This window comes from Brachionichthys hirsutus, chromosome 19 (assembly GCF_040956055.1).
Source record: "Brachionichthys hirsutus isolate HB-005 chromosome 19, CSIRO-AGI_Bhir_v1, whole genome shotgun sequence".
Lineage (NCBI taxonomy): Eukaryota > Metazoa > Chordata > Actinopteri > Lophiiformes > Brachionichthyidae > Brachionichthys > Brachionichthys hirsutus.
The window spans coordinates 6872144-6941129 of NC_090915.1; the positions used below are offsets into that span (position 1 = coordinate 6872144).

A 68986-nucleotide genomic window follows, 5' to 3' on the forward strand; every position below is an offset into this window, starting at 1 on the left:
CAAGGTGGGCAAACCCCTCTGCTTTGACAAGTAGTCAGTGAGAAAGACAGAGAGCGGTTTACAAAATGGGAAGTAGATAGTATATATTGATTAAAGTAAAGCATTGATGGGCTGGCGTCTCAACCAGGGTGTAGCCCGTCTCTTGCCTGTAGCGAGCTGGGCTGCTCCAGCAGATCTGTGACCCACAGAGTGATCATCTCAAAATCCATCAAGAAAATGGATACTACTACTACTACTACTACTACTACTACTAATAATAATAATAATAATAAAAGAAGCAGTGGGCATCAACCCAGCCTTAAAGGAAAAGTTTAACGTGGTCTTTTTCACACGAAATGAAACTGTTACATACGAGTTATGGCAGGATCAACCACCGACAGGGGGCATTACATATTATAGAAGAAGAAAAGACGAAGTAGAGCGAAGAAGAACGATAAACCAATCACAAGCTGAGTAGGGCGGGTCCTATGACACGAAACGCAGCTTACCGGAAATACAATACAGCATTCTCAAAAATGGCGACTTTGACGGTGTGCAGAACGAATCCCGGGGGTTTCAGTTTTGAAAACTGCAAGAGGTAAACGGTTTTCAGCGATGAGGATTTCTCCAGAGTAACAAATTCACCGAGTTCGGTGTTTTGTAATTAGCTGTTGGGTAGATAGACGTGTTTAGATAGCAGTTTCTTATTGATGCTAGGCCGTGCAATGACTCAGGCATACCAACAAGCTAGTAGTAACCATTATACATATAAATATATGATCCATATACTATATATATATATTTGGTAAGATCAGAGCATTTTCTCGTTATCACGTTGTCTAGCCGTAAAGCGCCTCGTTCTCGTTACAGAAATGCAACTTTGGAAGGTGAAGCAAACAAGGTGGGACACAGCCTGCCTGCTGCCCGGAAGACGGGAACGACCATCTGCGGTCTTGTTTATGAAGTGAGTGACCTGAAGAGCACGAAATGGATTAGATGTTAGCCTTATTTTTATTTATTGTTTTGTCCATAACTTAATTTACTTTTAAACACAACATTGCTAAAATGATATTTTAATTGTATTTAATTATAAATTATACCAGAAAGCTACAAAAACGAAATCAACTTGTAAACAAAAACAGGTCCTGTCGAAACACACTCTGCTAATGAAGTGATAACAGAAGTACCGCGAGAGAACCGAAGCTGGCGCTGTCAAAAGCTTTGAGTCGCTGTGCCGTTTCGTGTTTCTGTGAAGGATGGCGTCATCCTGGGAGCTGACACCAGAGCCACTGAGGACATGGTAGTGGCAGACAAGAACTGCTCCAAGATCCACTACATCGCTCCCAACATTTTGTAAGTGATGGAAAAATCATCATGTCAGTCGCGTCGAGACTGAAAGGTTGAGAGTTTCGTACTAATGAGAACAATGTGAGGGAGGAAGTTGTGTAAGCTCAAATATACACATACAGGCCTCTCTGAACAGTACACATAATGTAATGTTTTAGTCTAAACAATATGGATCCAACTACGTTAGATGATAAATCAAATGAAGGTAAACGTAATGAGATCTATCACTGAGGGGATGCGGCTTTGTGACGTTTCGTCCAGCTGCTGCGGAGCAGGAACCGCTGCGGATACGCAGATGACCACTCAGATCATCTCCTCCAACCTGGAGCTGCACTCCCTCTCCACGGGCCGGCTCCCACGCGTGGCCACCGCCAACCGCATGCTCAAGCAAATGCTCTTCAGGTCGGTTCCTCAGGCTGAGGCAGCGTGTGTATCGCTATCCTGTACGCTTTCCACGGAGTAATGAAGGCTTCTGCTCGCGTCCCTGTGTGCAGGTATCAGGGCTACATTGGGGCGGCTCTGGTCCTCGGTGGAGTGGACTGTAACGGTCCACACCTCTACAGCATCTACCCTCACGGCTCCACTGACAAGCTGCCCTACGTCACCATGGGTACGCCTCATACACGACGAGTCCCTGCGTGTGTCGAATCTATTTAAATTGAGTTGTTACAGCGAGACCAGAGTATGCACAAGATTCCTACTAAGGGATCCTCTGATGGGCCGAATCCAGACGCAGCCGATATGGATCCAGATCATGATCAGAAAACGATCAAACTAAACGGATACAGAAAAATGGTCGCGTAGTTTTTATTTTATTTTATTCCATTTCCCTGATGGGTCAAGTGCTTATGAGTATTTTTCATCAGACGTTCCGGTCTGGCGCCGGGTTTTATGTTTAGCACAGACTCCTAAATAGATTCCTGGGAACACTTTAGAAGTTCTCTCCAGTTATTGCTGTGAGTTTTCCATGCTTTCTATGTTTCACGTGATGGTAGAAAGAAAATAATCATTCTGGTCCATAAAGAGCCCTGCACTAGATCATCCACCCGTCCTCTTTGCAGTGGACGTGGGCCACGGGTGTTTCTGGAGCATATCCCAGCTGAACACGGCCAAGAGGCAGGGTACACCCTAGACATGTCGCCAGCGCATCGCGGGGCCACATCCACGGACAATTTAGAGTGATCCAATTCACCTTCGTTGCATGTTTTTGAAGAGAATCCAAGCAGACACGGGGAGAACATACAGACTCCGCACAGATTGTAATTGAACTCTTCTTGCTTTGAGGCAACCGCGCTACCCACTACGCCACCGTGCCGCCCCCTCGCTATATTATCTGGTGTTATTTCTGCCGTTCATCTGCACTGCTTAGCTCTACTCTAGCCGCATGGTGCTAGATACGGGCGTATCTGCTCTGGTATGCCGGGCTGCGCGTTTTAAGGCAGCAGCCTGGTGGTTGTGTGTTCTGAACACAGGAATGATGTTGGGTCAGCAATCTGTTTAAACATCTTTTTTTTCCCCTCTCCAAAAGGCTCTGGGTCCCTGGCAGCCATGGCGGTGTTTGAGGACCGCTTTAAGCCTGACATGGAGGTAAATACTCCGCCCACAATCGGAAGAAATTAGCCTGGAGGTTTCTAGAGGGCATCCTAACCATACTAGCAACCCCCTCAGCTGACTCCTCCTGAGGGCGAGCCCATTTCAGCTGCCCGTACCCGACGTTTTGTTTTGGTCATTACCCAAAGTTCAGCACCGTGGGCGATCTTAGGAACCACGGATGGTGAAACAAAATAACTGTTCAGAAATCTCTCGGCACGGTAGTATTATTCCCCCACCCCAAAGCAACAGGGCCGACAGAAGCTACATACCCTAACAGATTTTAGTGTTAATGACTATTCAGATATTTGACTTCCTTTTTGAATCGACAGGAGAAGGAAGCCAAGCAGTTGGTGCGGGACGCCATCGCTGCCGGGATCTTTAATGACTTGGGCTCTGGTAGCAACATCGACTTGTGTGTGATCACCAAGGGCAAAGTGGACTACATCCGGCCCCACGATGAGGCCAACAAGAAGGGGATCAGGTGAGGACGACGCTAATTGCTCCTCTACTTAATGCAGGAGGTCCTTTAAAATGTGTGGAATCATGTAAAATTAATCCCTCTGGTCGCCTGTCGGCTACCAGGAGTATGCTCCTCTAACCTCCTGCAGTGTTGAGCTGCTCCTGGATGTCAGTGTGTTGCCAGGGCTTCTACATGTGTGATCTGTTTAGCGGCAAACGTAGCATGATGGAATCTGCTGATACGAACCGTTGTAAATACTGGTGTCAGAACTGTCATTATTAGAAAGTGATCAAACCCAACTTTTCACAATGCATGTTCTAAGACTCAAAGCACTGCAGTTAGATTAACATCATTGAATGTTTTGAACTCTATCCTGGTGCCTTGTTGTGCTTGAAGACTGAATGAGAGGGAAGCCTTGCAGCTGTGAGTACATGGCGTGTGGTGTGCGGATTTAACAGCCTCTTGCCCTGACCTGAAGTCGCTACTAACCTTTTTTTTGCACGCTAACTTTGACTTTATGCGACTAAGCATCCATGGGTCTGTCGTGATGTGCTTCGCTGGTGTGGATGAAGTCTTCTCAGACATGTCATTTAATGTAATTCGACTATTGCATTTGGTCTAATCTGAGTCTTTCCCCTCTGAATGTAGAACTGGTGACTACAGGTACAAAAGAGGAACTACCAGTGTGTTGAAAAAGGTGGTGACCCCCCTGGCCCTGGACATTGTGGAGGAGACTGTAACCACCATGGATACATCCTAAATGTTTTTTCATGAACCCCTTGAAGGGCTTGTTTTTTCATGGATTCCAATAAAAGAGTTGATTGAATCTGTTTCGTTTGTCACTATCCTCCGGTTTTTAGAGGTGAGTTGCATATAAGTGTTTTGCCAGATTTGGTCGAATTCAAGGAGAGAAGAGAGTGATCGGGTCGACGACGTCCCCCCCCCCCCCCGCTGCCGGATTTGTTCCAAGGACACCGAGTGTTGAGAATAACATCTTTATTATAAATACTGCATGTTTATGTTTACATCTTGCGGCGCTGTCCGCAGATGGCTCGGAAATGAATGACACGATAAAAGATACTGGACAGGGAAAGAGAGAAACGGCAGCAGTCGGCGTGATTCTTCCTCCCACTGACCACAGACATGAACTCTCACTGCAATATACGAGTCAAAGCGGCTTTCTGTCAGACGGGACTCTAAAGAGACGACCTTGTAATCGCTTAGAAGTATTTACTCACCGTCCACTGAGCAGCCAAAATCATTTACTTAAACTGACAAGTTAAAAGAGGCATGATTACAATGATGGAACGGGTGGTAGATATTCATGTGGCCCAGCTCTGCTGACGCGCAGTGTGAAGCTGGATAAAGGAAGCTGGAGGGAACCTGTGGTCCTGCTGAGACACGGATCTCAAGCGTCAGCTCCGCTTTCCACCGGCGTTGCGCCGCTGACGCACCTCCACATCTTTCACAACGGAACGTACGTGGGTGTTTGGACGTCGAACGTCGTAGCCCACTGGTGCGAGTCTTTCCGGGGTTTCCACCTGTCGTGATGGGGCCGAGCCAAACACCTTTCTGCGAGACCAGGCGGACCTTCTCATGGTTTGAGATCCTCAGTCTGAGCACGGACGGAGGGGGGGTGGGGGGTGGGGGGGGGGCTTGAAGTGGATACGGCGCTCAGGTGCTGGAGGCCCACGTGTGCAACTGTTTGGCAATCTGCAGCACATAAACAATGTCCGGCCGCTGGTCTGGGTCCGGGTTGATGCACATGCGAACCAGGTCCCGCAGCTGTGGAAGGTAGATCTGGTTAGTGTAAAGGACGAGGATGGTGTCGTCAATCTGAAAACCCAAGACTCCACCTTCTCAGAGTAATGATCAGGTGGGAGGGGGGGGTAGTCACACTGCTCAATTTTCTGGCAGAGGGACAGGAGGTTCATCTTGTCTCCGTAGAATGGACTCTGCAGCGCTGCCATCTGGAGAAAAGGGGAGATCGTCAGGAGGAGAGATACCAAAAAGAAAGGAACCCTCTTAGAACGTACGCTGGAAAAGAACTGGTCCATTCCAGGCTGAATGATAAACTCTGGATTAACACGGACCCTGAAACGCCAAACCTCCAGGCCTCTTGCCGGAACACCTCCCCAGGGAAGGGTCCAGGAGGTAACCGTAATGGCTGCTCCTCTTAAATAAACACTGTTTGTTCGGTTGACATTTTTAAAATTCACAATTACTGAGGCAAAGGAAAAAGAAAATGGAATGTCAGAAACGATCGGCGTGTGCGTGAGCTCACCTCATACAGAAGACACCCGAGGGACCAGATGTCCGACTTAAAGTTGTACCCATTCTCATGGATCCTCTCCGGTGACATGTAGTACGGCGTTCCCACTGGGAAGAACAGAAACAGCTGGTGATCAAAAGAACCGCGAGACCGAGTGTTCTACCTGGGTGGAGATGAAAGTAAGTAGAATGAACACCGAATCATACCAGTAACGTACAAAGATCATGTAGGTTAACGCTGAATCTCATCTACACATCCATGTACAGAATGTGTGTGTGTGTGTGTGTGTGTGTGTGTGTTTTACCTAAGGAGTGTGCTGCAGTGGTTTTAGAGCTGAAGAAGCGTCCTAAACCCAGGTCACCCAGTTTTACCTCCCCTGTGGCTGTGATGAAAACATTGGCCGGCTTGATATCTGGTTCACACACACACACACACACACACACACACACACACACACACACACACACACACACATTTACGACAAACAGCTGTGGCCAGTGCATGCGTATGACATGTGTGCTACATACTGTCGAAAAATAGCCAAGAAAAAGTGTGCGAAAAGAATGGATGGATGAAAGGGTTAAATGGACACAGAAAGCGAGGATGGAGAACGTAAGGTCTGAGACGACGAGTAGATCTGCGAGTGGTCGTTTACCCCGATGCATCACTCTGCGCGAATGCATATGCTCCAGGGCACTGCAGAGCTGCACGAAATATTTCCAGATAGTCCGCTCTGGAATGAGTCGCCTCTTCTTCTTGAAGTACTGAACAGAGGAGGAAAGACCTTTAGTCCACATGGAGACACCACGTTGCCGAGTTCTGAACCTGAGAGACCTGGATTGTCCACCTTAAATATTAAGGCCGGGAGTGTGAAAAGGCCTTTGGCGTAACTCCTGACCTTTATCATCTGGGAAAGATCTCCAGCGTCTGCCAGCTCCAGGGCAATGTTGAGCTCATTATCTTCAATGAAGGAGTCGATGTATTTGATGACATTGGGGTGATTCAGCTGCTGCAGAGGAGAAACGGGAGAACGATCGTTGTCGCAGGCAATTTAAAGGAGGACGTAGAGCCTGAGCAAACGTCAACGGAACATGGAAATATGAGGGGGGGGGGGGGGCTGATGAACGTTACCTTCAGTAGATCAATCTCTTTGATGCAGTCCTGACGAGACTTTGCATCCATCATCTCAAATATCTGCAGAGATAAAGATGTTAATCGACCCCTAAGCAAAGAGAAACAACCGTCCCGCCCTTCCTGAGCCGAAGCTCGGCCGGTCTGGAAAAGTGCATGTTACGCTGCCACGATCAAATCTTGAGTACATTTCACTGCATACTCTATTATATACTCATAAATAAAGAGCCTCATTCCTTGCAGCAGCTTAAGACCCGTACCTGGACTTTCTTGAGTGCGACCAGCCGTCCCTCCAGCAGGTAAGTTGCTTTGTAGACCTCGCTGAACTGTCCCCGTCCGATCTTCTTCTCGATCCGAAAGTTTGATAGGGTGCAGCAGTACTTACAGCTTGGCACGTTTTTCTAAATGAAAAAATGAAACACCACTTTAAAAAGATGAATACGTTATTATACAGCATTTCAAAGCAATTGTTCTTTTATCCACAAAAATAAGTTTGTCGGTTTAGAACAGAGGTTTCTGTAGTTTAGAATGCGTAACATTTAGCCTATCAGACATCTCACCCGATCGTCTTGACCTGCTAACTTGTAGAGATTGTTGTGGTTGTCGAGACTGGGCTGGTTGTTGTTCCGTGCCTCCATGGTGGCGTCACACCCACCCACCTCTAGAAAATAAAGGTTCAAATTGAATTCAGTAAATTCAGCTGGGGGTAGAGTCTACGAGACAGTGGTGAGGCCAGCCATGATGGACGGCTTAGAGACTGTGGTGCTGAGGAAAAGACAGGAGGCGGAGCTAGAAGTGGTGGAGATGAAGATGAGGGACAGTGAAGGTTAGGCGTTGTGGAGACCCGAGGGTCCAAGTAGAATACGTAAAACATACCCCTAAAAACACGGTTCTATAAATCCTAAATACAGCTAGAGGGTGGCAGACAGAAGGTAAACACATTACATTCAAATAATGCATTGCTGAATGCAGGAATGACAGAAATGAAGTGGCGTTAAAGCGTGCTGGCTGCCTCTGCTGATGACTCACGATAGACGCCTTGCTCTCGTTTCAACAGGAAATCATTAAGAGCAACAGACGGCACTGAAACACGACTGGCTTGACTTGGCTTTCCTCGTTATCCGAGGGCGATCCGGTGCTTCGGCACCTCGTGTCTTCTACTGACGACTTGTGTTGTGTTGCCCACCTGAGAGGTGGGCTGTCTGCTCAGTCATGTTAGAACACGTTCCATAGCGGAAACATTTGAAGAATTATTCTTCAACAACCCCCCCCCCCCCCCTGCTTTGCACGCGGAGCCAGCTTTAAGTGTTTAGCAGAGAATGCATGTTGTAACTTGTTCTCGAATTAACTCGCTCAGCTCTACGGACCATTACAATGCGAGTAATGTCAAGGGGGCTTCATGTCACAGCCAACGGCACGGACACAGGCTGCTGCCCCAACGTCAGGCTGCTGCCCCAACGTCAGGCTGCTGCCCCACATCAGGCTGCTGCCCCAACGTCAGGCTGCTGCCCCCACGTCAGGCTGCTGCCCCAACATCAGGCTGCTGCCCCAACGTCAGGCTGCTGCCCCACGTCAGGCTGCTGCCCCAACGTCAGCCTGCTGCCCCAACATCAGGCTGCTGCCCCAACGTCAGGCTGCTGCCCCACGTCAGGCTGCTGCTGTTGACATCAAGGACGAGGGCATCAATCAACAGACCCGTCAGACTGCACAGGTCTGCAGGACGTTGCCTGGCAACAGGGGTCTCTAGTTTCACAATCAGATGCAGACAGAGGACCCCTGCTGAGAAAACAGCTTCTCAAATGGGATCGACTGTCCTGAGAGCAAATGCCTTTGATTTTTGAATGTTTCTAATCCGGTGGTTTATTAATCTGACAGTCTCCCTGTTCAGATTAATAAACCCAATGGACTATTCACCGTCTGATGGCTTAGATGGTGTATAAATGCCAGGTTGTCTTTGTAAAGTGGAACTGTTTATTCCTGTAGCAGGAATAGCTGGCATTCTTTTGTGTGTTGTTGTAAATGATAACATCCATGGAGGCACTTTTTAACTTCATTAAAAGGAGGTTCTGTTTTTGACTTTGTTTGTCTGTCTGTTGGCACGATGGAAAATAAAATAATGGAGGTGTTTTCCAAAAAATCATATCTTGTTCAATTCACTCGCCAAAAATCACAGTCATAAAGGGGTTCATACAACATGAACCATAAGATAAATAGTCTGCAACATTCTTACGTTTGAACTCTAATCAGGTTGATAAATAAATTAAATATGTCAAAAGTAAATGTAATAAACTCCTGCCTGTTTGAGAACAACAGATAAGGGCTAGTTGGAAAGCTCTGCAGCCTCCAGGGTTCACGAGAGTTCGTTGAAACTGCTCGACGCTGCAGCGGCTCGTGTTTTACTGCTGCAGTTCATTGCTCTGCTGACTTTGGCACGATGACATAGAAAGTTCGCAATATACTTTTATGTGTCTCTAAATGGTAGCGTTCGGGTCGTTAAATCAAATCATCTCTGCAATCGCTGCTTTTTAAAAAGATGATTTACAAGGTAACTTTCGACTGCGCACACGGTCGACTGGCCGGGTCCACACGCAAGCCTTAAAAAAATAACTTCCACATTTCTAATGCCATCAGCTTCATGAGAAAAACCTTTACAAGGTGGATTCTCCTCATATTTGTGGTACTTAGGGCCATCAGGCTCACAATAAACTGGTGAAAACACTGCATTCCCCCCCCCGTCTAAAAATGTCAAAATATGCATTGTGAGGACACAAGTCCACTTGTCCTTGTCCTAGAGTGTGGTGGGAAGTTAAGTCAGTGATTCTACCAGACATGCATCCATTCATTAGCCGAACTAGATCCCACCAGCAAGCGTGGATGAATCGCTGACCTTGTGTATTACAACTTCAGCCCAAAATCTAAGTTCAAAACATGACGTAAACCAGCGGCCCCCCCCGAACCACTGGGCCGCGGCCCGGTACCGGTCCGTGAGGCATTTGTTACCGGGCTGCACATAAAGAATAAAAGAATTTCTGTTTTATTGATTATTAGACTCTGACAGGTGTTTTATTTTGAAAAGATTTCCATATTTTCTCCGATGAGTTAAAAACAAATGTCTTTGGAGAACTTCTTTACGAAGGAGAAAAGACCAACTGAGGAGGAAGAAGAGGAGCCGACGACCTCCAAGAAAAGCTTCTGTTAACAGACTAACCAGGAGTCACACTGAAAACTCGGGTTTTTCAGCAGGTGACTCATACACCAAGTCCGCTCTGCATCACAAGTTAGAAAACGAAACAATGAAGCCGTCAAAACTGCTTCAACACATGAAGAACCCGGGATTAAAAGATAAGAACTTCTAATTTTCTGAAAGAAAAAAAACAAGAACATGAAGGACAGAAGCAATTATTGAGACCACAACTCCAGCAAATGTGTGTGTTACGGTGAGTAGATGTTGGTGTAATAATCCTTTAATAGTTATAATAAGGGCATAATAAAGGGTTCAGTGGTTACATTTAAGTTCCTCTTAAAATTTTATTACTTCCAGCCCGCGGAAAAAGGAAAAATAGTCTGGCATGAAACCGATCCGTGTCAGGACAAAGTTTGACACAGATAACCCTAACCTCTAACCCCTAACCCTAACCCTGACCCCTAACCCCTAACCCTCACCCTCACCGCTGATGTAAACTAACTATAAATGCATTCAGACTTTACAGACTTCAGAAAGTTTCTAGCAAAGCTGAAATAGTCCAAACATCAGGATATCACAATATTCAGCCAGTGCTGGTGAAAGAGCTTCCTGGTGGGCGGGCAGCCACACAAGATGCCGGCTTCCTGTCCCAGCTGACCACGTGACTCATTTCAGCCACTTCTTTGACCTTGGCTGCCCAGGGAGACCCCCCCCCCCTTCTAATCTGCAGCATCTACCCCACCCAGCTCTCTCTGCTGCTGGGGCTGTTTCATCTAATGTTCAGCTGCTGGGTGTGTGTGTGTGTGTGTGTGTGTGTGCGCGTCAATGAGCCAGCATTAGCTGCTCTGCAAAGGTTGCTCCACTTTGTGCAGAATCGTGATACCCAGAGGCCTCCTCCACTTCCTCATGAACTAAACCGAGCAGCAAGGAAAAGATGTCCACCTCGTCTTTCTGACTTCCACAATTATTTTAATAGAATATTACAATTCTGTCGTTTTAAGCCCAAACTTAGCAAAGGTTGACGCGGGTTCCTGTTGGGACAGCAGTCATTAAATGAATGCCTGGCTAGCTCCATGTTGTTGTTGTTGTTAGCAGCAGCTGGACTGTAGTCTCGGTGTTGTCATCGCACCACGACGTTTGTGTCTGACGTAGAGCTGATATAAAGAGCTTTTTAAACATGCTTTAATCTTTGAGCAGGAATATTAATATTAATATTAATGCAGCAGGCTAACGTTGCTGCTAGCTAGCTGTATCTGCTCCAGTAGACATGAGTAAACAGACTGAAGCCGGATCGGTGGGGTGGACGACAACAACAACAACAACAACAACAACAACACACGTAAACATCAACAAAGTCGTCCGTCGTGGAACGAGCTACTGCGATCACCTGGGATTCTTGTCTTACCTGAGGAGCAGTCACTAAAGAACATCTTCCTCTGAAGCCTTTTCCTGCTCTGAAAGTTACGGACGGAGGTCCGTGGTGTTGAGCAACGCCTCCCACGTCACGGATCCCCCCCCTCCCTCTGTGCGCGTGTACCGCTGCCACGCAGGCTGCTCAAGTCTGTCAAAGTTATACATGTGGCGTTGGTGTATGTTGACAAATGACAGTTGCGGTCTTGAACGTCACTTGTAGCTGATGCGTACCGTGAAGACACGCTGAATGGTTATGGACCAATGGGATGAGGCCAACACCGAATATATGTACATAACAAACTGTAACTCTTGTGCACACGTCTGTCTAATAATTGCACTTCTGGTTCGGTGTTAAGATAATAGCTAATTTGGCTATAAACTAGCCATAAAGGCTAAAATAAACGCCGCGCGCATCCCTAAGGCATTCGGAAATAACGGGAACTCTTCCTCAGGCGTATTTTATCACGGGACATCGCGAGGTGTATTGTGGAAGCTGTAGTTTCTAAATGGGCTAAGCTCCATAGAGGTAACGACTACAGCCTGGGAGACAGAAATACAAGTCCCAGAATTCACCGCGAGGCTGGCGGAGTTGGAACTTGCGCGTGTTGACTGACCATGGGCGCTGTGACGCGTGCGGCGGGTTAGCGTCTGGAAAACCCCTCCGGACAGACGCGTCTGCGCGCCGCGACAAAACAATGATGGGCTCCCGAGTCAAGTAAGGACGTCAACCCTCCGGTTCAGGGCTTTTAGCCGCCCGCGGCTGTGCTAGCGTGTTAACTAAGTAGGAGGGGAGAGCCACCACAGTGCAAGGCCCTGACTTGTTGCGACACAGTAAACACTGGGGGGGGGGTCCTCCATTAAAAGGTGCCATGATTTGACAGGAACGTGTTTGTGTGAAGCCTGTCGGGCGCATGTTCAGCTGCGTTTCCGTACGTGGGTCTAATGAAAACATGGCAACGCTGTACGGGTTATCTTCCGAAACCGGATGCTAGTTTTCGAGGCAAAAATTACAGACTTACCATTTCCGGTGTGTACTATCTCTGCTCGTTTCGCTGTAGAGATGCGCTGTCGTTAGATTACGTTAAATTAATGCATTTAGGTGTTGTTGGGGGACGAGCTAATGACTTTTACTATCTTTACACAAGAAACGTGACAGACGTCTTTTATGAAGATGCTGAGGTTCTCCTTGGGAGTGACCAGGTTGGACAGGATTAGAAATGAGGCAATAAGAGGGACAGTGAAGGTTAGATGTTGTGGAGACAAGGTCAGAGAGGACAGACTCTGATGGTTTGGACACGTCCAGAGGAGAGACGGGGACTATATCAGTAGAAGGATGCTGAGGATGGAACTGCCAGGGAACAGGGCTAGAGGACGACCCAGGAGAAGATACATGGACGTAGTGAGGGAGGACATGAGAGTGGCCGGTGTTGGGGAGGACGGTGCAAAGGACAGGGTGAAGTGGAGAAGGTTGATTCGCTGTGGTGACCCCTGATGGGACAATAATCATTAGTTGTTGCCCTTTAAATATTGTCCAGAAGGGAAAATGGGGGCGCTAACATTATTGATGAAGGCTGAGACAAATGAAAGGGATGTTATTTTCTTCTGTCAATGTCCATACTTTGAGTTTTGACATTGTGCTCTGTTCCAGGGAGAACCCTGAGTCCATGTTTGAGGTGTATCTGGAGGTAGCCCATCTGGGCTCACTCAGCTCTGGTAAGCGTCAGAAAACTGGAGATCATCTGGATCCAGAATGTTCAGTAAAGGCTTCCAGATGTTTGCTCCTACGCCGTACTAGACTTTGATATTTCGATGCATCAAAAACTGCCTTTAATGAAAAATATATTTAGTGGATGGAAGTATCCATCCTTGAGGACTAATCCCAACGTTCATCCCACGCTATTGATGTCCTTTTCCCTTTTGGAGGGGTGGAGATCTGCCCAGCTTCTCTCTGTCAGCGAGTCCGGCTGTGTTGTTTGACAGAGGGATGAGCGTTAGGGTTAGGGTCAGGGTGTCTTCGTTATTAAAGCGGCAATGAGCGATTGATCGTGGTACGATAACCGTCAAACTGCTATACTAGTAAACACTGAATATTGTTGAATTATTTGAAAAGACGGGGCCCAAACCAGGAGAAATAGAATCAAAAGAATACTGGTAATCAAAACGAGACGCATTTACTGACTTCACTTAGATGATTAGTAAGCATGCCCGTGTAGCTCTGTAGGCCGACTCTTTTGAAGTTACAGTGACTTCTGACTAATTTCATGCATGTCTGTATGTAACAGGATTGGAGGTACGAACGCAGTTTCCTGAAGACTACACAGACCAGGTCTGACTTCTACTTCAGAGCCCTCTGGTTCACGCATGTGTAAAGATGACTTCTGGGGCTTTGAACTGAGTTTATTTCTGTGTGTGAGGGATAAGTCCTGCTCTGCGATTCACAATAAGAGTTTTATGATTCGTTTCGTGTCTTCCATTTTGTTTCCATCTGAGTCCAAAGGAAACTTTAATCTTTAGAAATGAATGCGGTAAAATCGAAGTTGAAGTTTATTATTTTTCTTCCACCAAAGCAAAGTTTAGAAAAGAAGTCGTACTATTTTCCTCATTTTGTCCATATCTGCATTGCAACTTTCATAAATCTCTTCCTTAACGCTGCATTAGCCACCTGCTATTTTTGGGTTTCTAACTTTGGGTTGTGACACATGCAGCTGCTGACTTCTCCGTTCATGTGCTTCTTTTTTTTTTTGTCTGTGGTCTACAGGAAACTCTTCAGACTGTGCCCAAATTCTGCTTCCCTTTCAACATGGACAGGTACACTCTCCTCACTGTGGTACTCGGGTTGCAAATCGTCTCGTGTTTGGACGCAGGCATACGCGTCCCGTGTTGAACCAACAAGGGACGCACTTTATTCCGTATTTCTCTGAGGATCAAAATTTAAGTAGTTAACTTAATCTGTTAATGGGTCATATTACGCTGTTTTTCAGTCAGCGCTACAGATCAGGGTTATTATAGTTAACGAAAACTAACGAAAAAACGAAAACTAGAATTGAAAAAACATTTTCGTTAACTGAACTAAATAAAAACTAAAATTAAAAGAGAAAACTAAAACTAACTAAAACGGTATTGTCCGTTCACAAAACTAACTAAAACTAATAAAAATTAAAGACGCTAATCCCTTTGTTTTCGTCTTTATCGATTTTGAAATTGATTTATTTTGCTCGGAGTTACGCGTGCTGGCGGCTCCGTCCGGCTGTTCCCGTCACTGCTCGTTGAGACTCGGGTTGGTGACGTCACTACCGACGGAAGCCGGCAGGAAACGCCAAGCGCTCCAGCCCCATGTGGGATGTGTTTATTACGACGGAGAGAAACAAGAAAGCTAACTGCGAGATTGTAGCACGTTAGCAGCTATGCTGCGGACTGTTATATATAAAATATTATATATTGTTATATATAAAATATAAATTATTTTATGTTATCTTTTGTTGAGTTGTATTATTTTATTATTTTTTAATCCTGCGTCTGACAAATAACACAAAGTATGAAAAACTAAAACTAATAAAAACTAAATTAAACGAATAAAAACAAAACTAAAACTAATAAAAACTAACAAATCCACTCTAAAAACTAACTAAAACTAACTGAATTAGAGAAAACAAATTCAAAACTAACTAAAACTAAACTATAATTAAAAATCCAAAACTATTATAACCCTGCTACAGATCCTCGGTGAATCAACCTGTCGGTGAAATAATAGATTGCAGTAAAATTAGCAGATGTCCTACAACAGATCCCAGCTGTCCTCCACTAACAGAACAGAACAGAGTAGGACATGGTGCCCTGCAGGGCTGTGATGCTGTCCTTGTCCTTTCATTCTTTCTGCTCCCTGACCCCTCGGAACCCTCTCATCCTGCAGCCTGACCGTAAACCAGGTCGGCCAGAACTTCACATTCGTGCTGACCGACATTGAGAGTAAACAGAGATTTGGATTTTGTCGTCTCTCCTCAGGCGCTCACACCTGCTACTGCATTCTCAGGTAAGTGTCTGTGTGCAGTTAGCTTTCAGCTGTAGTCATAGGAAGCGTAAAATATATTAAATTGTTAAAGATGGGTCAATCAAATACATTTGTGACAATAATTTCAAAATTAGACGGTGTCATCTTTGATGTTTGCACATCTTTAAGCCAACAGTGTGCTCATTTGAAATGACAAAACACATTTTGAAGTCACAGCAACATGAGAAAATGTGAATATTCTGGAAAAGTTCAATAGTTCTAGATGTTTTAGAAAGAAAGGGTTGGATGTTCACGGAGCTGTATCAAACACATTTATGTAAAGTTGACTGGCAGGTAGAAATGTGACAGGAAAAGGTGCACAAACAGCCGGGATGACGTCAGCCTTGAAGACTTTCAGGCAAAGACGATTCCAGGACTTGTGGGAGCTTCAGAAGAAGTGGATTAAGGCTGGAGTCAGCATCAAGAGCCTCCACACAGACGTGTCCAGGAAGTGGACTACAAGTGTCACATTCCTGGTGTCAATCCACTCCTGAACCAGAGGCAACATCAGGAGTGTCTTCCCTGGACTAAAGAGAAGAAGAACTGGGCCATTGTTTACTGGTCCAAAGTTCTATAAAAAGATAAAAGTAAAACTTGCATTTCATTTAGAATTCCAAGTCCCAGATTCCGGAGGACGAGTAGAGAGGACAGAATCCAAGCTGCTTGAAGTCCAGGTGATGTGGGTCCATGTCCTCTGCTGGTGTGGGTCCACTGGGTTTTATCAAGTCCAGAGTCAGCACAGCCTCTACCAGGAGAGTTTAGAGTCGTCGTGCTTCTGTCTGATCTGATTGCCTTTTCCAGCAAGACCAGGACCCAGTGTAAAAAGTACTGGGAGCCGGTTTGCTGGCCGCGGCGTTGAATCCACAAATGAATATACTTTTCAGAAGTTTGACTTTTCCTGCGAGGAGACGCGGCTTTCAGGTCTTTCTTCGTGTTCGTTCGTAAAGACAGAAGGCTGACAGCAGATGTACTGAACACCAAGAACAGTCTAGAATAGATGGATAAATTACAAACTCTGTAACCCAGTTGTAGTTCTGTAAGATTCTAACTTTTTTTTTCTTTTTTTTTTTTTTTACCAGCTATCTGCCCTGGTTTGAAGTTTTCTACAAGCTGCTTAATATCCTTGCAGATTACACCATTAAAGGCCAGGTAAGTTATGGATTACGTTTTTATCAAACAAAAACACAGAAGAATCATTATAATAATAAACGACTTCTAAATTTACACAGTGACTAAAACGTTCAGTCCATAAGGACATAACGCTCTCAAAGCGAGCGCTAAACTATTAAGCTTTAAAAAAAAAAATCCTAACTTGTTGTTTATTCAAATTTATCGTCTCTCCTGTCAAAATTCCGTGGGAAAAATTGTATTCTTCTGAATGTCTCAGGAAAGCCAGCGACGAGAGCTCCTGGTGTCTCTGCATACGCTCCGTATACCTGAGCCCGGCGTCCCCGTCCATCTCGGGATGGTGAGTCTGATTTCACCACAGCACATCCTGCTGAAGCCAGTCTAAACATGAAACAAATAATCCCCGATGAATTAGCACCGATAGTCCCTGCTTCAGAAAGTGTTTTTTTAGTGTTAAACGCTATGCATTACATTTGTCTCTATAGGAGCAGATTCAACACTTTTGATTGGTCGCTGTCTGATCTCGTGTTCTGTTTTCTCCAGCATTCCTTCTTCACTGTGCCGGACACAGGGGACCTCCCCAGCATACCTGAGAATGTGAGTGTCGGGGTTAGGGTCTGCGTCTCCAGCGTTCCGTTTCAGTTTGTGCAATGTGGTCAGGGTCCAGGTTCTGATTTGGTTCTAAAGCGCAACATCCCTCCATTACTTGTGATCAATACAGATTAGTAATAAAATAAAAACACATATTGATCAACTCATGTTAGTTGTCATGCATAGTTTTCTCTCCTGAGCAAGTACGTGTTTAGCGCCCATTTTAAATATTCCTCAACGAACGGTAACTTCATGTCCAGCAGCAAAGATTACAAAGATTAAATGTACAGTAGGCAGCTAATCTCAGAGTACATGAATAAGATGTGGACAAATGCATTGCTTCCAGTTCTTAGTACAGTAGTACCTCAGCTTACGAATGTCCCTACATCCGAAAGTTTCAGGTTACGAAGTATCTGAATGGGAAAATATTGCCTCTCGTTACGAAGGCGTTTCAGGCTACGAAGTCAAAAATAGCTGCTCGTAGCTGCTCTGCCATTGGCTATCGCCTAAAATCTGCCTGGCAACCCGTTGCGTATGCGTGTATCCCAGCACGCTATTCGTGTCCCCCTCGTGTCACCCGGAAAAAGTGTTGACAAGTCGGGCTATTGCTCATTATGATGACGTCTGCCTCGCACATTTCCGACGGATTGTCAAAAGCCGGCAAAAGCAGACGTCATTGGATCAGTTTTTCAAGAAACGCGAGGCAGAAAACACCGCAAAGGACCAGTAAACAAAGAGGACAAAAAGTAACAGCTAACAGGTAGATTAATATTTAAAAAAATATAATGTAGCGTCCGTCGGACGCTGGAATAAGCACACGACGGGTAACTCTCCCTAACTCCCGCAGCTCTCCCGCAGCTCTCCCGCAGCTCTCCCGCAGCTCTCCCGTTCTCCTCCTCCTCCTCGCGGCACCCCCACACACACACCGCCCCTCCTCCCTGGATGCCTTTGCGGACTCTCTGCAGCGTAGGAATAATGAACACTCCTAAAACATGAACCGTTACAATACTTTTGCGGGGCTTGGAACGGATTAGTGCATTTACATTCAAAATGCGTCTCTACTTACGAAGTTTTCACGTTACGAAGCTACTCCCAGAACGGATTAAATTCGTAAGTAGAGGTACCACTGTAGTAGAAACCACTATTTCAGTGCACTTTTGAGTTTATGTAATTTCTGCTGCATCCTATACCCACACAGATAACCCCTTTTCTCTTATTGTTTGACCCCTGCAGAGAAACCTAACCGAGTACTTTGTTGCAGTAGACGTCAACAACATGCTTCATCTGTACGCTAGTATGCTTTATGAACGCAGAATCCTCATCTGCTGTAGCAAACTGAGCACTGTAAGTACAGCTTTGAACTCTAAACCGACAGTGCTGCAGGAGTCCGACCAGCCTCTGTGCTTTTTCCACAGTTAACGGCATGTATCCATGGTTCTGCAGCCATGTTGTATCCAATGCACTGGCAACACGTTTACATCCCTGTCCTGCCTCCACATCTATTAGACTACTGCTGGTGAGTATGCTGCATGAGCAGCAACGACAAAGACGATCAATACAAGTCCGGTGGTGCAGATATCTTTATATCTGTCATTCTGTCAGGCCAGTAGTTGATCCGTAGGTCGTAGCTAGCATAGCTCCGAGCTGGAGAACTCTGCCTTGAGGAATTTCTTCAGTTCTTCTGCTTCAGTTGACTCCCGCTATCTGTTCGAGTTCTAAAACGCAGCCATTCTTTCTCCTCCAGTGCCCCAATGCCCTACCTCATAGGATTACATTCCAGTCTGACTGAGGTAGGTGTCTATACCGCGCAGACCGAAACCGAATTCAAGATCTAAACCAGGGAATTTCCCTCTGTCATTCAAAATTCTCGTTTCAATTTTTTTTGCGATGTATTTTCCACAAACAGGAAAGTCAAATAGCTTTTGCACATTTGTTAACGGATTGGTGATTGGATGAATATGAAATGATTTAGCCCAATGAGAATGCTCGTAGCATTTCACTTCACATTCAGCCTTCTTTTGAGAACAAGGGCAAAGCGTTGAATAAAACCAGTTTTTGAATATTTTTTAAAAAAATTGTAAGTTAATGTTAAGAGTTCAGCTGAAAATGTATTTTTATCTTCCCGTCCCTCATATATGCGTCCTTTATCTGGTACTGACAGTTTTTCAATGTTATGGTACACATGGTATCTGTCCATCCCCTCTTCCTTTGCTTGAAGAAAGCCCGAGGGTTGGCTCTGGACGACGTTGTAGTCCTGAATGTGGACACAAACACCTTGGAATCCCCCTACAATGACCTCCAAAGCTTGCCCAATGACGTGGTGAGAAAGCGCTCCTCTGTTAATTAGATGATCCACTTTGTGAACACGAATGTCCTCGTTCAGAATCGCATTTGACAATCTTTACTTTCTGTGCAACAGGTGTCCTCGTTAAAAAGTCGCTTAAAAAAGGTTTCGGCAACGACCGGAGACGGCGTCGCCCGAGCCTTCCTCAAGAGCCAAGCGGCTCTGTTCGGCTGCTACAGGAACGCGCTGCAGATCGAACCAGTGAGTACAGACTGTAGACCAGACACGAAGGCTCGACAAGCGTGGATGTTGTTTCTGCTCGCCTCCGTGTTGAATGAAGTCACCTGGACTGGCTTTAAGATGGTCCACGCCAAGTTGACTTTATCCAACGCAGCGATCACCTGGATGAATGAGAATCTCCACAGACATTGAACGCACCGTGTCCTAAATGATGCGATGATTTTATTCTCTTCTAGGGTGAGCCAATAACGTTCAAGGAGGAAGCCTTTGTCAACCATCGGTACAGTGCCATGAGGCAGTTCCTGCAGAACGCCATCCAGTTGCAGCTTTTCAAACAGGTACGCGTGCACAAACACACGCGCACACACACACACACGCACACACACACACACACACACACACACTCTGCAGCCTAATGCATGTACGGTTCCACCTGCAGTTCATTGATGGCCGTTTGGACTTGTTGAACTCTGGAGAAGGCTTCAGTGACATCTTTGAGGATGAGATCGATATGAGTGAATATGCAGGTGAGTAGGAAACGATGCATTATCATTTGTTCCGTTTCCTGATTTGTCGCGCACCAGGTTAGATTATTTGCATTCTTCTCAATTACCCTAATTCTGACACTGCGTCATTTATTAAGAGTAATTGTAGAGTTTTTTGATAGAAGCTTTGACACTAAAATGAAGAGGGCTGCCAGTCAAATATAAGTCATGTTAAAAGAGGAAATCACTCCACTTAGTTAATGCAAATTATACATGCAGTGAGATGTGCTTCACTAAAGACCAGCACTGCCAGGCGAACTTCATTCAGCTCTCGAAGCCAAGTCATGTGTGTCAGAGACTCTTTCCACAACGGAGTCCGGTTTCTGCACATTTCATGACCTCTAGAAGAAAAGCAATTGACAAGCTAGCTCAGGGTTTTACAACAACTCACTCACACAGACACACACACACACACACACACGCACCTCTGCAGGTACCCAATACGCCCACTGCTTGATATTGTTGACCATTTATTGTGAATTCTCCACAGGCAGCGACAAGACCTACCACCAGTGGCTGTTCACTGTGAAGGTGAGCTGGTCTGAGTGTCACACGTCCCATTTCAAGCTTCGCTTCTGAGCAGCCTCTAAGAAACTAAGGAAAGTCAGATGTATGTTTCTTTGTGTTCTACTGATTTGTGTTGTCTGTAATGAACACGGCAGCCTCTAGGTGGTGCTAGACAGGCTTCAGATCTTCACGGACATGGAACATAATTACTAACAAATGTTTTGCAAATGTTTAAATAGAAAGGGAGCGGGGCTATACTCAACACAATGAAGACCAGGGCAAATCCAGCCATGAAGACGGCCTATAAGTTTGTAAGCATACTGATGTCTTCTGGTAGTTTCACACTGAAATCAAATATCAGGAATGAGATGAATAATAATCTGTCTTTGTTTCTGTTTATCCGATAGGCTAAGGACCATGCAAAAATGAGAATCAAGGAAGTGAGGAGCCGGCTTAAGCAGAAGGTAAGAAGCTGTAAAATGAATCCTCATCAATTTTTAGTCTCTTGTCATTAGGATATTTTGTAACCTCACCCCAAGTCACAAGCGTGTCTAATGAAAGCATAAATAACAAATGATAACTTGTTGTGATAATTTTATGTAAATGAGGCCTTTGTTAATGCAAGATCTCCATGACTGCAATAAGTGTCTCTGTGCTGTCTGCGCCATTTACACACAAGGTACAGCAGCTTAACACTCCAGCAGCCTCCTGCCCTCTCTACATCCCTGGCAGTGCCATTTTACCACCTGCCCATATCAACCTCCACCTTCCTGTGCCTCCTCTTTTGTAGGAACAGGCGGAAAATGGCTTCTCCTCTGTAGGATCAGTAGTCATTGACAACGACAACACGACAGATGGTACTTCCTCCCCTGGGACCATCAGGAGGGAGGAGCCGCTGCAAACGTTGGGCGACCACAAGCCGATTACCGTGCGCTTCGGACAGGTAGGTGGGAATAACGTGGTTGTTTATAAGGATTCTCAGAGTTGAGTTGGGTGGTTAAAAACCATTTTAGCAAAATGGACACGTTGGGTTCCATTGTTCCCTGCAGGTCTAAAGTACCTAGAGATAACTTCCTGTTAAGATCTGGTGCTATGTAAATTACATTGAATTGAATTGATAATCTGCTGTTTACTTATTTTATTTTATTTATTTTTTTTATGCAGGCTCAGCCCCCAATGCTGTTGAGGAGACCAAGCAGTAATGTGAGTCTGGAAACCAGCTTTGACCAGTAAGTCTAGACTAATTTTTGGCATGGTGTCCTTCATTAAATTAAAAAACGTATTTCCCATCATGCATCATGGTGGATGCACTCACTTAATCTAATATGTCAAAGTTTCGAGCGCTTGTGTGGCAAATCCTGTCACATTGCCAGCTAAGACTCATCATTCAGGTTACTTTATTTCTTTGCTTCTTCTCTCCTGACCTTTTTTGTAACGGCATGACTAACATGTGGAAAGCATTGTGACTTTCCTCTTGTCCTCCTTCTCCTCCCCGTAGCTCTGTTCGTCCTACTCGCCACTACACCGTCTTTCTCTCAGAGGATTCGTCTGGAGACGAGCTGCAGTATGACAGTGACTCCATCGCTGGGTTTCCTGACAGCTTTCTCTTCTCCGTCCCTTTCGATTGGTCACCTCTGTATGCACCTCTCTTTGCTTAGCTTTGCACCGCTGCCTATTTAACACACCTTTCTCAACTCCTCTTCTTTGTGATGAAATGCCTGTGCGCGTCTCGAGATGTTTTCAAGCATCGCCTGGGCGTTACTACAGTGTGGGGGATCCATCATATGTGTCACAGCGGTTATATAAAATACCTCCATCATGACACGAGATCTGAGCCACAGCTCCCACCCGACTGGTTTCCAGAACATTACCGGTCTCATGCTTCACATTTAGTTTAGTTTTAATTGAAATCTATAACAGCGTTTTCTCACGTTAATCTGCTTGCTTGCTAGTTTCTTTCTCTCTTTCATCCTTTCGTCCATCCTTCCTTCCTTTCACTAGAATAAAAGTGCCTATGAATCCATAGAAAATTATTACATGTTAGTGTGTCAAATCACTCAACCCAAAAATCAATCAATACGCAAGAAATATAAAGTCAATGTCAAATTGTGTTCTTTCAATTCTTTCTTTCTTGCTTCAAACATAAACCCATAATTCCACCCACAGCTAATCCATTTGTGACATGCTTTAAATGTCTCGTAAGACAAAAAACATCCGTGATCTAATTTAATTTCCAAAAAGGAGTATCCACTATCGGTCACATGGCCGCAATATTCTCAGTTATTTCACTGAAAATTTAAATGGGCTTGTTTATATATATATAAAAAACAATAAAGTGGAGAATATAGTCTACAACCACCCGGAGCTTTGATTAAAGAAATTAAGACGGGACATGCTTGGCATGAGTTGGTTGCATCTTTTAAAAGTTCTGTGGTCCGTGTGTGAGAAGAGTAGCTGATGGTCCGACCTTGTCCCTCCAGACCACAGCCGTACCACTCGCTGAAGGAGGCTGAGTTGATTGAAGATGATCCTGGGTTTGGGGCAGAACGTCACACTGCCCCTCCTAGTCCAGTTAATGAGAAGTTCTCCAATGCCACCCTGCTGGACAACATCTTCGGCTGTCAGGATGAGCCCGACGGCCAACCAATGGCCTTGGCTAAAAGTCTTGAAGACCTGCGGACACCTAAGGACTTTGAGGAACTCCAACCGAAGTTCACTTTCCAGGTCAGAGGTCCATGTTTTATGGTTTACTACTACGAGAGGACTGCTGGACTGGCCCAGTTTCATCTGAATTGTTTCTTGTCGTTGCAGCGGATTGACCTGAGTGTTGCCGAACACGCACGGACGCTTCCCGGTCTGAAGCTGTCCACCCCTTACCATGAACGGTGGCGTCTAGGTCAGGGTGAAAGAACTGCGCCAGCCTGCGTGCCTCCTGCCTGTGACAGAACCGCAACGCTCCAACTGCCCCTGCAGGCGGAAGCCCAATCCCTGAGTTGTGAGAGTTCTGTCCCAGACCCTTTGGATCCCTCCAACATCACCATTCCGCGTCCCCATGGCAGGAAGACGCCCGAGCTTGGTAGTGTTCTTGCACCTCCCTTGCCTCAGTCCCGTTCTAAACCAAAAGGAGTTATTGTTGAAGGAGGGGCGACATTAGGGGGGCAAGAGTTTCGGCAAGCTCTCAGCATGACTGCAAGCGAAGACCTCCTGAAGCCCACCAAGGTCACAGAGGACAACGCGGATCTAATAAGCCTGCTGGACCCCCTGAATATCTCTGCACCAACCAGTTCCACTTCTTTGGGTGATGGGCGAAACACTTGTGTCTCGCCATCTACTGTCCAACCACTCGGGTCTTACCCGGCTTTGCCTGCTTTTCCTCTGCGTCCACACATACCACTCAACCCTTTTGCCCCGTCTCTGCAGCACACGCACCCTCGCAGGAGTTACTCACCAGCTGTAGGCGGGAACCCCTTCAGTGTAGTCTGTGGACCGCCTTCAGGCTCTTATAGACCTGTTCCACGCATGCAGCCGCAGTCCTTCTCCACACTGCCAGGGCTGTATAGCCAGCATTCATCAGGCAGTTCCACTCTTCCGGCCAGCTATGGACGGCTTCAGTCCGTCTTTCCCTCCTCAGTCGTCGCCCTGCCTGTCTCCTCTGCCAGTAGCCAAACTCTTTCCAGTCTGGCGGACTCTGTCCCCCGTCCAGCCGGGGTTTTACAGCCATTTTACAGCCACGGGGGAGACGATAAAACCAGCCGGGATCCTTTTGAGGACCTGCTGACCATGGCCAAGCCAAAAAAGAAGGTGGAAGATCTTAAAAGGAGATGGGAAAAATTTGACTGATACGCGTGAATATACTGAGGAGCCCCTTTTTGTTCACTGCTGTATCGTGACCTTCTACTGCAGTACTCTGGTGACGCAGCTGTAGAGAACAAATGAAGTCTTGGTGACTTTATATGATGATGCTTGAGAATGATCTGTGTCTGTTTTAAACCATGATGAGGAATGAAAAGCATTTGAGATGGATATCGGTGTCCTCTGCCACTTATTTCATCAGTCAGATTCTAAATGCACATTGATGATTCCTAAACTGTAAAAGTAACGTTGAACAGTTTTCTCGTGTTGATTCAGCGTCTGAAATAAGCACCAGTGTCAGAACATGGACCCTTATGTGATGCCGCAGTCTGAGTTAGCCTGCTAGCCACCGCAACTCGTCTAGTGGCCGTGGTACCAACAGAGGTAATCATACCACAAAGTGCTGATTCAGGTTCAAAGTTCACTGATTGCAGGCGCTTTAAACGTTTGGTTGTTCCTACTCCGATAATCAAAAGTTGTCCAAAGTCATGCGCTGTAACTTTATGTTAAATATTTCATCTTCCCTGACATCTGTTCGTGTACCAGCAGGGGAAAGTCTTTGGTGCTCTCCAGGTCACAGAACGGCAGAAACTGCTTAGAAGACTCTCGCGAGTATTTTTATATGCGAAGAAACGAGTTTCAAAATTGTTTAAGGGCATGTTAACGACAATTTAATGATCTCAGTCTGATAATTAGCTGCATGTTCCAGATAATTATTATTATTTTATTCACCTTGGTGAATTGGCTTGTCCATTATGCAGCAGGGCAATGAAGGATTTCTTCAGTTTTCTTATTTCTTATTAATAGGCACTTGCACAGCTCAAAAATAGCTTGAAAGAATTTGATCATATTTCACACTTTGTTTGTCCAACCTATTTAAGAAATGCAGTTTTCAAAATCAACACAGACAACGCTGTAGCTGTAATCTCTTTCACAGGAATGCAAAACTCAACGTGACGCAATCTATCTCTGGATCTGATATCGATGTGATGTGCAGGCAGGGGAGGCCGTGCCTCACCTGCTATCGTGCGAAAGAACAACAACCTGATCCAGATCACCATGTGGACGGTGTAGATCCAGTTAGGAGGGGAACGAGCTGCTTGGCGGAGGACTGTGCTCTCTGAGTGCTCTTCTAGTGGCTTTTTCTTTCTTCCTCTCCTCCTCTTTGCATAGCAGTCCTGCTGTATCTGTTAGCACTCTGTAGATTTATGGCTTTAAGAAGCATGCAGCATTTCCTCAGAGGGTGAACGTCTTCATGATGTTACTGTGATTGTTACCAGTAGCTAGTCTATTAACTAGTCTACCAGTATTTAGGTAGAGCATGCCTTTATTTATGACACTTTAAGAAATCCTGCAAGACTTCAAAAGACTGCAGTGTCCCTAAAATGATTTCAAACTCTCTCTCTCGTTTTATTTCACTACTTGTGCTGCTTATTCATACATGAGTAATTCCCTTCCGTTAGTTTTTGCTTTTGCCACCAGTATTATTTTTTTGTCTTTGTGATCGTCTTACGGGTTTTGTGTTTGCGGCCTTCCAGGTGATCTTGGAGCGTTCGTTTGTGGTGAATGCCAAAAAGTCCTACTAGCTTCATTATGCTGTACAAAGCTCGTTGCTGTGTGTACAGGTGACACTCTATTTGATCTAAGGCTGATTAAAAAGTGGTGACTAGTATCCTGCTGCTCTCACTTCAGATGCACCACCAGTCCTCTCGACTTAACTTCCATAAACGATTCTCTGTCTGCTGAAGAGTCAGCAAAGTACCGAAAACATCTGCATGAACGTGTGGCGGTGTGATGAGCCGTTCTAATTAATAATTCTGTTTTTCTGCAACATTTTTAACGTTTGCTTTATAAATCCCAGTTTTTATGTTCTGTCATTGTAAGCACTGCAGACTCTTTGAGCCACAGTTTGTGTATGGAAGTTGCTTTAGGGTTGTGTGTGTGTGCATAGAACAAACTAATTTGAGTCGGTCATTAATGACATCACCTATAACACAGGTAGGTGTCAGGTTTCAACAGCTCCTGGCTTTCGACGAAACAATCAAGTTCGTCTCGTCTAAAGTAGACTCATGGGTGTTTCACACGACTGACTCATGATGTCATCAGGGCCCGAGTTGGGGGGGGGGGTCGCTCCATTTCTGTCAGTGTGAGTGAACAAGGAACCGTAGTGTATAATCTACATAATCCCTGATAGACTTCCTGGGATTAGGCATTAGGATGAACACATTTCAAAAATATTTTCTTTAATTGTCACTTTTCTTTTTTTTTAAATACAATCTCAACATCCTAAAAAAAACTGACAAACTACGACAGACTAGGAGACTTCCTGGTGGGATTGACACAAGGTTTTAAATGTCCGTTGATAGAAATGCTTTCCCTGTTTGCTTCCTGGTGTGTAACGGTCGATAGCGGCGCTACAGGGCATTTCGGCTCCACCTCTGGAGCTAGAGGCGACATGGATTATAAATCTGTGTCTGACTTTTAGAACATAATCTTTCTTCTTATAGTTTAGCAAGATAATTACGTTCAAACGAGTAATGTTCTTACTTTGTTGTCCGTTATGGCCGTTGGGCCACGTCTGACGTAATGATTTCTACAACACTACCTTGTAAGGCAGATAATTGCCCCGGGGTCCGTTTACTCGGTGCTGGAATCGACCCTAACCTTTCCTTGGGTGGAGTTGTCACCTCCAAAATCTGTAGGTAAACGTGGACAGCATTTTTATCAAGTCCCTCAGAAGGCCAGGGAACAGCAGGAGATTCCATTTAGCATTCCGTTTGGCCTCTAACCAGTCAAAGCAGAGGCTCCGCCCACCTCCAGTCTCGGCTCTGCTCCGGGTTTATGCCTGTTAAAGTTTGTCTTTTTATGGTTGGGTCTCTCTGGAATAGTCGATTTAGACCTGTAAAGTGCCTTGATACAACTCTTTGTGATTTGGTGTTGCTCAAATCAATTGAATTAAATAGAATAGAGTTCATCCCACAACAAAACCTCCAGACAGAAGAGTGCAAAGAACCACTAACAAATCTGCATTTCCTTTCTCACGTGTGATGAAAATCATACGTAAAAGACGATACTTATAACTGCATACAAGTATAAACACATCTAGGACAGGTTTGACAATCAGTGCAGGCTACCACTGAATTACCGACACGTTTCAATCCTGCCGATTTCTCACATTGCCGAGACGAGAGGGTGAGCTCATGTAATCACGCGTCCCTCCTCTGGGTGGTGCTCCGGGTGTTTGGAGGTGAATTTCTGTGCCAAGCCTCCATCTGATTATTAACAGCAGAATTATTTTCCGCTTCCTCATCCAGTTTGAAGCAGCACCACAGGTCGAAGCCTCGATCCTCGGTTTGAAGCTCGACTGTTCAGATTGTCCGTTATGCAAGTTACAACCATAAAAACCAGTTAAGGTCCCGCCTTAGTTACTGTAAGTTGTTCACCCATCCTATAAAGGAAAGAGTTTGAGATGCAGCAGATGTTCAACAAGCCCGCAGGATGGCTGTGTCCTCCAACGTGTCCCAGCCTTCCCGTGTCAGATGAGTCTTTCCTCCGGTGGGACTTTGAGCATGCTGTCCATCTCTAGACGGGCTCCGGCCAGCTCCTGAGCGCTGGGGCTGTAGGCGCCCTCGCCCTGCCGCTTCTTCCTCGCCGTCAACACCATGAAGGTCAAACCGGCGATCATCATCAGCACACAAAAGCACAGCAGCGGGACGGCGACCATCAGCCAGGGGACGTCCTGCCTGTGGACCTTTTTCTGCGAAGGACAGAATGTTTCAGTTTGAATTGGAAGCTTCTGCTTTCTGTGAGACTGAGTAGGATGCTGTCATCAATGCTGAAGAATAAAACGGTCCAACATACGTTAATGCCGCACGTGGGGCCGCTGTAGTCCGGCGGACATTCACACACAAACATATTGAAGCGATTCAAGCAGTTGCCGCCGTTTCGACACGGGTTGGACTCGCACTCATCGATCTCTGTTTCACACCTGCAACACAGGAAATAAGCATTTTATTAAAAACAAACACTAAGTAGATGACGCTGAATATTTAAAACACTAACTGAGCTTTCTAGTATTAGCTTCGGACCCCAGAGGGTTCATAAGCTCCTTTATTTCACACATATCAGTCCTTATTTTTCAGGTAACGTTTCATATTCACAAACCTCTGTCCATTTGTCTCAATTAGGAGAAAGGACAACAACAGGTATTGTTTAATGCTCCCTGCCTCGTTTACTAATGTAATCTGATTACTGCCACTACATCTGTGTAGCCGGTATATTCCTTCTTATCCTGTTTGAGAGCAGATTAATAAATTCTGCAGACATGTCGCCTTTCTACGGTGCAGATGATGTTTGGATGAGGGCTTTTAATCCAGCAGGACACTTTCAGGTTGTTGCGGTTGGAGACAACAACCCTGAAGAAGCCCCTGAATGCATCAGTTTGCACATGGGTTTGAGTCCTCACCTGGATAAAGGTGTGCTTAAGACTTTTGGGCCCCAAAACTAAGCTTAAAATATGATACTGCATGTTAAAGTATTGTTTCCTACTTAGGGATTGAGATTTTGAGTTTTATTTTAGGATACAATCAACAACAATCATGTGACCTTCGTGGGTGAGTGTTCGTGGATCTTGATGAAAAAGTTATCTGAAGATGGGTCTTGATCTGACTTAGATTCCATTAAATTTTGAGAGTGATCCAGATTCCCGTCTGGATACAAAAAAAAAATCTGGATTTTCCCATTTACTTATAATAAAGGTTTTTTCAAAAAATGATATCTTGTAAAATATGCATTCAATTCAGTCACCAAAAATCACAGTCATAAAGGGGTCCGATATGAACCATCATGCGAAATGTCTTCTGGATCTGATCCAGGATGAGGACGCGAATAAAATCCAGATTAAATCCAAATGAATGTGAACTCACCTGCTGCCTGTGAACCCCGGCACGCATGTACAATTAGCTCCCCACATCCCGTCACTGCAGATACCATCATTTTCACACTGGACGTCTTTACTGCACTGGATCGGGGGGTACACCCACCTGGTGGGGGGGGGGGGGGGGGAGAACTGAATGATATGGTGCCGAAAACAACATGCAGCTTCCACCCTTCATGCAGAAATACCAAGCGACGTGCTAGTTACTTCAAGGTAAGCAAAATAAAACTAAAATCAAAGTTTATATTACTATTCTGTCCCTACTCACTGGCAGAGCGGGCCTCTGTAGTCCTGGGGACACAGACAGGTGTACTTGTTGGGCCCGTCCTGACAGGTTCCTCCGTGCTGACAGGCGTGATGCTCACATTCATCCAGATCCTCATCACAGAGCGTCCCGGCGTATCCAGGGTGACACCGACACTCAAAGCCAGCCAAGTAGTCCTTACAGCGTCCATGAGCACAGGGCTGAGACGCGCAGTCGTCAGTGTCTGTCTCACACTGTCCCCCCGTCCAGCCCAGGTCGCAGTCACAGCCGAACTTATTAAAGAGGTCTCGACACGTGGCTCCGTTCAGACATGGACCCAAATCACAAACCGGGGCGCTGGTGCAACCTAAACGAATCCTCGGCTTCCCATTTAAATGGAACTGGGACGGCTGCGGGGCTTTATAGTCATCCACAAAAGGGAGGTAGACCCCGCCCACCCTAATTGCCCCCAAGCAGCCGGTGAAGCTCTCTGCAAGGGCCAATGTGGCCCCCGTCTGGTTGATGAAGCCAAGGCTTCCTGTGCGTCCCGGCGCACTGCTGATGTCCGTGATTCCGTCCACGGTGACGACCCAGGCGGAGGTTTGAGCTTCCTCCTCGGCCATCGAGATGTTGACGCGATGCCAGCTCCCATCAGCCACCTGCCGCACGCCGGTGAAGGACAGCGTCTCCACACTGTTCCCAGTCTGGATCTCCACCTGGACCAATGAGTCCAGCAGGCCGACCAGCAGTAGGTCCGAGCCCAAAGAGGCCCTCAGGACCACAGCGTTCACCGAACGGGTCCGCAGCTCGATGTAAATGTTTGAGACGGGTTCAGCCAGGGAGCCTCCGGCGCTGTAGTGAACGGGGCTGTTTTCAAAGGTGCCGTTGTGCACACCTGAGGAAGAGGAGAAGTGGATTGGAGACTTTATAAAGTTATTATTTTTTTGCTGAAATAGCATGTATTTCTGTTTAGTAACCATTTTCAGGAACGCATTCAACACGTCAGAAAACCTTAGATAGTTTATTACCAAAGATATTAATATTATTTGCATGTTTCTTCACTAATAAGTCAATTCCTAACGATACATGATCCTACATTCATATCCATCAGGAAGGTCCACACAGTGGCCACCGTCGACACAAGGATCACTGACACACCACACGCGTGTTCCACAGGTCTTCCCGATATATTCCTCCGCACAAGAACACGTGAAGTCGTTGAACGTGACGCTGCACGTTCCTTCATTTTGACAAGGTTTCATCTGGAGAGGGAAGAACTGCGAGTTAATATAATCCAGACACGTAGCTCAGAGGTCACCACGGAATCCTGTCTGTTTCAGTGCCGTGATGCAACATCAGAACCCTGTCTGTTTTAATGCACTGCAAAAAACCTCAGACTTGGAATGATGCAGCTGCTTCCAGTGAAGTGTGACAACAGGAGCATTATTCCGTATTTTATATAAAATAATAAATGTATTCTTTTTTATGGAAAAAAATTAAAGCCCAACTTTAGACAATAAATGTTCTTCCTTTCCAACATTTCTTTGTTGTCATGAAATTTTTTTCTACGAGTAATCCGGCCCTATTAACTAATACGTGGACTAACTAACTAACCAACCCAGTTATACCATTACAGTAACTGCTAACAACGTCTTTCCTACCTTGCATGTATCGTCACTGACACAGCCCGGCTTCACATTTACAGCATCACTCGGTAAATAGACGTCATCTTCATCTGAGCTGCTCCAAGCAGCGTTGTCCAGATGAGCCGAGTCTAAACGGAGGTCCTGCAGGCAACCTTTGTAAGGTCCCCCCCACACATCAGAGTCCAAGTGTCCAGGGAGTCCTCCCACATAGGCCTGATCCCCAGTGTCCATGCTCACCTCAGGGATCTCTCCTATTACATAGCGAAGGCCTGCATGCTCAAAGATCACCCGTCTGTGTCTGACCTCCACCCGAAGGAGCTGCTTCTCACCAGTAGTCAGGAACACCGGAGCCGTCAATGAAGCGCTGCTACGGCGGGAACCGACAAAAACCCTTCCCATCCTCAGGTAGACTGAGAAGTAAACGTCTCCCTCCTCTTCCTCGGTGGGTCTCCTCAGCTGGAACAACAGCCCGTCTGGCTTTAACGTCCTCAGGAAGAAGGACACGCTGAAGTTGCTTCCGTGGCCCTCCCCTACGTCATAGGTGCTGTAGCTCGCCGTGTCCTCATGGGAGTATGTCCACGAAGGCAGTTCTGTCAAGGGAGGGACACACAGAATGGAATCATGGGGTCAGATTAGCACACGAGTCGATAGCAGCATCTGGTGTTCCTACAACGGTTGGGACAAGACATTCCTTGTCATCACACCCCAATGTTTAGGGCCCCCCCAATAGGCTTGGGGGGACCTTGAGTCAGTTCTAACTCACCGGTGGCGAGTTATTCATTCATTTTAGTGCAGTTAATTACACCAGTTAATTAAGCAAAAGATTTATTCAAAATGCTGGTGGAAGAAAGTTCTTACCATCAGAACAGCTCTCCCCGTGGAAGGGACGGTAGCAGTCACACCGGTAGGAAGTCCACAGGTCCACACAGCGACCCTGTCCGTGGCAGGGCTCGGGTTTACACCACTCCTTCTTACTGCATCCCAGCTCAAGTCCTTGTTCCTCCGGGAGTGTTTGGGGTAGGATAGGCTTAGTGTCAATCATGAGGTCTTCCATACAGCCAATGAAGCCTGCTCCACTTAAGGAATATTCTAAAAGTTCCTCTGGTGCTCCGCCTATATACATTTCAGTTAAGGCTCCAGAGGCCTGGAAAGGTGGTTTATCACCACCATCTAAGACTCTGCATCCATCGCTGTCACAGCCAGGGCCTTTCAGGACCAGGACCAGGCCTTCGTTGTCCACAAAGGCATGGGCATCTCTCCAGTCTCCATCACTGACTAAACCAGGAAAGGTTACATCCATTTCAGACCCTTCGGATAAGGCTTTAGCATGAACATAACCATTAACTAACTCCAGGAGAAGGTGGTTGGCCGCATCTCCTCTGAAGAAAAGCAACACGTTTGGCAAAGTTGTCCGGAAGCGTAGCTGCACTCCGAAAGCACGGTGAGCACGATGCGCAACCTCCCTCCGCGTCCGTTCCTCTAGAACTACCTGGATGCGAACAAATCCGGGAGTGGAGAAGGAAAACGTTGTCCTTGTGGAGCACTGCTCGTCATAAAAGCCATGAGTGCACAAGCACGTGTGACCGTGGGCTCTACCTTCCAGCCAGGGATGGCAGGTAGCTCCGTTACGGCAGTCATGGCCCAGACAGCCATAGAGTTTGACGTCGCAGTTCTTGCCTCCCCAGGGAAGTTCACCTGACTCTGCCTCAGGACAGTGGCAGGTGTAGGACGCCCTGCCGTCCTCACACCGGCCTCCATTCTGACAGGGCTGGCTATCACACTCATCGATGTCCACCTCACACACAACCCCTGCAGGGAACAACACAAGGTATGACCTGTTAGACATGGCTTAAAGGTAAAGATATTAAATATATAAACGCTAGCTGCAGATTTTGATAACTTCAGGAACTTGTGCGAATGTAGATTTGATTACATTTTGAGGCGGATCCAGACGATCCGGATACCGATCAGTTTTTTTTTTTTACATTTTGCAATATATTGAAATCAAGTGTAGCAGTAGTCGCTGCTACTCAGGTAAGGTTTCTCTCAGTGATCACAGCCCAGGTGATATTTTACGTACAACCTTAAACTAAACATCATTCAGGGCATTTTGGCTGAAGCCATTGTTTCCAGCAGCGGCCGTTCAGTGCCGCTGCTCTTAGTGCCCAACTCACCCAGAAACCCAACAGAGCAGGAGCAGGTGTAGCCGTTGATCTTATCCTCGCAGGCGCCTCCGTTCAGGCAGGGCTCCGACGCACACTCATCAACGTTGATGGAGCAGTTCTCTCCTGCTCCGTGTGAAATAAATCAAACATTTATTAAAATGGTGGAAAAACTATTTTTGGCTGATTGGTTTCTTTCGGGCCCTGCCATGATGATGATGGCGACTCATCCGGGGTGTGGATGGACAGATGGATGGTTTCCTTCTCTCACTCACCTGCGAACCCTGGCTGACACTGGCAGATATATCCAGCTGCATCTGCAAAGCTGAGCTCCCAGTCCAGCTCCCAGTCCAGCTCCCAGTCCGATGAATCTGACCGCTCAAAACACTCCCCAGCGTTCTCACAAGGCTGCTCGGCGCACTCGTCTACGTCCGTCTCACAGTTCGGTCCTTCGTATCCTGGACAAAGCAAAACGGGACTTTTTGCACATTTTCCAAGCCCAAAAATACTCTTTATTATTACTATGTAAACACCGAATGTACCAAATGAAAGATTAAAGTATCGTCTTTCATTAGGACAAACAAATATGCTCCTAGTATTTTTCGTTCTGGAGTTATTGGCCGCTGAAGAGAGGCAGATTTCAATGTCAGGGTTGGCAGGGAGTGTTTATGCTTCAAAAAACGTGAATGGCACTCAAAGAGTTAATCTTCTCTCGCTTTGCTGACTGCTGTTACTATAAGAATGTGGTTTTCATGTTAATTCAGTAATTTCGGTCAGTAAATATTCACTTAGTAAACGTCACCGTTTTGATCTGTTCATATTTTTTTTATTCCCGATTCACAGTTTCAATCTGGTTCTGTTTAATTACTGTCTGGTGCATGTTTCTGTGTTTGGCTCTTCACACACCTGAGTTGAATTATTCCTGCAGGTGCAGCTGGGAGTGAACGGCAGCTCTCTACTCTACGAGACACATCTGAAACTCATCCCGGCTCACCTCCCGACACCCTACTTAGTCCTGGTCCGGGTCGGTTCTCTGCCAGAATATTCCTCTTGTTTCCTGTCGTTCTCTCCATGGTGCTGCCTGGCCGCCATTGTTCTGTTTCTGGTTTGGTTCTTTAGTTTTGTTATTACAATTACTTTGACTCCTTATCTTCCGCTTCTGTCTCAGCATTTTTCGGGTCCAGGTTTGGTATCGGGCCGTGATATATTTTAATGCTAAAGTGTTAAACCAAGATGATCGACATGGTAAAAATATCCTACTCATCAATAGTTTAGTCACTGAGCCATATTGATGCAAAATATTTACATATAACATACAGAAATATAGTGTTGCAGGAATGTTGCAGCTGTTCTCTTGAACCAGATCTTGATTGAAGCTTTGAGAGCTGACCAATCAGCTCTGCCCCTGTAGGTGTGTTTGAATACCTGTCCAGCAGAGGCAGGTGTATCCGTTGACTCCCTCTAAGCACGTGGCGCCATGCTGGCAGGGATTGGAGGCGCACTCGGGTATATCCACCTCACAGTGGTCGCCGTGAAATCCTGTATCTCTGCAGTCACACAGGTAGCTGCAGACGTATGACAGCAGATCAGCATCCTAGAACGTTGTCTTCACCCAAGTGCTACTGGGATGATATGCAGCAGGAAACGTAAAGTCAAGCAGCCTAAACTGACTGCCACCTCGAGTTTGGACATGTCCAGAGGAGAGACAGGGACTATATCGGTAGAAGGATGCTGAGGATGGAGCTGTCAGGGAAGAGGGCTAGAGGACGACCCAGGAGAAGAGACATGGACGTAGTGAGGGAGGACATGAGAGTGGCTGGTGTTGGGGAGGATGATGCAAAGGTCAGGGCTAGAGGTCAACCCAGGAGAAGATACATGGCAATGTTAAGGAACGTGAAACAAATATCCCGAGTTTGTCTCCTTTATCAACCAGACCAAAATTGAGTGTTTTCAGTCAATCCATCGGATTGTATAATCCTGTTGACAAATCACAAAAGCTCATTTGTGATGATAAATGAGAGCCACAAACCGAGGCCAGTAAAAGCATCTTACCTATTCACCATGTCGTGACAGACGGCGCCGTTCTGGCAGGGCTCGCTGGCACATTCGTCGATGTCCAGCTCGCAGTCGATGCCATGGAACCCGGGCATGCACTCACAGGAGTACATGCCGATCAGGTCGTGGCACAGGCCTCCGTTGTGGCACGGGTCAGAGTCACATTCATCTGTTTCACTTTCACAGTTAAGTCCTGTTGGGGAAGAGAAAGCCAGGATGTTATTCCAGAAAGCACCGGTGGAGAAATAAGAAAGCAGTGATGATTGTTAGCAGGACTACAGAAAAACTGCTGGATGGATCTTGATGAAAAAAAATATCTGAAGATGGGTCTAACTTAAATTTTCAGAGCAATCAGGATTCCAGTCTGGATACAATAAGATTTGGATTTTCCCATTTACTTATAATGGAGGCTTTTTCAAAAAAATCATATCTTGTAAAATATGCATTCAATTCACTCACTAAAAATCACAGTCATAAAGGGGTCCGATATGAACCATCATGAAACATGTCTTCAGGATCTGATCCAGAATGAGGTCAGGATTAAATATTGAATTTTAACATTAAAACCTCTTTTATAGATAAAAAAAAATAAATCTGTTAAAAATACACAACTCAGATACATTTTTTATTTTCATGGTTGCTGTATAAAGGTACTAAGAACAATCTAGAACCTTTTGGTGCTGATCCATATCAACATGTGGACGGTGTAAATCCAGATATGAGGGGAACGAGCTGCTTGGAGGAGGTTTTTGTTCTCTGAGTGATTTTCTAGTTGTAAATGTAGCATCGATAGACTGGCGACGCGTCCGAGGTGAACCCCGCCTCTCGGCAATAGCAAGCCGGGATAGGCTACTACAGCGACACCCGTGACCCACAAAGCGGGAAAGCGGCTGTTGATGAGACAATTGTCTCCCCAACAAGAAAATGGATGGATAAATAATCAACTGATCATTTTACAAATCAACACACCAAACGGAACGAACACCTCAGTTTGTCTATTCTGGACTCTATCGGACCCTACAGAGGATAAAGGCTTTCCTTGCATTCTCTAAACCCACTGATTGACAGGGAATGCAGCGGTGTTGATTTGACCTGACCTCTCCGAGATAACACCAAGCTCCTCTGACACAGAGCAGGCTCATGGAGAAAGAAAGGAAAGATGTGAAAGGTGTAAGAACAGCAAGAACAGAGCGGGGTTTTCCCCTCTCGCTCTGACTTTATCTGAGATGCAGATAAGATGCCTGACTAAAAAACATCTTGCTGTACACTTAAAATGCTCTTCATGCCCGGATTATCAGGAACAAACTAAAACACTTGGGGATTATCAAACCGTGGTGAGGAACAAGACATAGAAAGAACCTCTAGAGGGGCAATTTAAGGCCACCAGGGAGCATAAGTGCTCCTCTCTCTGCTGATGTGTTGATGATGAACTATTGAATATCTTTCGCCACTAAACTAGAAGACACTCAGAGCACATTTGGATTGCGATAATGTTTCAAAGCCAAAAACAGACTAGGGAGGAAATAGAGTTTAAATAGTGTCTATTATCATAGAAGATCACTTTACACTTATTAACACTAAGAAATTTACATGAATTATTATTTCTCTCTAGATCATCTACAAAATAAACTTTAGGCCAGCCCTAAAGACATCAAAATGTGGATGACCTGTGACTTCTCGCTGATGAAACTGAAATTATTATTGATGATGAGTGGCCAGGAATGATGAGTGGCCAGGAATCCTGGCCAGGACTGCACCTGTGTAGACCTCTGTGTGTGTGTGTGTGTGTGTGTGCATTGGTTAGGGTTAGGGTGTGTATATTACTTTCGGATGTACCTGCAAAGCCCACCAGGCACTCACACTCGTAGTGGTCTCTCTCGTTGATGCAGGTGCCGTTGTTCTCGCAGGGCCGTGAAGCGCACTCGTTGATGTCGATTTCACAGTTAAACCCCTGAAACCCGGGCACACAGAAGCACTGAAACTCCGCCGGGCCGTCGATGCAGATCGCTCCGTTCTGACAGGGTTCCGATGAACACTCATTCACGTCTTCCTCACAGGTCTCTCCTTCAAACCCTGGTGCACAGCGGCATTCAAAGCCCTCCGGTCGCAGCACACAAGTCCCGTTGTTGCTGCAGGGCTCGTCGATGCAGTCGGTCACATGCGCTCTGCAGGTCCGTCCTCCGTACCCAGGAGGACATCTGCAGAAGTAGCCGTTCAACTCATCCACACACAGAGAGCGGGGCTCCAAACAGGGGTTGCTCTGGCACTCGTCCACCTGCTCTGTGCAGTTGTCCCCTGTCAGTCCATCCAGACAGGTGCAGTGGTACGCTGTGGTTCCAGGGACACTGGTGCAGTTTTCACACGGAGCAAATAAGCAGGCGTCATAGAGTTGGTCGCATTGTTTGCCCATATACCGGACCCCTTCTCGAGCACAGATACAGGCATAATCGTCCGTGGTGTCCACACAAGACGCTCCATTCTTGCAGGGTGCAGACAAGCATTTATCTGACGTCGCTGTGCAAAGGATTCCTAAAGGACAAAGAGAACTTTTAGAATTCATTTATGCATGCTAAGAATGTGCATCTACTGCATGGCGGAGGTTCCCTGTCAACGTCTCAAATAGTGTCAAGGGGTCAAAAATGCAGTTCATATCGTAATATAAGACTCATGAGATTATTCACACACTACTTCAAGGATGATTGATAGATAGATAGATAGATAGATTGATTGATATGCACAACCACATGGTGAAGAAAAGAGCACGCCATGTCTGACAGCTCTGCTCCTGGCCCGGCAGGAGGGAGGAGTCATGGAGGTAATCCAAGAGTAGATTAGGTTAGTTGGATTAGTTACAGAGGTAACTGACTCAGAGGTTTCCTTTCTGGAAAGGAAATCAAGGATTTTTCCTCATCCCAGCATTTCCACTCTACTTGCTTGTAGAATGCCTCCGTGTTCCCGCCTGCTCCCACGCTCCTTTTGTCGCTGTATTTATTTATTGTAGCAGCGTGACTGAAATCACCGCATCGCAATTTTGCAGCAACAAGTTGATGACTCGAAAAGACCAACGGGGACTGAAATAGGTCGCCCTTATGTACCTGTTCCGCTGCATCCTGATCCAATCTGCTCTGCCTTAATTTGAAAAGACACCGTGTGAGAGTCTATCACCGATGGCACCAGCTAAGTCCTCACACTGTTGAGCTAAAGCCTGTCCCATCGGCTGCTTTGTTTAATTAGACATTCCAGGTTCTGGGCCCGACTTAAAGAAGTGTTTAGACCTGAATCCATGGCATTTCCACATTTTAGCTTGTGACCAGTTGCATTCTGGGAGTGAAGGGGCAATGGGATTGTCTTCGCTCCCTTAAATAACCGCAGACGGCAGTGGCAAAAAATACTAGGATGCTTTGCAAACAGAAGCAGTGTGCATAAAATATGACTATCATTCAAAAAAGAAAAGAGTTGCTATGTGTTGTAATATGATTGTATAGAAACGGTATTATTGGTATATTAAAATAAATCTATTTAATTGCCATTTATTGTTACTGTTGAGGATGTTACCACTTCTAAATTGTTTTTGTATTGTACTATGCTGTTTTGACATATGGCTCGGAGCATATAAGTTATACTTAGGACATGAAAATGAATGGATTTGTAAAAATATTTCATGCGCATATTTGACTTATACTGTACATGTGCACTTTTTTTTTTTACCCACTCATACCATTTTGGACAATAAACACTTTTAGCGTGTAGTTTGTGTTATTTTCACCTTTTCTTTTGTTCTGTCCTGTAAACGAGGTCAGATTTGTCACCAGCTGATAAAGGCAGCAGCAACATTCTTGTGTAGAACTGGAATACTTTCACGTTGTCACGGGACGCCTGAACAAACCAGACAGCTAATGTGATTCCAGCAGAATAATAAACAGAGGGTTAAACAGAAGCCCCTCTCTCACTTTTCTCTTTTTGTAATTCACAAAGTGGATGAGAAGATTTCATGAGGGGGACAATTGTTCAGCGAGGATTAACAAAAGATACCCCCCCCCCCCCCCACACACCAGCCAATGCTAGGGTTTGTGGAACCAGTCCAGATTCCTTTTATTAGGCCAGTCTAAACTCCACGTCCAGCCCCCTGGCCCCCGACACTTTGGTAAGTGCCCCAATTCCAAATAGTCACTGAGGTGGAAGTTATTCAAAGTGAAAGTAGATATGGAGGGTGAGAAAGGGGGAGGGCATGCAGAGAAAGAGAGAGAATGATAACTACAAACATAAGTAGGGATAAATATATTCATTCTTACTGGTCAAAACAAAGAGAGAAATGAAAAGTGAAGATCAAACATATTTTCTTCTTATATATATCTGTACTTTAAAATCATCGGTTATTAGATGAATACTTGAATGTAGCATTCTAACTGTAGTCTGTTCACCTGCTGTTCACCAGAAGGCTGTTGTCATGTCTCATTGTACTTGAGGTGCGTCCTCCCCCCTCAGTCCAACTGTAGACGCTAACTGTGTTTGAACTGAACAGATTACAGGAGTGTGTTAGCCACCTGTAGAACAGGAAAGTCCCAGGTGGCCCTTCGAGGGGTTCCAGATTAGCTTCAAGTCTCTTTAATGTAAGACGTGGACCAGGACAAACGGACACCTTCAGAGAGGTGAGCCTTTGCTTGTTTGATAAGTTGCTTAAATTCAGTGGTGTCGAATGTGGGCGGTCGGAATTCTGTCAGACCGTATTTATTGATGTGTTCAGGACTTTATTTATTTAGGAGGTTCTGCTTTTGACTTTGTTTGTCTGTTTGTTAGCAGGATTATGGAAAAACTGTTGGATGGATCTTGATGAAAAAGAAGCTGAAGATCGGCCTTGGTCTAACTTAGATCCCATTAAATTTTGAGAGCAATCCGGATACTTGTCTGGATACAAAAATATCTGGATTTTCCTATTTACTTATAATGGAGGATTTTTCAAAAAAACTATCTTGTAAAATATTAATTAAATTAACTCTCCAAAAATCACGGTATTAAAGGGGTCCGATATGAACTATCATGAAAAATGTCTTCTGGATCTGATCCAGAATGAGGTCAGGAAAAGCTCTTTTTCCATTTAAAAAAAAGTCCATGTCTATTGCAGTTGATTCAACGTCCAGTACTATACAGTACACTTATATTTTCAGATGCGTGAAGTGAGCAAAAGAGAACAAGCATGCCTTTTTCCTTATATCTGGATCATTGCAGCCAAGGACAGGCATTTCTGTTGGGAAACCAGAAAGAGGTGTATTTATACGCATTGTACTTCATCACATTATGTACACCAATAATCTAGAATCTAGGACTTGGATCTTGTTAAAGTTCCTCTGAAAAGTGGGGCTTGGAGTGTTTGAAGGTAGCGCCAGGTGTGTGTGGTATTCTCTGACTCCACATCGATAGCGATGGATCACTCATATATTTATTCTTTCATTTTTATATAATTACAGTTAGATTATTTGTGATAATATTTGTTCACTGCAACACACAAGACATTCTTATTCGATTGATGTGATGCAAGGAGAGTCCTCTAAATATGCATTCCCCCTCCTTACTCTTCTATCCTACATCTTTGGAATGTTCCGCTCCGGTGGGGAAACATCTCTATACACTTCAGATTATTGGATATGAAATCTTTTCACCCTGCTCTAACATTACGTCCATGCTAATCCATAAAACAGCTGCTATTGTTCAGACTCGTCCAGCTCTTAGAGTCTCTCCCAAACGCCACCACCTGTCCCAAAGCGACCCCCAAAGGTCCACTGTTCCTTATCACACACACACCACACAGAGACACATTCTCTTGTTCCATGACATAATCCCTTAATCTGTTATAATCTGTTTTGTCTATGAAATTATAGACATGAAGTGTCTCTAAAAGGACTGAATGTTAAGTTTGCTCATGAATACAAACATATATATTTATTAGATATGATAAAAAAGTTTTATTCATGATTGTCATTTGGTTAAATTTGTCTTTGTTTCTTACGGTGGTACCAGCTGGTCCTAAATTTTGATACACATGAGTAACTGTACTATTGTGTAGAACCACCTCTGGGTTCGTCCTCCTGTCCCAGGTCTAGATCCAGAAAGGATTCCTGGTGAGGTTCTGCAGCTCGTCCAGGGTTGATCTATTTGAAGTCTCCAATTGCAACAAGGCCATTTTGCATACTTTAATTATGTAAAGAACATTATAGTAAAAACACAAAATAAACATTATGAACAAATACTTATCTAAGGAGACGTTGTAGTGTCATTTCTAATGAATGTTGAAAATGTATTGTACTACCAATCGCACACACACACACACCCCGTCTGTGCTAGATTGAAGAGTTTTTTTTACCCGAGTCCTTTGAGTCACACCTTTGATAAAGACATTCATTTATTACACTAATCCTAAACTCCCTGTGACCTTCCCTCCCACCCCCATCTCTGATGACTGACTAATGGCCTCTGATCCTGAACGAGTTACGTTTCAATATAAAGAGCTCGTAAAAAAGCAGAAAAAAACCTTAACTTAAGGCAAAACTTCCTCCGACGTCCATCGAATCACACACCAGCTGATCGTGTTGAAGAACACCCCGCCACATTCACAATGAAATAATCCTCCTCTAAGTCATCGTGGTTTCTCAGTATTGTGAAAGTACTGATCAGGTACCTCATCATCATCATCATCATGAATGAACACAGCTTTCATTTTCACACTAATCTCATTCTTATTTCACCTTTCTGAGTCCTTACTTTGTTTCTGTTGATTTTATGTCCCCATAAGTTAGAGTTAGGAAAATAAATGTAATTCAAGATGGTATAACCCTGACCCGGAACACAACAGCCACGCCACATGAGCCGGGATTAAAGTCTGTTGCTTCCAATAAGTGTAATTCTGTTCCTGGGTCAGGGTTAGGGGGTTCTGGATGGGGTCCACTCCCCTCCTCGTCCGTCTGGTTGTGCCTCCTACTGTTACAGGAGCAGAGACTGGTACAAGAAGCACCTCCCACCGTTCATGGAGCAGCATCTCTGAGAGCATCAACACATTCCTGAGACCTATACTCCAGTCTGATGATGGAGGCGACAATCCTCCGATTCTCCTCCGGACAGTACAATGAATGATAATAATATGCTGGCTCCAACATGCTGTATAAAAGTAAAGTTACACGACGTATATGTGAGGAGAAAACATCCCTACTCATCAAACACTACAGAGAACACAGCTATAACTTACCCCATTTGAACATCATCATCGTCAGCAGCACGGTCTTCAGGTTCAGGTGAATTTTTCCCAGCTCCATAGTGAAGGTGAGGCTCGGTACAGGGACGCAGTGAGAATTCCTAAAGCGCAGGCGTCACAGCTCCTCACTATACGTTGTGGTTGTCCCGGTTGAACAGGTCGGCATGCTACCCACTGGCCACGCTTGGTGACTAATGAGGGCTTGACTGGACTCGGCTGCCCTGCCTCCTCTGAGAGGGTAATCAGCCATGGCAGCAAAGAGGCAACAGGAAAATGTGAGCTGGATTCATGCTGCAGACGCTCTGTGGTCGACTCCAGCTGAGAGGGAAGATGAGACGATGAAAAGAGCGTCTATTAGAGGAGAAACATGTTTGAGTTGTTCATTAATGTTCATTCATTTAACCCCCCCGCCCCCAAAAAATAAATAAATAAATACAATTTAAATAAATAAATGAAATTAATAAAAGCCATTGTCTCGCAACAATTTTATCATGTTTGGAATTTTATTTTGTTCAATGCGATATTCCCCCCCCCCCTTTTTTCTATAAATTAAAACATTAAGAACTTTAGAATATCTGATTTAATGGTTGTTCTTTCATATTTCCCTATGTTAGTTTCTATGTAGTATTTGATATGAATAAATATTTAATAGCACAGTTCCATTGAGTTTTAGAACCTTTTACTGAGTGTGCCCCCTTCTCTTCGTCTCCATGTTCCTATCTCACAGTCTCACAGTAGGGGGCGCTGTGATCCCAGGGATCTTAAACTGGTTTCCTACAGCCAGTGCTGAACAGAAATATTTAATTTCACATTTTAATGACATTTAGGTTTATGTATGTTGGCCTCCTGTTAAAAGCGCTAAAGACAGTGAACGTCCTGTTTGAACCAATCACCCTCTGGCATTGGTTCCAGTCCAGGGAGTCCAGGCCAGGTTTTAGTCGCTGACTCATTAGTGTGTTCATCCTCTTTAGCGGCTCCTTTGTGTCACAAAGTTCAGCAGTCATTCATCACTAAGCCTCACAGGGACCCCATCGACTGCTGTGTCTGTCTGTAGGGGAGTCCAGTTTATTAGTATTAGTGCAGCGCTATTTACACGGCCTGGTATACAGTACAACTGTATTGGAGATTTAAATTACACTAGAAAGACACTCAGGAAGCAGTTTATTCCCCTTCAAACTGGATCTACACCGTCCACATGGTGATCAAGATCATCCTCGAAACTTTCTAAATAGTTTTTGGTATCTTTTTACACCAACCATGAAAAGTAAAAGTCAATCGGAGTCGATATGTATTTTTTAACCGATTTCTGAATCCGTAAATGGAATTTTCAATGTTGACACTTAATATTTTCCCCCCAATTCCATTCTGGATCCGATTCATCTGAAACACAAAGGATGAATCCAGAACACGTCATTTTAACATACAGGTTTATGGATGACACGGAAACTTGAAGTTTAAAATCTACCTCTAATGCAATGAAGACAAGTGTGTGTGTGTGTGTGTGTGTGTGTCTACAGCATAAACACACTGACTCAAAGTGGGTCCTCCCACTTAGTCACACATTGCTGTGTTGCTTCAGCACATTAAACAACATGGAGCCGTGTGCGTTGCTCTTCTGTCCTTGAGAGCTCCTGCTAATCAGTGAGAAGAGATAGGGGTGGAGTGGGAGACAGCACAAGGAGTGAGCAACACAAACACAAGTGTGCTAGTCATTCATTTATTCATTATGTCAGCAGAGATGCAATTATATTGTGTACAATGTACAATGACGGTAAAAATATTTCTTCAGCTGATCCACAAGGATAGGATAAAATAAAAATAAAACCTTGATTTGAGACACAGATTGAAAATAAGAATCTATATAACAGTTTCTAATGTTTATTTGCATAATAATGGAAAGTTCAGGACATTTTCCAAGTCTGATATGCACAGAAATCACATAACTGTGTCACAGAAAAAGGAGTGTCTTAAGCAAAAACTTAACTTGTCAATGTGAGGGATACTTAAATATCTTTAGTGAGGTCATCCCACTCAGTACCGTAGACTTTACAAAGTTTAAGAAATACATATAATCGGTTCACAAACAAAATAACCCATTCAAATTAATTTAAAACATTTAAAATTTACCATAACATTTCTTTTTTACTATTTGAATACAAAACAGAGAGAACAAAAATAACATGAAGAACACGGTTGTTTATTTTACACCATTCCACCATTGTGCGAGAGACCGGAAGTCAGTGTACCTGAAATATTCATCTTCTATTACACACAGTACTGTCTTACAGGCAAATCATTTTGAAGGAAAACAAAAATGCGAACGCAACGATAATCATTATACAGATATAAAACGAAGATGTGTATATAACAAGCACCCGTGCTATGAATACTGCAAATATGCTTGAATTGCTGTGTAGAATTTACGCACTACGTGCTTTTGTTCTCGGGTTAACGCGCCGCGGGTTCCTCCTGTAAGACAGTGTTGAGAGAAAAACTGCCCATAACGCTATCAGCAATAGCGTTTCCATTATCTCGCTGTTTTCACGCTGTCAGTCTGAGATATTGCTGTCTAACAGTATGCGGTTGTAAAATGAATCGAAAGCCGCTTCATTAGAAACATTATGCGGTTCAAGATAAACAGAACCGGGCCGTCTTATCACGTTCGTTAGCTAACATTAGCTACGAGGCTAAGACACTTGGACAATCCTTTCAACTTGCTTTTTTGACAGGTTAGCTAGCTGACGACGGCTAACTTCGCTATGTAAACTAAGCCGGAAAGTGGAAAAGACAATTCCCTGCAACTCTGGTTGGTGGACATTTCCACTTGCATTTGAAATCGAATGTCTTTTACGAGCTGATTATGTTATTCGATTGTCTGGATGTTACCGGTCGCAGCTAGCTTGCTATTAAATCGGAGTGAGTAAGTTACTTGGCTAATGTTTGTTACAGAAGTTGCTAGCCAGCCAGATAGCCTTACAGGGTTTGAGTGCTTAAACAGATATAGTTGCATGTAAAAGTAATTACCTTTTGAATTAATTTCAGCAAAATGACTTTTGGTCACGTTGCTAAACGGGCCGGTGCTGTTTAATGTGTCGGGTTATGTAACCACGTAAAGATGAGCTGTTTGGTGTTTTCAGTCTAACACATCATCGTTATGTTTACCCGGTTAAGATGCATGGTCGGAGTGGTGTGAAGCAAACATGGCTTAGGGTCAGGGTTAGCCTGATTTTTCTGTCCAATGCATCTGAATTTAATTTCGACATGTGTCAGTATTAAACGTGATTAATGTTTTTATTCGCCAGAGGTGGAAAAAGAATCTGAGGTAGTGAAATGCATATGTATCACATAAGAGTGGGTGAGAAACATCAGATCCAGACTCTCTCATCAAGAAATGTTTAGCAAAAGCTCTTGAAGAAAGTTTAAAAATGAATGAACTATTCCCCAGTTTGTCTGTGATTATGGCTTTTTTTGTATTTTGGTATTTTCCTTATGATGTTGGAGTTTGCGTTCTGGAAATTGCTTCAAATAATCTATTACAACTGGGGTAATACATTTGTGCATTTGTTATAGCATCTAAAGTTGAGATATCCTTTCTATTTTTGTGACTGAAATGTAATTTCTTTGCAGGGAGGGTTCTACAGATAGTTCTGGAGTATATTGAACTTTTGAACCCAAATGTTTCCTTTTTCTGACTGCAGTCTCTAGAGATGCCATCGTTAATGACTAGCATCTCTAGTTCTACCTAAAGAGCCTTTAGCTGACATGATCTGCTTAAACGTAATGTAGATCCATACTCCAGCTTCTAGCAACATTCTCTTTGCCTATTCTTCCTGGACAAAGGCCTCCAGTTCTGGAATATTCCTTGTTTATCTTTTTGCTAAAACCTTCAAATCTGACCAGGAATTTTCTATTCATTCCAGTCGGGCAACTTGAAGGGCTCCTAGAATGATCCAGCACTATTTCTGATACCATATCTTGATAAAGTCTGAAGTTTGCTGTTCTTTTGAAATGTCTAATGCGGTCTAAAACATCTGTGACTCATCTGGGTGAGATGACCTTTCTGGGTCATTTGGGTCAGCAGCGGTGTACATCTTGGGTTTGGGGCCTGGAGACTCGATTTATGCTTTAAAAGGGGAAAAGACTTGCTGAATCTTTCTTCTAACAGAATATCTGTTTGTTGCAAACTGCTAATGAATAGTATATTTTGCAAATTAGCATATAATAATATACACAGTATACTTGAATCCCATAATTTATCCCATAATTTGAACTGAGCTAGTTGTTCTTCTGTTGCTGCTGGAGTCTTACGTCAGACTGTTGTTGTAGACGTTGCAGGTTGCTCTAATGTGCCCATGGAGAAGGCGGCGTTCGCGGGGTGGCTGGAGTCAGTCTCCGCCTCTTTCCTTACTCTGAGCGACCAGCAGCGGAACCAGTCTCTGGACCATCTCATATCTTTAAGCGGTGCTGCTCAGCTCCGTCATCTGTCCAATGGACTGGAGACTCTGCTCAAGCGTGACTTCCTGCGCCTCCTTCCCCTGGAGCTGGCCTTCTACCTGATGCGCTGGCTCGATCCTCAGACTCTCCTCACCTGCTGCCTGGTCTGCAAACAGTGGAATAAGGTAAATATCGATTTCCTGATGTCTCAAAGTGTCGTCACGGGCCTACGGCACGCTTCTAATTTACGTTATGATTCTTTTTTCTTTTTTTTTTATCCTCCATTACAAGTAAATGGGGGAAATCTGGATTTTTTTTGTATCCAGACGGATGTCCGGGTCGCTTAAAATGTAATGGAATCTAAGTTAGACAAGGACCCATTGTCAGATCGATCGATGAGTCATCGCTTGTTGATTGTGACTGAAACAGAAGAAACTCGTGTGGATCATTAGAAGTGGTGACCTGTGGAGCTTGATTTAACCAGTTCCGGTGAAAGGTCAGGAGGTGGCGGTAGTGAGCGGCTTTATCCATACGGACAGAGGCCTCTGGAAATTGAGGCTCTCTGGACTCAACACAGGACAAAAACAGGTTAAAAAAAGAAGGATGAGGATGGATGATAGGTTAGCAGCTTTATTTTATGCCATGCGATCGACGGGCTCCACTGGCCCGCATGCGTCTCTGAGCTGTTGGTCTTCCTGCAGGTGATCAGCTCCTGCACAGAAGTGTGGCAGGGTGTGTGTCGAGAGCTTGGCTGGAGAATTGACGAGTCCATTCAGGATGCATCGCATTGGAAGGGGGTCTACCTGAAGGCGAAGCTGCGAAAGGTACAGCTGAAGGATCAGGAGGCCTTCGAGACGTCGTCTCTCATTGGCCACAGTGCCCGGGTCTACGCCCTGTACTACAAGGACGGCCTCCTCTGCACAGGTACTGCTGCTTTCTTCTCCTCGTTATCATTGGAACTAGAGTCATGAACAAGTGGTTTCTACTCCTGATTTTGAGCCAGAAATTTGGGTTCTGATTCCTAATTAATAAGCTATCGCTATTATTTCTAAAAACTCTGATATGGATGCTTCCACAACTGTTACTAAACGTGTTCCATTTTATTGCTATAGTCCATGACAAATGTTTGACGTGTTGCCACATCAATGTTAGACAGTTGTGCAACTGGCCTTGACAAAAATGTTGGGTTATTTATTTATGTAAAACGCTTGAAACAAAGTGATCCGAAGAACAGATGGACACGATCTGCATTTATTTCCCGTCGCTGGAGGAAGCTACAGCAACAAGTTGTATAAAGCTATAACTGCCCCCTCCACTTCCTGCCCCTTTTTACCCCCCCACATCCACCCGTCTCCCTTGTTGCCCACATCGACGCTGGCTTTTCTCTTTGAGAAGCCGTTAAATCGTTTTATTCTTCCTTTTGCTTTTCGTTTCTGAAGCGGCGCCATGCTAACGTTAGTTTTCTGTCTTAAAAACGGACAGCTCGATGCGACGTAGAATCGCCCAGACATCATAAAGGGCTTCTTCTCTCCAGGATCTGACGACCTGTCGGCCAAACTATGGGATGTGCGCACCGGACAGTGCATCTATGGGATTCAGACGCACACCTGCGCCACAGTGAAGTTTGACGAACAGAAGCTGGTGACTGGGTCCTTTGACAACACCATCGCGTGCTGGGAGTGGAGCACTGGGGCTAAAATCCAGCAGTTCCGCGGCCACACCGGAGCAGGTGGGTTCACGGCCTGAGCCGACACTTGTAGCTCGTAGAGGAATAAAGTTTTAAGGTAATTTTATTAGCGCTGTTCATCCCAGAGGAGGAACTGAATGTAGACGGAGCCAGATGTCGATGTCCTGGCTGAACCTGTTGCCGTGATGTCGTTGCTATGACAGCATCCCACGCATGACTTGATATGACCTTTTACTCTGTGTGTGTGTGTGTGTGTGTGTGTGTGTGTGTGTGTGTGTGTGTGTGTGTGTGTGTGTGCACGCTCAGTCTTCAGCGTGGACTACAACGACGAGCTGGACCTGCTGGCCAGCGGTTCTGCAGACTTCAGTGTGAAGGTGTGGGCTCTGTCTGCTGGAGCCTGTCTCAACACTCTGACTGGACACACCGAGTGGGTCACCAAGGTCAGCCTGCCGCCCCGGTTCAGGGTCCAGTAGGACTGTGCGATGTGATGTCCACACCCTGATGCAGTCAGCACACCCCACACGTTCTTCTGTGGATTCATCCGTCTGAAATGACCTGTCCCTGTCGAGTTTGTGCTTGAGTTCCCGAACATTTATCGTCTTTAACGGTAAATGGTGTGCGAAATCTGTCTTCCTTTGACCTAAATCAGGTAATACTCCGAAAAAGTGAAGTAGAGTCCGTGGTGCACCGTCCCGGCGATCACATCCTGCTGAGTGCCGATAAGTATGAAATTAAGGTAAGCGCCGACCTCGGGGGGGGGGGGGGTTGTGTTTGGGACACGAGGAATCCAAATGTGTTCCATCTGCAGGTCTGGCCTTTAGGAAGAGAAATCAACTGCACGTGTTTGAAGACGCTGTCCGTGTCGGAGGACCGCAGCATCAGCCTCCAGCCTCACCTGCAGTTCGACGGGCGCCACATCGTCTGCAGCTCCGACCTGGGAGTCTACCAGTGGGACTTCGCCAGTTTTGAGATTATCAGGTAAAAAAAAAAAAAAAAGAAGTGCGCATGACATTACATGCAAAATGCAAAGGCATCCTTTGTTTTCATGGATGGAGAGATGCTGCCATCCTGAGGCGGGACTCCCCGCAGGAGGAGATCTAACAGGATCCATCCGGCTAAATAGAAGATGATTGAATAAATGATCCGGCATCTTTTCGTGTTTCCAGGGTGATAAAAACACAGGACCCGGCCAACCTGTCCCTGCTGAGCTTCGGCGAGGTGTTTGCACTCCTTTTCGACAACCACTTCCTTTACGTGATGGACCTGAGGACAGAGGTCATTTCGGGCCGCTGGCCTCTGCCCGCGTACAGGAAATCCAAGCGTGGATCCAGCTTCCTGGCCGGCGTCACCTCCTGGCTGAACGGGCTGGACGGGGACAACGATTCTGGACTGGTGTTTGCCTCCAGCATGCCCGATCATAGCATTCACTTAGTGCTGTGGAAGGAGAACGGATAGAACCGGACGGACGGCGACCCCTAACCTGCTGGGACGTGAACCCGAACAGCCGAGAGAGGTCGTGCATGGACCAAACGTTTTGTATTTATCTGTTCCTCATTCAGATTGGATGCTGAAAGCGGTCTGAGGTGATGTGGTATTGCTCACAGTGTTAGATCAGCACCTGCCGACCTCATTGGACAAAGAGAAAAATGGATTTTCAGAAATCCGAGATGTCGGAGAAATTGCACACGGAATTGTTCTTGTGATCAACTTAAACTGTGTGAATGTTTTTTTTTGTTAGGTTTGCTCTTTGATCGGTTCAGCATTGTGCAGTCATGTTTGTAGTCCCCCCCCCCCGGGATCCGTAGGCTGCTTTTTAAACAAACTAAGTGCATTAAGGACGCGACTCGTGCTGGTTAGACGGCAGAATCTGGATGAAAAGGGAAAGAGCCCCAATGTCTTCACCCAGAGAACGGTCTTTGTCCGTCTCCTCTGTCTCGCTGATATTTAACTAAAGTGTGTCGCAGGTCTGCCGGCGGGTTCAAATCCCAGACTGCAAAGGGACCCGACCATTTCGTTCATTTAAATCTCCGAACCAGCAGCTCCCTCGTAAGGGTTGTCTGGTCTAAATGTCGGCTCGAGAATCGTGATGTGCCTTTTCTTTTCTTTTTTTTTTTAAAGTTCATTTGATGTTCCAGGCTTGATAACGCCGGCGCCGTCACGGCGAGGCGATGGCGCCGTGGCGGCGTTTTACGTTGGCTCTTTCGTATCGACCGTGCTTGAACATCATCAGTGATTTTATCGCTTCCCACCTGACATGGCTTCATCAGTGAATCGCTTTACAAATCATTGACGAGAAGACGGCAGGTTATTTTTCTAAAGGCATCACAGCGGAGGAAGGCGCTCCGCGAGGTTGAAGGCATAGTTACTATTTTAGATATTGAATATTTCGGTGGACGTTGTGGCGTAACCAGTGGAACAAGCCCCCCCACTCTGCGCATCACGTCGACGGGCAAGTCCCAACGAACCAGCGCTTTGGTTTCCTTTGATGTCTTCCTTTGTGCCAGGCGGGACCACGAGGACGGATCGTATCCGTGCGCACCAAACCCACACTAAACTGCTTTTTTTGTACATGCGGACCGTAGCCTGGTTCTCACGTGGTAATTGGACACAGCAGATGTACAGACTGTTTAGTTTTCAGAAATCTAATTAAAAACGGCACCAAACGTACTGTGTCTTACTGTCGTCTGTTTTTTGGTCCACCTCACCTGGACACACCTGGACATGTAGCGAGTCGTTGGCACAAAAAGGGGTTTTCTACTGTATCAAAGGCCTTGAAAAAAAAAATATCCCAAAATAGCATGTGGCTGTGTGTTTTGAGATCCTCCCTGTAATCTAATAAATCAAGGATCAGACTAATAATGTTATGCTCCACGTGTTCTCCCTCCGTACCTGGATTACCTGACGCAGCGCATCCCCCCCCCGCAGCACACACTCACCCAGGCGGAAGAAGAAGTAGATCTCACCAATCCCGGGTTAATTTGGACCGGATCCCTATAATTTAGCTCCTTTCCACTGTGTTCCTCATATACATGGTCATTACCCGAAATGGCAAAAGTATAGACATTTGGATCTTTGAATCGATTCTGGAGTGTGAAGTCTGGTACCGCGGATACGGATATTTCAGTATCGACCCGCACACCGGCGCGGCAGTGGAGGTGAATCCAGTCGTCTCTGAGTGTCGCTCATGTTTCCTTTGGTGATCCAGGGACAATGTCTTCAGTGGGGACTTTGAGGGACTTCGCGAAGGACCGACTCTCCGCTGCTGCTGAAGAGATAGTCGGAGTCTTCCTCCGAACTGTCGATGCCCACGAGCAGGAGATCGAGCGTCTGCGCAAACTGCTGCAGGCTGCGTCAGGTATTCCGCGAAAAAAAGAAGCTTCTTTAAAAAAAAGATCATCTTCTCAAACGTGATGAGAGACATCTCTGTCGTTAGTTTAGGTTTAGTCCCGCCCTGCTGATGACGTGTTGCTGCAAAAGTAATGTATATTACTTATAATATACATAAACCACGGGATTCCGTTATTTAGTGCCGTTATTATCATTTACTTAACGGATCCAGCGGTATGTTCGAGCCGACACCGATGTTCCGTTGACTTTGTAACCGAGATGGGTTCGATTCCCAGGTTCGGAGCCTGACTGCGATGCGGGGCGGTGGCCGGGAGGGTCCACTCCCCCCCCAGGTGAGATCATGCTCAACGGAACATCGGTGTCCGGTCGTTAATCCGATCGTTAACATAACGATAACAAATCAGGACATTTCAACTTGATGGAAACACAATAACACAATCCGTGCGTGATGCAGAACGCAACAGCGGGAACACGCGCAGAGAGCGTGTCAGGCTCAAACAGCTCATTTAACCAAAGGACCAGGCAGTCATATTATAATCACACAAAAAAAGATATACACCGTCCACATGGTGACCTGGATCAGCACCAAAAGGTTCTGGATTGTTCTCGGTATCTTTATACACCAAACCATGAAAAGTAAAAATGAGTTTGTGTATTTTAAACTGATTTTATTAATCCATAAATGGAGTTTTAATGTTAAAATGTAATATTTTTTCCTGCCCTCAATCTGGATCAGATCCAGAATACATTTTGCTTGATAGTGCACATCCAGACCCCTTAATGACTGATGTTATGTGAGTGAACTTAATGCATATTTTACAAGATAGGATTTATGTGTGTCCAGACAGGATCGCGCTCAACATTTGATCAAAATTTAGACCAAGAACCATCTTCAGATTTTTTTCCCCCGCCAATATCCACCCAGCAGTTTTTCCGTAATCCTGCTAAACGCAATGTGAACCCCTATTTAAAAAAACAAAAACAATTCCGACAAGCTCCATTTACTACAACGTTAATGAAAAGTTCAGTGATCCAGAATCCAGGATGTCTTCTGGATCATCACCAAAATGTAATCACCTGTTCCTGGAAACATTCCAAACATTTTCTGACAATTTCATCGAGATCTGTCCGTAATGTTTTGAGTTATGTTGCTAACAGACAACAAACCAAAGACGGGGACTACATAACCCCCCGCCTCAGCGTCTCATATAAAACTTGCGTACTTTAGTATTAGTAGAACATTATCCTGTTGGTTTCTGTTTGTCCATCCATCCAGAGCTCCCTCGGCAGCATGTCCTGAAGGAGGAGGCTTTCACTGAGGAGACCTGCATGCATGGGGAGAGTAACTCCATTGTTGACCAGGAGGAAGCGGAATCTCAATGCATCAAACAGGACGAGGAGGAACTCTGCACCGCTCTGAAGGAGGAGCAGCTTGTTCCAAAGCAGGAGATCACCTTTGCGTTAACTCCTGCTCACTGTGACACAGAACTCAACATCAATCACCAACGTCCCACTAACAACTCTGATGCAGCCGGCAGTCAACATGTGACAGGAAGCGAACATGAAAACTCATCAAGTGAAGCTGCAGAGCCGAAGACAAAGAACAGAAATTGCAAGAGCGAAAGTGACCACCGGTCTCCCTCTGAAAACTGCAGTGTAGCTGAGAGACCAAACCAGAGAAGAGGTCAGCAAGGATTAGTTGGGGGTGTGCCGCAGGATTTTGTAAATGTAAAAAATGTGCCGCGGCTCAAAAAAGGTTGGGAAACACTGCGCTAGACTAACACTTTTATTTTGAAACTTTCAGCGGAAGTTCCATCATTGTGATTGTGACTTCCGCTATTTAACGCCGGGCATTAGTGGCATCAGAAGTGTGTCTTGCACCGGACCGCACGGCCAGGTTTGGCATTTTCTAGCGTCGAAAGCGCTTAAAATGAGATAAGAGGAGTTAAAGGAGACCAAACGAATCCGAAGGCTTTGAAAAGGTAAAATGAATTTCCCGATTTATGACATCTTAGCCGATTCACGCGCAATATAATATGCTAACGGTAGCTAGGCGCAGCTAGCTCGAGCACCTTTTGTATTTTCTCCAAATCCCTTTTTTCTGTTTTGTTCTCACGCCGATCCTAAATACCGCTCGTTTTCTGTGAGTGTCCCTTTGTTTCATGTCACATAAAAAAGACCGATGTGAGAAAGTAATAAGGCCAAAAAAAAAAAGGAACTCCTGTTCGTCAAATGACGATGAATTAACTTGTAGGAATGTTTATGGGATTCTGAGCCGCGAGAGAAATTAGACACCCTCAGGTGAGCTCTTTTGTTGAGCTGCACCCAGGTGTGGCTGGGGGGGGTAATGAAATGCAGTTTAGCATCTAACCGGAAGTGCAATTACGAGACAAATATTCAGGTTAAAAAGATTTTACACTTGTTACGTACACGGATTTGGTGTTAGGAAGATTCTACAATAATAATATACGGTGTCTTAATCCTCCTCCTCTGTTCAGAGATGGTTTCTCCAGAAATGGCTTCTTTAACTCCTCTTTAAGCGTGCGTGTGTGTGTGTGTGTGTGTGTGCGCGTGTGTGTGCGTGTGTGTGTGTGTGTGTGTGTGTGCGCGTGCGTGGAACAAATGGCACAAACAACTTTCAGGTGACTTCAACCTTCCTCGGCTGGAGGCCCAGAACTCTTTTTGTTGTTGTTTTTGTCATTAGATGTTATTCTGTCTCTCTCACAGTCCTCAAAAATGCGGAGTCGACCTCTGACCCTGAAGGACAGCGATGGCAGGCGGCAGGGCTTGGGGGCGGCGACGGCGACGCCGCATCCAGCTCGGCCTTCGGCTGACGATGAGGCCGGTGGCGGCGCGTCTGAAACGCGTGCTCGTCCAATCGCAGAGCTTTTTACCTTTTCCTCAGCACTGCCTCCTGTAGCCGTGCCCCCATGCTGCGGTTCTCAGCAGTTGCCATGGAGACGATATTTGAGTCGGCGAGGGGCGTAACTTGTTTGAGTCCCCTGAGGCCATTGAAGGACTGGACAGCCCCGCCTGGCCTGAACAACGACCACTGGTTGGTTGGCTCTAATATTAACCCTTATTAATATTCATGAGTATTAGTACATCATAATATTGCACTTGGAGCATTAACTATAACTTTCCTTTCTCCTTGCAGCTATGTGCAAATATACCCTATTTTAATGTCTTATTTCTTTGTGCGTCATTTTTAATCGGTGTGCGGTTCGTGCATTTTAAGTAATTTATATCTCTGACAGCCCAGCTCCTCCCACCCGGCGACTTCAGAAGCAGCGGTCCAATCACAGCTCCCGTTGCCTACGCCTCCCCCGGCGACGGTCTCTTCCTTCGCCGTCATCTTCAGCCAATGGACTGTCTGCTCTGCTTTCCACGAGCCAATCGACAGCAGGCCCAGAGTTTCTCAGCACGAATGGAGAGGTGGATATTTTTTTTGTTCTTTCCTATTTTTTATTGTCAAGTCATTTTTACTCATAGTTTCCACTGATTGGATCTCTGTGTCCATTTTATGTCAGCGAGCCAAACGCGTCTCACAGATTCGAATCCGGCGGGCATCACCGCGTGAAACGTTGCTCACGCCAATGGGACTGCCAAAGGTCAAAAGGTAGGTCGCGTGGGTGTGGAGGAAATGAACACAGTCATTTACAAACACATTGACCATATTCCAAAATCATCAGTAAACATTTTTTCAGGTTAAAGAAGAAAGAGTTCAGTCTGGAGGAGATTTATATACGAACAAGAACTACAATTCCCCCTCAACCAACAGGTAATGGTAACCTTTAAAATGAATAATGCAAATCTCGCTGAATCTCCAGTCTTCTACCGTGTTTTGTTTTTCACCCCACAGGAGTCTTGAAACAATATTTGAGGAGCCACGGGAGAAGAATGGAGCGCTACTCCTGATTGGACGGCAGAAAAGACGGAGGGTTCTCCTTTTTCCTGACTTCACTCAGCCCCGGAAAAGGAAGAGACTGCAAGGTGGGTTGGGAAATGTATTGAGAGCATGATAAAGCGACGGTAGTCTCCTTATTTGTGTCCCTCCTTCGTGTTATTTTGTATTTTATTTCTAACTACGCAGTTGTAATCATTATTACTACATAGAGGTAGCACTTCTCTTTTCATCATCTTGTTCTTCACACTTCTTTTTTCAAAATGTTTGTCGACTTCAGGGGCGGGACTTCCTGTTACCATGGTCCCCAGGAAGTGGAAAGCATCTCTCCGTCAGTGCAATGGCAGCGTCCCTCGTGGGGACGAGTCGGACGTGGATGTGATGCTGGTGGAGTGACTCAGTGCTCCCGAAGACTTTCTGATACAACGAGGCTTGGATGTGTGATCTGTGACATCACATCCTGTCAGCAAACCCAAGGCCAAATGAACACATGGTTTTTTTTTGCAGTGTATTTGCTGTTTTATTTTTTACAGTGTTGGATGTGAAACGTGAACCAGATGGATAGAAATATAAATGTACATTTTCTTCGTATTGCTGATCTGCTCGGAAGAAAAGCCCATAACGGGCAGCTTATTTTCAAGAGGTTTGTTAACATCAATACTCTATTAGTACTGGGGCAGTACTGAATGAGTACTACGGCAGTATTGTGTGAGTACTGGAGATCTAAAATATTTGGACCTTTTTAAAATGTAATATATTTCAGCTGGCAAAATGTCTACATTTGGATCAATACAATTTGTGCCTGCAGTTAGGTTTGTTGTTGATTATTTGTGGACATGAGATTAAAGTATGTATATTTACATTCAGATTGTCTGTGATATCATCATTGGTGTGGAGAATTTGTTAATGACTGGTTATCAGCTGGTTGAGTTTATGCTGGCCTCACAGCCAGATGGTACTGGGTTCAAATCGTGTCTGCGTCGGGGTTCTCCTGTCTCCGCCCACCTCCAAAAACATGCAATTTAGGGGGATCGATTACTCCAGATTGTCCGTAGCGTATGAGTGCGTGCGTCGGTGCGTGCACGGGGGTGGGGGAATAGTTGGTAGCAATGTGAAAAGTTCAAAATGCCCCGGCTTCAAATCCCACCACGGGAATGGGATAGAGAGGGGGTAGCAGGGTAGGCCCAGGGCCGCCTGGGCGGGGTGAAGTGGACCGGTCCAGTTCACCCCGCCCAGGCAAGGCCCCAGGCCTACCCTGCTACCCCCGCTCTACCCCACTCCCACAGCGGGACTCGAACCCGGGGCCTCCGACACGGCAGTTGGTAACAATACCAACCACCCCCCAGTGCGGGGTAGGAAACTCGAGGCATTAACAAAGTCATACTCGTCGGATGATGAGGTGCTATTTCAGACCACAGCGTGTTGCACTGGAGCTCTGCTTTTTCCTTATGTGACATCGTGCTGAATTCTCGGTGGTGCAGTGGGTAGCACACTTGACTCCCAGCCGGAAGGTCCTGGGTTCGAGACCAAGGGGTGCAGCATGTGGTTTTTTTTTTACAAGAATTTGAGGTTTGTTGTTTGGTCCTCTGCAGCTGTGTTGGATCAGTCGTTCTTCGCCTCTGCACTTTGTGATGATGCTGGAGAGACACTGATTTTGGGTGTGAGAGTTATTATTGCGTGTGGATTTTGGTTCATGGGTTAATGTGGCTTCCAGTGTGTGTGTCTCTAGTTCAGCTTTTCCCAACCGGTGTGCCGCGAGAGATCGTCAGGTGTGCCGTGAGAAATTTTCCAAAAAAATATATATATATTGTAGCGATCGCGCGAGATCACGTGAGGCGCAATGCATCATGGGAGTGACTGGGTTGTGCTGTTAGCACCATGAGTCAGAATGGCTGACTATGAGGAAAGGGGGGCGACCGAGGAGACCCGCCAAGCCACACCATCACCACTGCAGCTCCAAGGAAGACCTCCGCGCTTCCAGCGGGCCCCCCCCGCTCAACTGACCGTTGCTACCGGTGTGATGAGGTTGGTCACATTGCACGGGATTGTCCTGCTCCTGCTCCAAAGGCCAGACAGGCGGGAAACGACAGCGGAGTGGCTCAATGAGGGGGCTGCCACTCCGACCTCCATACCCCCTCCAAGGTAGATGCACGCTGGTGGGCCGCTGTGGCCATACCAAAGGACTGTATCTGAACTGCTGGCTTGATGGACAGCCCTGCCAAGCCTTGATGGACACGGGGTCCACCATCTCCCTGGTAGGCACCGACACTCTCGCCTTACCTTCCACTGCGTGGACGCCAACCGACACCAAGCTGATGACAGTGACAGGGGAAACGGTTGTCATGGGGGGGAGCAGGCGGCTGACAGTGAGGGTCGGAGACCAGGAGGTGATCCATGAGTTCTGGCTCGCCAACATCCAGGACCAGTGTATCATCGGCCTGGACCTGCTGAACCGCTGGGGAGCCCAGGTCGACCTGGTAGGGAAGGCTGTCACCCTTGGCGGAGAGCCCATGGAGCTCCAGGCTGGCCGAGAGAGTGGGAACCGACCGAGGAGGCGCCACCAATCAGCTGCAGTTCAACTGCCTGTGATTGGATACTCCGTGTGAGAGGGCAGCGCTAGGCATATTGCGTCATCAGCTGATGGCACCGGTACGGCGCGACTGACCGAAGATAAAACCACAATTATTCCTGCGCTTTTAACCCACAATGGCCGAAGGAGGGGAAAGTGTGTATTTGGTTGTGGATATTCTTGAAAGGCCATTTTCAAGACGGACCTTTACAGAGAAGCTACTAGCTTCGGCTCACGAGAGCTAGCTAACCTGTCCCGGGTGGGGAAAGGGTTGGTACGCCGCTTCCAGGCTTCAAACTTTTGGGTTACAGCTTCTGAGGGTCGCTGCAAATTGTTCTGCTGGGAATTCCTTTTGTTTGCAAGGGATCGATTTAATGTTTGGAGCAACACTGGATTTAGGAACTTTAAGAAAGGAGAATGGATTTTGTTTTCAAACGGGACAGCCGTTTTGGTGAGTACCAACATTTTATTTATCTAACATGATAACGAAATAAAATCACAGATATACCGTAAATGCAATGTGTGTAAATAATGTGGTGCGCCGGTGCAGCTGTGTGATTGTAGTGGAAGTACAACACGTTGTGTTGCAGTCTTTCTTATATTAAACTGCAAGTTCGCAATTTAAAGCTTCATGGTGGACTTTAAAACGTTTAGGGAAAATGTTAAATTCCCTTTTATTTATAGCTTTGATAGTACCACGTATAGTGGTAAGTTTTAATTGCTGATGCAGTTTATTAATTTTTAAATGCTCCGGAAAAAATATCCTGTGTTGTACACAATTGAGGTGATGCAGCACCCAGTAGTGCGTAAGTGTGTGTTTGTACATTATTTCTAAAGCAGTGGTGTCATAAATGATGGTATTATGAGGGGTATTTATTCAAGTCAGACAAAGTAGGACTTCACTGAAGGCCTAGGTGTAAAATGCACCGCCCGCCACTGCAAGGATATTCAAAATCAACGACAAATGCAGAACCGAAACCAACAGAAAGACATTCTAGAAGCACAATTCACAGTCAGCAACTCAACAACTCCACCACGTCAAAGAGTGACAGCCAAGCATCTAAAAAGACTTTCAAATGTGATGATTGTGGAAAGCTGTGTAGGTTTAGATCAACACTGGAGGCACACATGATATCCCACACGGGTGAGAAACCATATCTTTGTACAACCTGTGGGAAAAGATTTGGATTGAAGACAGTACTTCAACGGCATTTAAAGATCCATACTGGTGTAAAACCACATTTGTGCAACACATGCGGAAAAAGATTCATTAGAAAATCAGCATTAACCCAACACACCAAAACCCACACGGGTGAGAAGCCGTAACTTTGTCCACGAGGACGGATCGTATCCGTGCGCACCAAACCCACACTAAACTGCTTTTTTTGTACATGCGGACCGTAGCCTGGTTCTCACGTGGTAATTGGACACAGCGGATGTACAGACTGTTTAGTTTTCAGAAATCTAATTAAAAACGGCACCAAACCTACTGTGTCTCACTGTCGTCTGTTTTTTGGTCCACCTCACCTGGACACACCTGGACACGTAACGAGTCGTTGGCACAAAAAGGGGTTTTCTACTGTATCAAAGGCCTTGAAAAAAAATATATCCCAAAATAGCATGTGGCTGTGTGTTTTGAGATCCTCCCTGTAATCTAATAAATCAAGGATCAGACTAATAATGTTATGCTCCACGTGTTCTCCCTCCGTACCTGGATTACCTGACGCAGCGCATCCCCCCCGCAGCACACACTCACCCAGGCGGAAGAAGAAGTAGATCTCACCAATCCCGGGTTAATTTGGACCAGACCCCTATAATTTAGCTCCTTTTCACTGTGTTCCTCATATACATGGTCATTACCCGAAATGGCAAAAGTATAGACATTTGGATCTTTGAATCGATTCTGGAGTGTGAAGTCTGGTACCGCAGGTACGGATATTTCAGTATCGACCCGCACACCGGCGCAGCAGTGGAGGTGAATCCAGTCGTCTCTGGGTGTCGCTCATGTTTCCTTTGGTGATCCAGGGACAATGTCTTCAGTGGGGACTTTGAGGGACTTCGCGAAGGACCGACTCTCCGCTGCTGCTGAAGAGATAGTCGGAGTCTTCCTCCGAACTGTCGATGCCCACGAGCAGGAGATCGAGCGTCTGCGCAAACTGCTGCAGGCTGCGTCAGGTATTCCGCGAAAAAAAGAAGCTTCTTTAAAAAAAAGATCATCTTCTCAAACGTGATGAGAGACATCTCTGTCGTTAGTTTAGGTTTAGTCCCGCCCTGCTGATGACGTGTTGCTGCAAAAGTAATGTATATTACTTATAATATACATAAACCACGGGATTCCGTTATTTAGTGCCGTTATTATCATTTACTTAACGGATCCAGCGGTATGTTTGAGCCGACACCGATGTTCCGTTGACTTTGTAACCGAGATGGGTTCGATTCCCAGGTTCGGAGCCTGACTGCGATGCGGGGCGGCGGCCGGGAGGGTCCACTCCCCCCCCAGGTGAGATCATGCTCAACGGAACATCGGTGTCCGGTCGTTAATCTGATCGTTAACATAACGATAACAAATCAGGACATTTCAACTTGATGGAAACACAATAACACAATCCGTGCGTGATGCAGAACGCAACAGCGGGAACACGCGCAGAGAGCGTGTCAGGCTCAAACAGCTCATTTAACCAAAGGACCAGGCAGTCATATTATAATCACACAAAAAAAGATCTACACCGTCCACATGGTGATCTGGATCAGCACCAGAAGGTTCTAGATTGTTCTCGGTATCTTTATACACCAAACCATGAAAAGTAAAAATGAGATTGTGTATTTTAAACTGATTTTATTAATCCATAAATGGAGTTTTAATGTCAAAATGTAATATTTTTTCCTGCCCTCAATCTGGATCAGATCCAGAATACATTTTGCTTGATAGTGCATATCCGGACCTCTTAATGACTGATGTTATGTGAGTGAATTTAATGCATATTTTACAAGATTGGATTTATGTGTGTCCAGACAGGATCGCACTCAACATTTGATCAAAATTTAGACCAAGAACCATCTTCAGATTTTTTTTCCCGCCAATATCCACCCAGCAGTTTTTCCGTAATCCTGCTAAACGCAATGTGAACCCCTATTTAAAAAAACAAAAACAATTCCGACAAGCTCCATTTACTACAACGTTAATGAAAAGTTCAGTGATCCAGAATCCAGGATCTCTTCTGGATCATCACCAAAATGTAATCACCTGTTCCTGGAAACATTCCAAACATTTTCATCGAGATCTGTCCGTAATGTTTTGAGTTATGTTGCTAACAGACAACAAACCAAAGACGGGGATTACATAACCCCCCGCCTCAGCGTCTCACATAAAACTTGCGTACTTTAGTATTAGTAGAACATTATCCTGTTGGTTTCTGTTTGTCCATCCATCCAGATCTCCCTCGGCAGCATGTCCTGAAGGAGGAGGCTTTCACTGAGGAGACCTGCATGCATGGGGAGAGTAACTCCATTGTCGACCAGGAGGAAGCGGAATCTCAATGCATCAAACAGGACGAGGAGGAACTCTGCACCGCTCTGAAGGAGGAGCAGCTTGTTCCAAAGCAGGAGATCACCTTTGCGTTAACTCCTGCTCACTGTGACACAGAACTCAACATCCATCACCAACGTCCCACTAACAACTCTGATGCAGCCGGCAGTCAACATGTGACAGGAAGCGAACATGAAAACTCATCAAGTGAAGCTGCAGAGCCGAAGACAAAGAACAGAAATTGCAAGAGCAAAAGTGACCACCGGTCTCCCTCTGAAAACTGCAGTGTAGCTGAGAGACCAAACCAGAGAAGAGGTCAGCAAGGATATTCAAAATCAACGACAAATGCAGAACCGAAACCAACAGAAAGACATTCTAGAAGCACAATTCACAGTCAGCAACTCAACAACTCCACCACGTCAAAGAGTGACAGCCAAGCGTCTAAAAAGACTTTCAAATGTGATGATTGTGGAAAGCTGTGTAGGTTTAGATCAACACTGGAGGCACACATGATATCCCACACGGGTGAGAAACCATATCTTTGTACAACCTGTGGGAAAAGATTTGGATTGAAGACAGTACTTCAACGGCATTTAAAGATCCATACTGGTGTAAAACCACATTTGTGCAACACATGTGGAAAAAGATTCATTAGAAAATCAGCATTAACCCAACACACCAAAACCCACACGGGTGAGAAGCTGCATTTGTGCGACACTTGTGGAAAAAGATTTAGTCAAAAAGCAAACTTGACGCAACATTTTACATCCCACACGGGTGAGAAACCATATCTTTGTACAACCTGTGGAAAAAGATTCATTAGAAAATCAGCATTAACCCAACACACCAAAACCCACACAGGTGAGAAGCCGTAACTTTGTCCAAGAACCTGACAGTGTTCTCCAGCAGAAAGGTCGAGTGAGCTGAACACTCCAGATGCTCCAGGAAACAAGGCCACATTTGCGTCGCTGGTTATGTGTAGACTCTGGGTTGTGACCTGCCAATAAAGGTATACTGTAAAAAAAAAAAAAAAACCCGCTGGTCCAGTTTTTACTCATTACCATGTTTGTTCTTAAGCCACTGCAACAACGAAAACTTTTAAAGTTTTATCCACCATCGATTTGTCTTTCAGAAAGATACATGTATCTGCAAATTGACTTATGTTAAATTCTTTAATGAAAATGGTAATTTCTTGTATATCCTTGGAATGATTAATAAGCAATGTTAATACTTGTGTTGCTATAATAAAACGCTCTGGGGAGAGAGGGCTTTAAATCTAGGCGAGAATCCTGGGTTTAGAAACACGGAGCGACTATTTGAACCAATTTACAAAAAATTGCCCCCAAATCCAAAAATTGTAATGTCTTTAACAAAAAAAGGGGTTTTCCACTGTATCCAAGGCCTTTAAAAAAAAAAATCAAAACTAGATAACATTAGCGGGGCCGTCTTAAGCCAGAAGGCTTCGCTTGAATTCAGATTTAGTGGCGCAGACGCCGAAGTCGAATTCAAGACAAGCTTGAGACAGTTTGAGAGATTTCATCAAGGAACTGGAAATCACAGAAAGCTGTTCGACAGTCAGCGACCTGCTGCGTACATACATTTTTTTATTCTCAACGAAGTGGTCGAAGCTGAAAATTACAGCGACACACAGTAATGTCATGGTACAAATGAAATAATGATGATGGGCTCAGTGGTCGTCCTTTCCACGGAGAGGCTAGAAATGTATGTACAACGTTGCATCGATCACGCCTCTGCTCAGAACAGAAAGAAACATGTTCACGTTTGACATACGAATATCAAAATGTATTTGGAAAATTAGTTATTTAAAGAAAAAAAAAAAAAACACTTAATGAGGAAATATAAATACGTGATTGATCAGACATGTTGCATCTTATATACCGGTAACAATGGATGATGGGTAAATGTTTGGCATCATTTTGGTATCCATTGATGGTTTTAAGTAACTTTGTTCTCAACAAGTCAGTGAGAAATTTGTTCACCAAGATCTGAAGTGCGATTTCAGTGTCTAACTTCTTTTGAGCAGCGTTCCGCGTTCAGTTCAAGATGTTTGTGTAGACATTTGGAAAATTGGACGAACAACGATGCTGAGCACGGCTCGAAATACATTTGTCACTGAAAAGTTTCTGAATGACGACAAACATCTTTTTAAAACTTTTTTTTTTTCCTACGGCTACGCCGCTCCATTACAGTATATTTTTGATATATCTGAAATAGATGATAAATATCAGCGTGACAGGCTTCAATATTCACTGTGATGGATAATTAGACTCGAGTTGAAATGTTTTCCTACCAGACATGAATGAATGGAAGCCACAGACAACCTTCTGAAAAAAATAGAAACAGTAAATTCAAATTTGTGATTAGCTGTAAAGTAAAAGATTTGTAGTGAATAAGCTTAAACATGGCGCTGAAGAGTAATCACCACTGTCACACACGAATAACAAAACAAAAACAAAAACATGTGATGTATAAATCATGAAAACAAACTCAAAACAGGCAACATCATTTGTGAATGTTTGCTTCCATTGCAGCTAATGTCTGAATGACAGCTACCATAATTTACAACATTATATTAAATATAATTATGAACATTCTTTTTTTACACGTACAATGCTCCAGTTAAGAGTTTGGCCACAAACTGATCCGGAAAATTCAGAGCATAAAACAAAACTGCTATGATTCGTTTAGGGATTCTAAAACATCAGGTGCGTTTTGTGCGCGGTGCAAAACTAGTTGAATTTGTCTCAATCCAGATGTCTTGGTTCATCGTGTCTGTATTTATGCATGAGTCATTCCATTAGAATTAGAGACTCACACCCATGTGGACGGCGCGTCACGAGGACGGCTGCTAACTCCAAACTATTTTTTTTTACTGATAGTTTTTAATGGCCAAACCTATGAAAAATGAGCTTCTTGTAGGATGCGAGTCAAATTTATTTCCTGCGTTCCCTTTGATGGACGACTGTCAAAAAAATAAACTTTTCACAAATAAATACAGCATTTATGCACATGAGTGTTGAACGCTTGGTACTTGGTATAGAAAATTACTTTAAATAGCTGGCGCAGACAACAACTGCCTGTCCTCTGCAATGATCGCCTTGTTCAGTCCTGTCTCCATTGATTAGTTCTGTACAAAATATTGTCCCTCTTTGTAAACCTTGTCAAAGTCCATCAGCAAACTCCTTTTGAGACGAGGACTACCTCCTGAGGTAGAGAGGGCTTGGGAGCGAAGCGATCCAGGGCTGCTCCGGTTCACAGTAATGTCAGCGTCGGCATTCCATTCCGATTACGTGCGACCTCTCTACACCGGAACAAAATCAATGCAATGCTGATCGGAAATGAAAAGCGATCCGTATTCACAAGCTGGGGATGTCTGTCGACTTCGCTGCCATTCCTCCTTCATATAACGTTGAAATGCAATGAACATACCAACGTTTTAAAACCTCGGCTCCTTTCGAAGGCCAAATAACACATGGTCTAAAACCGAAGGTCGGCGTCAGTCAGTCCGTGTCCGTGCTCCGACGTCTTTTTCGTCCAATCAGAAACCCAACATGGGCCAAAAGAACAAAAACAATGTGCTCACATAATTTTAGCAGCATAAAAACATGAGAGGGGAAACCTACAGAAAGAAAATCGGGACAACCTCGCCACAGTTTTCCACTGGCTGGATTTGATCGTACTTTACAGGAAGCGTCGTCCTGGTCTGTGCGGTCTCTCGTCCAGCATCTTCTTCATCAAACTCCAGCGTGTTCCATCGTCAGTATCGGCATCCCAACAAAACGTTTTGGCACAATGACGTCCTTCCGAGTGAGATCTCCTCTTATTCGAATGACATGAGGTTTGCTGGCATCTGCTAACGAACGGAAACGAAGACGCAATGTCAGTCAGAGCTGGTTGAACATTCAAAGTTATACCTTTAAAACACTAGTTTATTTTTTTATTTAGTATAAATTGCATTCTTCCTCTTCATATGAGCTATTACTTTTGTAGTGGGTCTGAGGCATTAAAAAAAGGTTGGGAATTGACCTTTGCGCCGACCTGGGCTCGACTACTCCTACAAGCCTCCTCCAGGTTCTTATGCCAGATGATTGCTGAAAACCTGGATCCGGTCTGGAACTTGTAGACGTTGCCTGGAGAATATCACAAAGCGCTCTTTGATTTGTAGCAGAAACTAGGCAGAAGAGAAGCAGGAGACGGTTCGTCGGCGACGCGGAGCCCACCTTTGTCTGGGTCATTCAGCTGGAAGATATTGGGTCGAGCAGGGTCATCCGGCAGCGCCGCCATCCACCCAGTGACACAGACCTTCTTGCAGGGGCTGGACTTATACTGCAGCAAACGTGACACCACAACAAAGATGTGAAAATCAAACGCGCTGCATTTGTGTGCCTCTTCCAGTGAGTCCAGTTCCAGTGAGTCAGAGTCCAATAGATTGGAGTCAGAACTCCGACACGCTGGAAGAACAGCCAGGTCGTCTGAAAAAAGTCAGAACCTCCCGTCCTGTGTGTTCAAATACTTTCCAGAAAACCTTTTCTGCAGGGACAACTGAAAGATTTTAAAATAGCTATTTACAATTACTATGATCCCCCCCACCCCCCCGACAATAAGGGTATACATTCTTTGTAACCTTTGTGAGATTTTCCTCAGATCCTGCAGATTAATTTGTAAGCGTAAAACTCACATGCTTCCTCTCAGACGCCCTCAGAGCTTTGGCTCCGTAGAATATCAGCATAGATCCAGACAGAGTGATCCAGAACCTGGTCCAGGATGACAACTGCAACACAGCGAATCACAGGACGTGCTGAAAACGCGTCGCCTCGTTCCATTTGCTCAGTTACAAATGTCAGAGATGGCTGTACCTTGGGCTTCCGTCCCTCCTTCAGCAGCGTCTTCCTCCTTAAGGGTCCTTCAATAGTCGCGCCGCCGGCCTCGCTGCAGCCATAGCAGGAGTACGCTGCAGAGGAACTGTAGCACAAGACACGATTGGAGGGGGGGCTGGGCTCAAGGGGCAAGGCTCCGCGATGCGTTCAAGGTGAAATAGATATGATTGGTTTATGGTGAATGTTTTTTTTTTCCAGCTGTAACTACTAGACTTTATGTAATAAAACGACCCAACCACTCGGTCGATGGGCGGGGGCAAACAAAGTGGAATTTAATGTTACGCTGACAGCACACGCACACACACGCACACACACACACACACACAGCTGGATGAAACATAAAGCACCTCTGGTCAATGATGATGTCGTCTGATCACCTGGTGGAAGAATGCCGTGATTCTGGCCCAACCCTCTGCCTCTGAACGGTGATTAGTTACTGGTGTGGTGTGTTGCTGTCACATCATTCGGAACATCAAATTTCCAGCGTAATCCACAGGAGGTACAGTTTACTGTAGTAGTACTGTAGTAGTACTGTAGTCTATCTATGTATTTAGCAAACTGTGTTTGGTGTTTCATTAAAGTTCAGCTTGCAGTGAGGATGGAGAGATAAAGCATCTCTGAAGGAGATCCCACTTCACTGTACCTGTAAACATAGCCGTGGATCCGGGGGGAGTTGCGAAGCGGGACCCTCCAGTTGGGCCCCAGGGTTGCGTACATGCGGCCCCTGCTCGTCACACATTGTCAGAGTCAGTCAAGGTGAACAGAACAGCTGAAGGTACGTCATGTTGATCACAAGGATCCAGAGTTACACGCCGTTCTGAGGCCACGGCCACTCGGCTAGACCAGGCTGAGGTGGGATGTGAGCAACACTCAGATACACCGATATCAGAATGAACAAGCCGCAGGCACAGATACAGACCGAAAGCACAAATACAGAGGAACAAGTCCGAAGGTCTCACGCATCCCTCAGCTGAATGTCAGCGTGGCATTTACCTGTGCCAGGTGTTTATACAGCATATCAAGTTTTTATGCCGCCAAAGTGCATTTAGAGGCAAATTAGATGAGAAGTTATGATTGATGGAACCAAACCGATCCGGCTGGGGGGTGGGATGTGAGGTATTTCCGTCATTCCTCGAACTTCAAATCCAGATTTAAACGGGGTGAAAGGTCAATTTCTTTGTCCTCATCCTAATATTTAGAAAAACATCTATGCAGTAAGCGACATTATCGGATTCAATGATCGGGTGTTAGGTAGGTTTGTAGGTGAGAGCTTTTACCTCTCCATTCCAGGTGATAGCTCCTCCCCAAAGGAGCTTTCACTGCTGCCTGTTAGCAAAAAAAAAGCATTCATTTAGAACGGGTTGTTTGGGCTCAAATAATAGGTCAATGGAAAAGCTCTTTTCTTGCGTTTATCATGGCAGCTGCAGCATCACACACGTGTATACACACACACACACACACACACACACACACACACACCCAATGACAGGCCGTTGGACACGGAGGTGCTGTGGGGGTCGTTTCTGACTGGGCTCTGGGACTCCAAGAAGCTGTCGTCCAGCAGGTGGCGTGCCTTCGCTATGGAGAACGTGGCGCTCCTGCTTTCTGACATGCCATACTGACACATCATACTGTGGACAGAGACCAAAGATGGACCTGAAGGGACAACGTAGAGACACCAGGAGACGTAGGACAGGCCTTTAATACTTACTTATTTCCCAGACTGTGGCTCTTCCTGTGGTGAGAAGGTGGGGGCGTGG

At 45.3% G+C, this 68986-nt stretch overlaps 6 protein-coding genes across 6 annotated transcripts in view; 3 read left to right on the forward strand and 3 right to left on the reverse strand.

The window, feature by feature from the left end:
• Positions 1-452: 452 nt before the first annotated feature.
• psmb7 (proteasome 20S subunit beta 7) lies at positions 453-4205 on the forward strand. The gene is made up of 8 exons (XM_068752507.1): positions 453-577; positions 850-943; positions 1235-1332; positions 1588-1728; positions 1821-1936; positions 2855-2913; positions 3249-3400; positions 4028-4205. Exons 1-8 carry the CDS (start codon positions 468-470, stop codon positions 4137-4139), a joined length of 882 nt encoding a protein of 293 aa, XP_068608608.1. The 5' UTR covers positions 453-467; the 3' UTR covers positions 4140-4205.
• A 153-nt stretch (positions 4206-4358) lies between these two features.
• On the reverse strand, positions 4359-11424 carry LOC137908286 (serine/threonine-protein kinase Nek7-like). The gene is made up of 10 exons (XM_068752672.1): positions 11372-11424; positions 7343-7443; positions 7043-7183; positions 6783-6845; positions 6550-6660; positions 6307-6415; positions 5956-6063; positions 5664-5758; positions 5236-5349; positions 4359-5164 (listed from the first exon to the last, which is right to left on the reverse strand). Exons 1-10 carry the CDS (start codon positions 11394-11396, stop codon positions 5054-5056), a joined length of 978 nt encoding a protein of 325 aa, XP_068608773.1. The 5' UTR covers positions 11397-11424; the 3' UTR covers positions 4359-5053.
• Positions 11425-11976: 552 nt separating this feature from the next.
• dennd1a (DENN/MADD domain containing 1A) lies at positions 11977-26349 on the forward strand. Its single transcript, XM_068752522.1, has 23 exons — positions 11977-12094; positions 13028-13092; positions 13662-13705; positions 14138-14187; positions 15290-15409; positions 16507-16576; positions 16815-16895; positions 17099-17152; positions 18380-18490; positions 18562-18662; positions 18891-18936; positions 19365-19466; positions 19566-19691; positions 19907-20008; positions 20110-20197; positions 20706-20746; positions 20962-21033; positions 21130-21186; positions 21513-21665; positions 21887-21951; positions 22221-22358; positions 23203-23446; positions 23534-26349. Exons 1-23 carry the CDS (start codon positions 12075-12077, stop codon positions 24560-24562), a joined length of 2979 nt encoding a protein of 992 aa, XP_068608623.1. The 5' UTR covers positions 11977-12074; the 3' UTR covers positions 24563-26349.
• A 1760-nt stretch (positions 26350-28109) lies between these two features.
• Positions 28110-42921, reverse strand: crb2a (crumbs cell polarity complex component 2a). Its single transcript, XM_068752962.1, has 13 exons — positions 42855-42921; positions 37454-38146; positions 35615-35810; positions 34988-35127; positions 33838-34020; positions 33575-33688; positions 32259-33209; positions 31416-31990; positions 30851-31016; positions 29779-30649; positions 29500-29616; positions 28436-28562; positions 28110-28331 (listed from the first exon to the last, which is right to left on the reverse strand). Exons 1-13 carry the CDS (start codon positions 42919-42921, stop codon positions 28110-28112), a joined length of 4422 nt encoding a protein of 1473 aa, XP_068609063.1.
• Positions 42922-47194: 4273 nt separating this feature from the next.
• On the forward strand, positions 47195-50436 carry fbxw2 (F-box and WD repeat domain containing 2). The gene is made up of 7 exons (XM_068753278.1): positions 47195-47479; positions 47996-48218; positions 48829-49023; positions 49288-49421; positions 49631-49717; positions 49790-49959; positions 50148-50436. The coding sequence occupies exons 1-7, from the start codon at positions 47213-47215 to the stop codon at positions 50434-50436; spliced, it is 1365 nt and encodes a 454-aa protein (XP_068609379.1). The 5' UTR covers positions 47195-47212.
• A 15733-nt stretch (positions 50437-66169) lies between these two features.
• LOC137908392 (ras-specific guanine nucleotide-releasing factor RalGPS1) overlaps positions 66170-68986 on the reverse strand; it is a 6352-nt gene continuing 3535 nt past the window's right edge. Inside the window, exons 11-19 of the mRNA XM_068752793.1 lie at positions 68938-68986; positions 68706-68857; positions 68504-68552; positions 67870-67950; positions 67206-67311; positions 67028-67120; positions 66570-66675; positions 66388-66479; positions 66170-66202 (exon numbers count right to left, since the gene is read on the reverse strand). The exon at positions 68938-68986 is cut by the window's right edge and continues 78 nt beyond it. Of these exons, the coding sequence (XP_068608894.1) occupies positions 66170-66202; positions 66388-66479; positions 66570-66675; positions 67028-67120; positions 67206-67311; positions 67870-67950; positions 68504-68552; positions 68706-68857; positions 68938-68986 (761 nt within the window). The remainder of the gene's footprint in view (positions 66203-66387; positions 66480-66569; positions 66676-67027; positions 67121-67205; positions 67312-67869; positions 67951-68503; positions 68553-68705; positions 68858-68937) is intronic.

Excerpts from the sequence above, each read along its gene's own strand:
- fbxw2 (XM_068753278.1), top strand. The coding sequence starts at position 47,213 with ATGGAGAAGGCGGCGTTCGCGGGGTGGCTGGAGTCAGTCTCCGCCTCT. Across the intron at positions 49,422-49,630 it reads ACACCGAGTGGGTCACCAAG|GTAATACTCCGAAAAAGTGA; the intron begins GTCAGCCTGCCG and ends GACCTAAATCAG. Across the intron at positions 49,960-50,147 it reads GCCAGTTTTGAGATTATCAG|GGTGATAAAAACACAGGACC; the intron begins GTAAAAAAAAAA and ends TCGTGTTTCCAG.
- LOC137908286 (XM_068752672.1), bottom strand. The coding sequence starts at position 11,396 with ATGTTCTTTAGTGACTGCTCCTCAG. Across the intron at positions 5,350-5,663 it reads TCGGGTGTCTTCTGTATGAG|ATGGCAGCGCTGCAGAGTCC; the intron begins GTGAGCTCACGC and ends CCTTTTCTCCAG. Across the intron at positions 5,165-5,235 it reads CTGATCATTACTCTGAGAAG|CTGCGGGACCTGGTTCGCAT; the intron begins GTGGAGTCTTGG and ends TACCTTCCACAG.
- dennd1a (XM_068752522.1), top strand. The coding sequence starts at position 12,075 with ATGATGGGCTCCCGAGTCAA. Across the intron at positions 13,706-14,137 it reads CTGAAGACTACACAGACCAG|GAAACTCTTCAGACTGTGCC; the intron begins GTCTGACTTCTA and ends TGTGGTCTACAG. Across the intron at positions 16,896-17,098 it reads TCCCCGTCCATCTCGGGATG|CATTCCTTCTTCACTGTGCC; the intron begins GTGAGTCTGATT and ends TGTTTTCTCCAG.
- crb2a (XM_068752962.1), bottom strand. The coding sequence starts at position 42,921 with ATGGAGCTGGGAAAAATTCACCTGAACCTGAAGACCGTGCTGCTGACG. Across the intron at positions 33,210-33,574 it reads CTGCTCTGTTGGGTTTCTGG|GGGTTGTGTGTGAGGTGGAC; the intron begins GTGAGTTGGGCA and ends TGTTCCCTGCAG. Across the intron at positions 31,017-31,415 it reads TCAGTGACGATACATGCAAG|ATGAAACCTTGTCAAAATGA; the intron begins GTAGGAAAGACG and ends TTCCCTCTCCAG.
- psmb7 (XM_068752507.1), top strand. The coding sequence starts at position 468 with ATGACACGAAACGCAGCTTACCGGAAATACAATACAGCATTCTCAAAA. Across the intron at positions 1,937-2,854 it reads GCTGCCCTACGTCACCATGG|GCTCTGGGTCCCTGGCAGCC; the intron begins GTACGCCTCATA and ends CCTCTCCAAAAG. Across the intron at positions 3,401-4,027 it reads GCCAACAAGAAGGGGATCAG|AACTGGTGACTACAGGTACA; the intron begins GTGAGGACGACG and ends CTCTGAATGTAG.